This window comes from Onychostruthus taczanowskii, unplaced genomic scaffold (genome assembly GCF_017590055.1).
Source record: "Onychostruthus taczanowskii isolate IOZ18803 unplaced genomic scaffold, ASM1759005v1 scaffold138, whole genome shotgun sequence".
Lineage (NCBI taxonomy): Eukaryota > Metazoa > Chordata > Aves > Passeriformes > Passeridae > Onychostruthus > Onychostruthus taczanowskii.
The window spans coordinates 738244-791724 of NW_024498551.1; the positions used below are offsets into that span (position 1 = coordinate 738244).

A 53481-nucleotide genomic window follows, 5' to 3' on the forward strand; every position below is an offset into this window, starting at 1 on the left:
CTGCACAGAACGTTCCTGGCTCCCAGGGGCACAGCCTTCACCCACCCCCGGCTCTGCCCAGGGGATGCCCGCAGGCTCCTGCTCTGACAGCTCTGCAGCTCCCGGGGCTGCAGACAGAGAGGGGCCCTGGGAGCATCCCCACCCTCCCCGAGCTGCCCTGTCCCCTCCTCTGCCCCGGTGTCCCCAGTGCCACACTGCCCCTGGCTCGGGGAGCAGCCCCTTCCACACAGAGCTCCAGGAGACAGAGCGTGACCCTCCCCACATTAAGCCAGCACCAGAGCAGTGGCTCCTGTCCTGGGCAGATGCAGCTGCCCCCCGGCTCCTGACCCTCTCCTGGGTAGCAGCTGCCCCTCCACACCAGCCCTGGTTCACTCTCCTGCCTCCAGACGAGAGGAGAGAGGATGAGCCCAGGTGCTCACCCCAGGGCTGGCTGCTGTCCCCACGGACCCTTCAGCCAGACTTCCTTGCTCACCTCCAAGCCAGCTCCCGCTCGGAGGGCCCTGGGATGAGAACCAGCACCCACCCCAGGCTCACCTGGGGGGGCAGCAGCTGAGTGTGCCACAAACGTGACCCCAGCAATGCCCTGCCCAGCCTCCCATCCCTGCCGGGGGCTGCCAGGGGCCAGCAGTTCATCCCCCAGCTCCTCCCCACGCCGTGCTGGTACCCGCCATGCTACAGCCTGGCATCTCTTCCCAGGGTTGCCAAAGCAACCACAGAAACACAACAAACAGCAACAACACACAGCAGACAGTCGGCAAACATTCCCCTCTTATTTTCTCCCCGGTTCGGTTTGTGCTTTTTCCCCTCTCCCACAAGGAAGCTGCTGCCATCAGAAGGGAGCAGCAATATTATTCCTCAGAGAGCCTGTGCCATCCCAGCAGGAGCTGTGGGGCAGAGCCCCTGGCACTGCCAGGGAGGCTACTGCTCCTGGGGAGGAGCCTGGCACGGCTGAGCTGAGCCCTGACTCTGCCACGGGCTCTTTGAGCTGCTCACCTGCCCCCTCGGTGCTGCTGGGTGACCAGGGCTGTGCTGGAGCTGCCCAAGCAGGTGAACCCCCTCCTGGGCAGGGCAGGCTTCCACAGAGCCTTGGGGTGTAGCTGGAGGCACAGCCCAGCCTCTATCCAGTGTCTCTGGGGTGTCCAGGACTCAGGACCCTTCTGCACAGGACCTGAGCATCCTCAGGACTGCAGCAGGAGCAGGAGTGCGGGCACATGCAGGTGTGCCTGTGGAGAGGAGCTGGGTGCAGGGACACCCTGGGGTTTGCAGGGACACCCCAAGGTTTGCAGGGACACCCTGGGCTTGCAGGGACACCCCAAGGTTTGTAGGGATACCCTGGGTTTGCAGGGACACCCTGGGGTTTGCAGGGACACCCCAAGGTTTGTAGGGATACCCTGGGTTTGCAGGGACACCCCAAGGTTTGCAGGGACACCCCAAGGTTTGTAGGGACACCCTGGGTTTGCAGGGACACCCTGGGGTTTGCCAAGGCAGCCCCACAGCCCGAGCCCTGCAGCCCTGGCACCGAGGGGGATTAGTGGGCACAGCTCGGGGCACGGGCTCTCCAGATGGGATTAGCAACTGGCATGTGACAGTGGGACAGTGGCTCTGCAGGAGCCTTGGAGCTGGCCCGTCCAGAACCCAGCACCAGCATCAGCACTCAACATCCAGCACCAGATCCCAGCTCACAGCACCAGCTCCCAGCTCACAGCACCCAGCTCCCAGCACCCAAACCAGCACTCAACATCCAGCACCAGCTCCCAGCTCCCAGCACCCAGCTCCCAGCACCCAGCACCACCTCCCAGCACCCAGAACCAGCTCCCAGCACCAAACATCCAGCACAGCACCCGGTACCAGCACCCAGTACCAGCTCCCAGCACCCATCACCAGCTCCCAGCAGCTTCTCCACCAGGCCCAGCAGCCCTGAGCTGCTGGGATCAGGACTTGCAGCAGTGCCTTTCTGAGCCCAGTTTAACCATTTTTCATCCCTTTTGGGTGTTTGGACTCCTGTGAGCAGGCTGGAACAGGGACAGCCAGCTCCCAGCTGTGAACCTCCCAACACTCCTTCGTTCCACCTCACCTCTCCCTCACAAAGCCAGGGATGTCCCAGCAGCCCCTTTCCAACCCTGGAACAGGGCAGCAGCCCCAGTGTGGGCACCTTTCTCCACAGATTACACTTTCCTACACATGCTGAGTGCCACAGGCTGCAGGACTTGAACTAAACCAGCCTGGTGAGAGTGAAGAGCTGAATGCCTTTGCTGTACCCTGGTGCAAATTTCCTCTCCATCTCACACATCTCTACACATGCACATATTTATACACATAATTTTCTTAACCCTCCCTCATTCCTTTTTTTTTTTTTCCCCTTTATTTTTTTTTTCCCAAAGTCCACCCATCTGGCAGCTCGTTTGTGCTCCTGGAGGCAATTTGGCAGTGAGTGAGGAGGGAGCAGGAGCAAGGCTTGTGCTGCTGAGGGACCCTGTGGCACCTGGGGAGGTGGCACCTCCAGCACAGCCCCTGGCACAGCCAGCAGCCCTGGGAATGCTGTGTCACAGCTGGGTGTGGAGGGGGAAGTCAGTGAGGGGCATTAATGCAAGCACAAGGATTCCTTTTGCCATGCAGGGAATGCTGGGGGTGCCTGGGTGCTGGACAGGACGTGCTGGAGCTGGTCAAGGTGAAATAATATCTCCTTGTGCCTACAGAGGGACAGGACAAGGGGGAATGTCTTCCCACTGCCAGCAGGCAGGGTTACATGGGATATTGGCAGGAAATTCTTCCCTGTGAGGATGGGGAGGCCCTGGCACAGGTGCCCAGAGAAGCTGTGGCATCCTTGGAAGTGTTCCAGGCCAGGCTGGATGGGGCTTGGAGCAGCCTGGGATGGTGGAAGGTGTCCCTGCCCACGGCAGGGGGAGGGACTGGATGATCTTCAAGGTCCCTTTGAACCAAACCACTGTGGGACTCTCTGGTATGAAACACGAGCCCCAGAGGGAGCCCAGTTTTCTCCTTCTCTCCCCTTCCCAAATAACAGCTCTCAGATGGGGTTAGGCTGGGGCAGGACCCGCGGACCCCTCTCTGTGTCCCAGCCTGGGCGAGCGGCACCAGCCCAGGGAAAAGCCCCGGGAAAAGCCCCGGGAAAAGCCCCAGGGCTCAGGAGAGGCTGTGCTGGAGCTCCTGCGCTCTGCAAGGCTCAGCCTGGCTTTGTCCAGCCCGGATTGCTGCGGGCGATCCGTCCTTGGAGCTGGGGCACGGAGCAGCCCCGGCGGGGCTGAGCTCGCTTATCCCCGGCGTGCGATGACATCTAGTGGAGCTGCCTCGGGAGGAGCTCAGCCTGCCACGGCCCCTCCAGCGCTCCCAGGGCTGCGTTTTCCCCTCCGACCTCCTCTCCGAAGCGTGTGGGCAGGAGGCGAGAGGTGGCACCCTGTTTCTGAGTCACGGCTGGCCGCAGCACGGCTTCCCGGGAGCCAAAAAAAAATATCACCTTTTCCACAGCAGCGCCGAGTCCCCTCCAGCCCATGCTGCAGCTGTGCTTGGTCAATAGTTGGGACTATTTTATTAGGTGGAGTTCTTTACCTCAGGCTTCCCCTCCATCCCCAAAGCCCCCCCAAAAAAAGGGTTTCAGCGTGCCAAATGCTGCTGGTGCAAAGCCAGTGGCTGGCAGCAACAAACCACACTGAGCCACAGCCAGAGACATGCTGGATCCTCCTCTGAAGGCAAGGAAGGAAAAAAATAAACAAATATGGCAACTAGAAGATAAAAACCCATGTGGTGATGGGTAATGTGCAGCAGCAACTTCCCCAGGATCCTGTCCCTGCAGATGGTGCAGCATCCAACACGTTAATGGCAGCCTGGTCCTATTTTAAACACAGAAAAGTGCTGCAGCTTGATCCCACTTCATTCCTGTAGAGATATAATCATAGTCTTTAGGAGACGTAATCATAGTATTTATTTAAGAATTAAGTGTGTCTGAAAGTGGCCTAAATTCCCTGTGCAAGAGCTGAGTTGGTGCCTCAGCACCTGACTGCACTGCTGTGAGGAGCTGCTCCCTGTGTCCCTGGCCAGGAGCTGAGGGGGCTCCTTGCCTTGGGAATGAGGGGCTGTAGGAATGTCACCAGCCTCAAACACCTTGGTAAGCAAGGGGAGAGGCAGCTGAGGAGCACAGGGAAATGATCATCCAGAGAAATTCTGCGTTTTCTGATACATCTTTATTTAGAGTAAACAAGCAGAGGCAGCACAGCAGGAATCCAGCACGGATGAGGATAAAAAAAGCATAGTTTGAGGCATTTCTGTGAGAGGAGGGAAAGAAAAAAACACATAAAAACCTCACAAACAAACATCACTTTCCAAAGACAAGACAGAGCCTGAGGTGCCAATAGATCAGGTACCCCTGAGCTGCCTCAAGGTCCCATGGCAGTTACTGAGCAGCGAGGGAGATTCCTACTCCAATCCCCAAAAAAACTTCCTCTGCAGAGCAGCTTTGGGACCTGCTGCTGCCGTGCCTGAAGGAGAGGGGTGGGAGGAGGTTGGGACTGCCAGCAGCTCCCTTCCCATCCCATGGAAGGGGCTGGAGGAGCTCACGTGGAGGCAAAGTGTTTTAAATGCAGCCATGGCCAAACAGAGTCATTGTCCCACACTTGAAAACTGATTAAACACCAGAGCAAATCAAGAGGGGACAGAGACATCACCATCCCTGCTGAGGTGCTGCTGTGGGGTTGTTCCACAGCAGGTGCCAGGCACCAGTGTGGTCCAGAGATGTGGTCCCTGCTCCAGTCCCTCAAAACATCCACAGGACAGCAGTGACACTGAGCCTCTCTCTTGTTTCACTGGCTGAAGAGCAGTGAAATTCATCTTTAAAATCAAAATTCTTCTGTTGCACCTCAATGTACTAGAGAAGAGCTCACAGGTGTCTTCACAAGCAGTTAGTGCCTCTCTGTTCTGGCCTCTCCCTTCCCCTCCATAAAAAGACTGATTCTGACATTTCTCAAGCCTTAGTATGAGGAAGAAATATATAAATACATATAGATATAGATAGATAGATATAGATAAATTAGATACCTTTATTATATCAGTAAAAGCTGTGTAGTGTCCAGAAATACAGAGTGGGCAGCTGGCTGTTGGCAACACAGGAATTAAACAGCCAAAATACCCAGATAAAATAGATTTTAAAAGCAACACATGCTGTGAAAGCTTTGGCAGCTGCATCCTCCTGCAGGGAGGTTGGGCACTGGTTCAGTACCAAGCTCGGGGTGCCCAGGGCTGGGGCTGGGCCCTGTGTTCCCCAGTCAGGCACTGCTGGCTGCAGATGCTCAAGCACACTGCATCCATGCAGGAAAGCTCCATGGCCAGCAGCAGCTCCCCTGCCCTGGGACCACCAGCCCTGAGGTCTCTTTGGCAGGTTTCCATCGCTCCCCTTCCCTCTAGCCCCACCCCTGATCCTGTTACTTCTTGAAGAACTTCTTGTTGAGGAGGAAGATGAGCAGGTTGACATTGACCTTGGCCTTATCGAACATCTTCATGACTGCTACACCCTCATACTGCAGCTGCAGCAGGTCCTGTGGGAGAGGGGACTGCCACTGTGCCCAGCCAGGGAAGCCCTCCTGGGTGCCCAGCCAGGCACAGGGAGCTGGGACACAGCACAGTGGGAGCTGCACAGCTCAAGGCAGGGCTCCACACGGGCTCCAAGTCCCCACGAGAGCTGCAGGTGTGGGGACACCACCCGGCCCCCACATACCCAGCTGCCCCATCTCTCTGAGCCCCAGCAGCTGCAGGACAGGCTCCCCACCTGGTAGTGCAGCTGGAAGTGCTCCATGTCGATGCCCATGAACTTGGCTTTCACCTGGAACCTGCCTGATTCCTCGCAGGGGATGATGTCGAAAACCACATTCCTGAGTCTGAGAAGAGAGAGCCACTCACTACCAAAAGGGGCTTCACAGCTTTAACACAGCCAAGGACCAGGTCACCCACCCAGTGCACCACAGCAGCCAGACCCACAGCCCAAACCCCACTGCAAATCCCAACTTTCCTGCATTCTCCTACACAAAACAACTTGCCCCACATGGCAGGAGAACAGTGGCCCACATGCATCCTCCTCTTCAGTTGTTTTCCTCTACCTGCCCAAGTTCTCATAGAATCATGGAATATCCTGAGTCAGAAGGGACCCAGAAGGATCATCAAGTCCAACTCCTGGCCCTGCACTGAATAACCCCAAGCAGGAGCTCCTCCCTGGAGCAGAGTTACGCACTGGCTGGGTGGCAGGTCCTGGATCTCCAGCAGCACTCCCTTCTCCCACAGCTGGGCTGCTGTGTAGTGCAGAGATGGCAGCTTCTTGCTCTTCCCACTGCCCCTGCAAGAGAAGGGACCACATTCTGAGAGCTCATCTCCAGTCATCTGTGACCCCTTGGATTCCCAACATCTCCAGGACTCACAACAACCAGAGAGCAATGAAAGCAAATAACGTGTTTTTTTTAAAAAATTACTGATTTTTGGTAAGGAACCGCACTTGTTGCTGGCTGCCAAGTTGTCAAGGCAGGTCTTGATGTACTGGTTGTAATAATCAATTTGCTCCTCATAAAACAGAGTCTTGGCATCGAGGCCCTCCAGGGTGTGCCTCAGCTTCAGGAGCTCCCTGCGGCGCTGCTGCCGGTGGCGCCGCTGGTTCCGGATGTCCTGGAGGAAACAGCAGTGCCAGAAAACCAACACGTGTCACGAGGAGCTTCACCAGAGCAGGACCTCTGGGGGTTTGGGGTGATCCCCAGCTCACATCCCCCAGCACACCTTGGCCAGCTCATCAATGAGCTGCTGGTACTGGTTGGCAGAGTCCAGCAGCCCCAGGCTCTCCAAGCGCCGCAGGTTGCGGATGACCTTGCGCTTCTTCTCCTCCATGGAGAGCTGGCTGTTGGCAGCCAGGGAGGGGTGGCGCCTCAGCTGGGCAGAGGGCTGGGCATCCCGCAGAGCTCGCTGGCACACCAGGTGCTCATGGGCAGCTTCCTGGGGACGAGAAGGGAACACAGCTGGAATGGGATACAGAGATGGAGCAACCGAACTCTGTAGGATTCACGTTCTCTGAACCTGACAGAAGCGGAGAAAAGAATGATAAAAACAATTCTTATCTCATTTGCTGCACCTGTGTTGTGCCAAAGTGGAATGCAATATGGAGATTGTTTACCCAGAGTGATAGTGCTTTGTTTTCTTGACCAAACTCTGAAAACTGTGTCCTGATGGTCGGTCAGCAGACAGTCACAAGATTTTGTGCAGTTGAGTGTTGGTGCAGTTTCAGTTTAGATGTAGTGTAATATAGTCTAATATAGTATAATAAAGTAATTAATTAGCCTTCTGATACAATGGAGTCAGATGCGTCATTTCTCCCTGCCACGGGGGTCGCCTTGAATTTACTACAGAACTCCTTCACCACACTTTGATGTGGGTCCCTCCTGGCCCAGAACAGGTGACTTTTCTGAAACCAGAGTCCAGGCACTGCTGGACCACAAGAGCAGTGGCCAAACCTCTGAGACGAGCAGGGCAGCTTTTTGCTGAGAACTTTTTTGCCGTTTGCCCACAAGGATTTTCAGTTCATCCCTAGCAGCCTCACACACCTCACCTCATGCTCTGAGGCTGGTGTCCACAGGATTTCTGGGAGGGAATCTCCTGGTTGGCACTGGATCAAATCCACCAGCATCTGCTTGGTGCTAGAGACCAGAGGGAGATGTCAGGCATCTGCTCCAGACCATCACCCTCCACACAATATTCAGGTTTCTTGCCCACCCTGAGCATCCCAGCCCCCAGTACCCTTCCAACACCCCCAGAACCCTCCTGCTGCCCACAGAGCCCATCCTCACCTCAGCAGCAGGCTCCTCGTGTCACTCTCCTCGCTGCTGGCCACTGGCACCAGCTTGTTGGTGAGGGTGAGGGAGATCTCTGTTCTGCTGAGCTGGGAGAGCACCTGCTCAGCATCACTGTCTCCCAGGCTGGCAACACTCTCCCCTGTGAGGGCACAGAGAGCCCTGCTAGCTGTGTTGGGCTCTAGAGAGCTGGCTTCCCGTGCCCAAAGCAATCCAGCTCAAGCTTTGTGCAAGGAAAGTGTGGCCACGTCCACCCTGCTCCCATCGGCTCCCAGAATCCAACCTACCAACCAGGGACTGGACTGTAGGAAGCTCATCAAGATCCTCCAGGAGCTCGTGCAGGGGGTCACTGTGGTGTGCTGTGATGGAGTCCTGGTGCTCGAGCAGGAGCTGGACAGTGCAAGGGATGAATCAGTGGCAAAGGGGGATGCAAATGGAGAGTGAGGGAGAGCCACCCTTCACACCCAAGAGGGGATGGAGAAGATATGAGGTTTGCAAAAGGACAAACCTGCAGAATCTAGGTTATTTCCTTGCTTAGAAGAGAAAAAAAGGGTCAGGAAGAGGGAAGTTGTGCCGGGGTGGAATACAGAAGAATGGGAGGAAACTCAGCAGAAAGCCCAGGGGTTGGGAGCAGAGGAAACAGAGCTTGCCATGAGCTTTGTGCCCTGACCTTGTGCGTGTTGATGAGCTCCCCCACGGTGATGTAGATGACTGGTTTGGCCACTGCCACCATCTCTGAGTACTCATCCATGTCAAACCTCTCCTCAGGCTCAGGGACGCAGCAGGCAGCAGAGATGAACCTCCTGCAGGGAGGGACCCCTTTGGTCACCCCAAACCCCTGCCACGGGCTCCTAAGCCACCCTCCCACGCCATCACCATGCTGGGGCCCACCTGAACTTGCTGTGGGTGTGCTCCAGGTACTGGTTGAGCCCGCAGAGGTGGGCACTGTCCCCCTGGAAGGCCTTGCGGGCGGCGGCGTGCTGCAGCACCTTGGCGATGGAGCCCAGGCTGCGGCGCTGCTCGGGGCGCAGGGCCACCCCGGCAGACATGTCCACGATGTCAAAGCCATCAGGGGCCACCACTGCCGGGTTCATGAAGCGGTAGTAGAGCAGGTTCCCCACGATCTAGGACATGAGACAGGCTGGGGAGCAGTTGGGTTAGGGCCCAAGGAGGTGACACCTCAGCAGGGGAGGATGTTTCATCCTTGCTCTGCATGGGAGGACCCTCCTGGAAGAGATGGCAGTGCAGGGGAAGATCCCACTCTTGGCATTTCCTTAGTGGCTCAAGGAAAATGTTGACTTGGAGGTGTTTTTAAGTCGAGAGGACCTGACCTTTTGTGGCCCTTCATGTACAGACACAGCTGAACCTCACCAAACCGTGCAGGTGCCCCAGCCCCACGGTACCTTATCAACCTCCTCTGCTGGGGCCTTGGGGAATTTCTCAACCAAGGACATCCTCAGGATTTTGGCCATGTAGCGCATCCCATAGCTGAGGAGAGGTAGGGAGAGGACCATCAGCATGTGGGTCCACCCTGATGACCCAGTGCTATACCCATCATCCAAGAAGCAGCAAGCCCCCAGCCCTGGGGTGCTGGAGAAGCTCACAGGTAGGACTGGCAGCTACAGCACCCCACTGCTCCCTCTCCCACCCTGCTGCCAGCCCAGGCATCTCTGGAGGAGGCCTTCATCCTCTGAGATGACCACAAAGCTGGCATCCATCTCAATGTCAGCAGTAAACTGCCAAGGAATGAAGCAGAAAAACAAGCCAGCCCATGAGGCACTGCTGATATTTGGGGTTCCCCTTGCTGACAGTGCAGTAACTCAGTCCTGCAGCAGCAAAGGGGCCAGGAAGCTCCCCATAACCCAACCTCCTTTCTAAGGCCTTGCTGGAGACACCTTAGAGCCAAGAGCACTCCTGGAGTATGCACAGAAACCATGGGGATACTCACGGGATCTTGTCCACAGAGGAGGTGATGGCAGAGACAAACTTGTCTGTTACTGCCAGGAGATTGCGGATAGAAATGTCCAGCCTCCTCTGGACCTCGGGGTGGCTGAGAGCCTGCTCAGGGCTGACCTCATAGGGCAGCTTGCTGTGAAGGGAGCACAGGACCCCATCACCATCCCAATGCCCATCACCCTGTGGCCGAGCCAAGCCTTCTTACCCAGGGTCTGACCTTCTGTGCCCACTCTGTGACTCAGTCTGGTTGATCCACGCCTTGTAGATGTCCACGGGGTCCGTGTGGATGCTGAGGGTCTTGTCCTGCAGCACCTCCTGCACGGGGCCAGCCAGGATGTGCCGCAGGGCGTTCTGCCCACGCACGTTGCGGTAGAAGCTGACCACCAGGCGGATCACCGTGGCATTGCCCGTCAGGATGTCATGAACATGGTCCACCTTGGACCTGGGGACAGAGATGGGGCAGGTGGGACGAGGGGTTGGACCAGTGTTTGTGTGTTCTCCAAGCAGGAGGCAGCAGAGATAACAGCATCCAAGCTGATGCGGTTCAGCCTTTCCCTGGGCCCGTTCCCACCCCAGGACACCCACCTGATCTCCTCCTGCAGTGCCACTCTGAAGAGCTGCAGCAGCAGATAAGCCTCCCGCGGGTTGGAAGCGTAGTTGTAAAGCGTAAAGATCACCGACTCCATGAATTTGGTGGACTTGTTCTGGGGCATCTGGAAGATCAGCCTGGCCAAGTACACTGGCTGTGTCTGCAGGGAGGAGGGACACCAAGCTAGCCAGGGGTCAGGTCCTTGCACTGCCCCCCAAGCTGTGGGGACACAGCAGAGCCCCCCAGCCCCACCTGCAGCAGGTAGAAGAGGTGCTGATAGGCCTCCAGCTTCTGCCTCTTCTCCTTGCTGAGCGTCTTGAGCCCCTTCTGCTTGTCCACGGACATCATCTCTGAGAGCTGCTCCTTGTTCTTCTTGGTCAGCTTCTTGCAGTGGGACACCACCTCCTGTGGTGGGAGAGAAGCACAGGGGTCTGCCTAAGGCTCTGGCATTCTGACCAGTTTCTGGGAGAGCCAGAGGCACCCCAGTGCTCCCTGAGCCCTCCAAATGCTTAAGAAGTGAAGCACAGACAAATTCAAGCTGCAATGCCATGGAAGGCAGGACGGCATGAGGTAGCCAAGTCCTCCCCCTCTCTCTACCTGCAGTGTGATCCTGTTCTTGACCAGCAGCCCAATCTTGATGTCCATGAGGTCCAGGTCGCTCTCCAGCTGCCGGCTGGCACGGATCCTCTTCACCACCTCCTCCTGCAGTCGCAGCACCTCTGACTCCTCCCAGAAGTCGTGCTGGCTCTGCTCCAGCAGGTGGATGAAGCGCCGCACGATGCCCAGGGGTGGACTCTTGGTGTGGACTGCAGCAATGCACAGTAAAGCCATGAATAATTGCCCCCACTGCAGTGGCCACCCCCACTGCAGACCCTCAGACCCCCAGCATTCACTCAGACATCCCATCCTCCTCCCCAAAAAGCATCTTCTTGCAACGCACCAGACACGGGACAGCACACAGCCACACTGCAACAGCCTCCAGGAAGCTTTTGGGGGCAGAGGGGCAGCCCCAGGGCTGATGAGCAAGGACCACCAAGGCTCTGTCACTCCTGTCCTTGCCAAGGGGCCACCAGCAGCCTGCTCATAACTGCTTCCCCACTGTGCTGGGCCAGCAAGGGAAGAGGCAGAGTCCCCTTCCCAATTAGCCATCACACTTCAGAGCAGCAATGAGCAGGCACGCACTTACCCAGCATCCTGTAATCCCCACGGGCCTTGTTGGCTCGCACAAAAGCCTGGATTTTAATTACAGCTTTAATCTGCCAAGACAAACAAGGGAGTGGGAGATGTTTTTCCATAGTGTCCCTAACACTATGGGAGTGAAGGAGGGCTGGACAAGCACCTCGCTGCCTGGTCCCACTGCCAGGAATGTATTAAGGCCTGGGATGAGGGTCTCTACAATGCAGGAGAGATTTTGGGATTCTACCCTTCTCAGTGGTCACTACCCTCCACTCACCGTATATCAGAAGCTGCAGCAACTCCAGGGTGCAACTTCACTTCCCACAGCTGACACCCCCCTCCCCCTTTTCCCCCAAAATATTTCCATCCCCTCTTAATGGGCATCTTGAAGTCGTTGGTTTTTGATGGAACTGGAGTGGTTTTGCTCTCCTCACACTTTACAAAACCAGAGGGTTTGGCTTCCGGGCCCACCAGGTACCTTTCCTTCCTATCTGTCCCCCAGCCAGGATAAATCAGCTCTTCCAGCTGCACTGAGAGCACTCGGGGACAGGGATCCAACTGCTCCAGATCATCCCCCTACACCCCCACCAACACGGTCTCAGGAGCTGTTTGACTCCCATCCCATCACTTACATTCTGCCTGAAGTAGCGCAGCCTCTCCTGGTACTTCCTCCGTGCCTGCCACATCCTCACAGCTGCCTGGATCTGGGAGAGATGTTCAAATATTTGGATTCTGGAAGGACTTGCTTGGCCAAAGGGAATGGGTGGAGGTGAAAAAATCAAGAGGACTTCTAGGGGAGGTTTAGGTTGATATTAAGGAAAATGTCTTCATAGAAGGGGTGGTCAGGCATTGGCACAGGCTGCCCAGCAAAGTGGTGGGTTCACCATCCCAGGAGAGATTTAACACCCATAGGGATGTGGCACTTGAGGACATGGTTTGTGGTGGACTTGGCAGTGTTGAGGGAACAGATGGACTCAGTGATCTTCGAGGGCTTTTCCAGCCTCAGTGAGCCCATGGTAACACTACTATTCTATGCTTTTTCTCCCCTGTCCACTCACACACTGCCCTGGCCCAGCTGCCACAATCCCCCAGCTCCTCTGCACCAGGCAGGGGTACATGCCACCCTCGCAAGCTGAACAAGCAAGTGACAATGCCCAACATGGGAACAAAGACTGAAGAAAGAATCTTCCAAACCTTGATTGCAGCCTCTGTGTTGGATTTCAGGTAGTGCAGCCTGTCCAGGTAAGCTTTGCGCTGCCTGTACCCCCTCCAACAAGCCTGGGCACAAGAAGACACCTGAGTGAGGTCACTGTGGCTCCGTTGGTTTTTCAGGGAGCACACGAGGAAAGAGAATAACACAGCATGGGGAAAGAGGAAAGCAGCCACTGTGAGGGAAACAAGCCCCTCACTGCTCTCTGCAGCACCTCAGGGGTCCTGGCAGTAAAACCACAGAGCAGCAAGCGCTGGCCCTCCCTGGACCTGCCAGCAGGTGCTGCGAGCGGCTGCCCTCGGTCTGTGTCGCTGTGCCGAGAGGAGGGACGGGTGCTGGCTGTGTCACCTGGATCCTGACGGCAGCTGGCCTCTGCTCCCGCAGGACGTGCCGCCGTGCCGCGAGCTGCCGGCGGACGAGGAAGCCGCGGAGCCGCGCCTGCAGCCTCACCACCAAGGCCACCCTGGATGCCCACAGGCGCTCCCGCTCGCGGGCCAGCGTCGCTCGGGTGATGACCGACTGCAAGGACACGAGGCAGCACCAGCTCAGCCCCAGCCACGCCAGCGGTGCCCAGCCAGCCCACGCTGCCCGTACCTGGATCTCCTCCCGGCTCAGGTGCGTGGTGTTGAAGCTGCCGTGGCGTGGGCACTGCCAGCTGCCCTCCAAGGTCTGCAGGTTCAGGTAGTACTCGGCACCATCCAGCAGCCTGTGCCGGATCCAGGACGGCTTTGTGCTGCCTGCGTGCCGGGATGGATGGGAGCTTGCCACCATGATATTTTTATGAAAATCCTTTGCTAGGATTTTTCTCCTATTCTAGCTGAGAAGTCTCAGAAAAGAAATGTAAACAATAACTCTCTGATGGCTGAGGAATGTGGTCTGGAGGTTGTTTACCAACAGGTGCATCTTGGATTGGTCCAGGTGGATTGCTTCTATTTAATGACCAACCATGGTCCAGCTGTGTCAACTCTCTGAGCAGTCACAGGTTTTTATTATTCATTCCGTTCCTTTCTTTTCTAGCTTTTTGATGGATCCTTTCTCTCTATTCTTTTTAGTATAGTTTTAGTATAGCATTTTAATATAACATAATATCATAATATAATAAATCAGCCTTCTGAAACATGGAGTCAAGATTCTCATCACATCCCTCGTCCTGGGGACCCTCGAACACAACCACAGGAGCTGCTGGAGAGTGCTGCTCCCCCTGAACACCCTGGCCAGAGGTGCACCCCAGGCTCCCAGGGTGGGGGAGGTTTTGCCCCCCCAGGGTTTTACCTGCTGGTCTCTTGGTGGCCATCAGAGCTGCCAGCTGCTCCTGGTAGGCGTCAGCACAGGCATTCACCACCCCACACAGGGCCACGTCAGGGTTGCACAGCACCCTCAGTGTCTGTGATGCCTTCCCTTCCTTGATGGCCTGGTTGATGGCAGCTATGCCCAGAGCCACTGCGGGAGCAGAGGGGCTCACATCAGCCCCTTCTTGTTCCCTGACCTCCAGCAACACCCACGTGGGGAGAGCACTCACTCCTCCTGGCTGCCACGGTGTCCTGGTTGGCCTGGCAGACCCCTTCCTGGATTTCTTCCCAGCAAAGAGCAGCTCCGCTGTCCTCCGTGGCCTGTGAGATGGGGGAGATGGGCTCTAGTGAGCTGGGCAGCCCCCTTTGAGCACCTGCTGCATTGCTAGGGTGGGGAGGGGGAATACTTCACATTCTTGTGACCAAGGCAGGGTACCCTGCATCCAGGGGGGATACCATGCTGCAAAGGAGGCTCTCAACAGCTGACGACCCCCACCCCACCTGGACTTTGTGCCTCCGTGCCCGGGACAGGACACGGTGGTAGTGCGGGGCGCAGGGAGGGGCGATGTCGGGCAGGGCATCTCCAGGCAGCAGCAGCAGCGCCGCCAGCGTCTCCTCAGGGTCCTCCTGCAGCAGCGCCTCGTGGAGCAGCCGGAGCGCACGGACTCCTGCGGGGAGGGAAGGGAGGACATACCTTTCAACCCCCCCAGTCTCCAGGGGAGTCACAGCCTAGGGTGGTGTGAGATTCTCCGGTGTCTTATTGGGGCTGGAATCCCAGTGCAACCTCCCTCCCAGGATATCTGCGACCCCCTGCATGCCCAAAGCTCGTGCGGGCACTCACGGTCGTTTTCATTCTGCACTGATGAATTGGTGTTGTTGATGCTGTCCTGAATGTCATTCCAGCTCAGGAACTCGGCTCCTGCTTTCCTCAACTGGCCTTTCAGCTGCAACAAGTCATCAAAGTACCTGCAGGAGAAACACAAGGCTGAAGCATTCCAAGCAGGGCTCAGTGCATTCCAAGGAGGGTTTGGTGCATTCTGAGCAGGAGGGCACCTGCCAGAGCCAGCTGCCCAGCTCTTCAGAGGGGAGAGGCAAGGCACAGGACAGGGAGGCTGCTGGAACAAGCCCACAAAAAGCCCAGGCCCCCTACCAGAGGGGTAGAGATTTTCCATGAGATTTCTTCATACCAACCCCTAACACAGAATCCAACTCACCGCTGTGCATTTGCATCCTCAGCTCCTGAGAGGCCCAGGGCAGGGCTGACCAGGCTGCTCCAGAACCTGCTGGGGTTCCTGGCATCCAGGGCTTGGTTAACCACTGCCACAGCTGAGAGCATCTCCACAGCCACAAACAACTCCTCCTGTGCCAACTCGCCCTGCGCAGGGCAGGCAGAGACAATGAACCCCCATAACCTCCTCCTCCAGGCCCAGCTTCCCCGGGGGAGCAGCAGCAAAGGAAGCACCCCAGTCCCAGCAGAGGGACCACCCCACCCACTGTCAAGGGCACCCATGGCCCATCCCTGGGGTCTCTCACCCGTGGGTGCTGGCTCTGCAGCAGGGCCAGCTGGTGCTGGTACAGGGGGGCAGCAGGGGCATGCACATCAGGCAGCTGGGCTGCAGGGTCCATCAGAGCTTCCAAGGTTTTGGCTGGCACCCCTTGGCGGACAGCAGCGTTGATCCGGCTGACAGCCTGCAGCACTGAGGGACAGACAGGGGGCTGGCACAGGGGGCCTACAAGAGGTGGCTGTGCCCTGTCTCAGGACTAGGCTGCCAGCAGGCCCACCAGCTCCTGGGATGCACTGGGCAGCAGAACCTGCAATAAAAGTTCACCCAGGCACTCACTGGCTCGCTCCTTCTCGTCCCTCCGGTTCGCTGTGAGGATCCCTGCCTGCAGCTCCTCCTGCTCCAGCAGCTCCAGGTAGCCCAGTTCCTGCAACAGGCAGAGAGGGGTGTCAGCTCTCACAGCTCACCCCGCTTGTGCTGACAGAGCAGCCATGCTCAGACCCCTGGCAGAAAGCTGGGGACTCCCAGCCCACAGGACCTCCCTCTTCCTGGGGACCATGGGCTGCTCCCCAGCACCAGCACCAGCACCCCAGGCTCCTGCCAGCCCCTACCAGTGCCTTCTCCTCCCGGTCCGTGCTGAGCTGCTCCAAGTAGAGCTCGAGGTTGTCACGCTGGATGCAGCGCAGGGCCAGGCTGGGGTTCTGCAGTGCACAGTGCAGTGCCAGCACATCCTGTCTCTCCAGGGCATTGTCCACCTCTTCCAGAGCCCCACGCACTACAAGAGGCCAGTTCACCCCAGAGGTGAGCAGGTAAATCATCCCACAGCTCCAGGGAGGAAAGGCAGCTATGGCTAAAGCCTGCATACCCATCACTTTAATTTCTCCTTGGAAATGCACACCCAGCCCTTCTTCCCATTAGGTCTGAGGCTGGCCAGAGCAGCTTCTTTCTGCTCTGCCCACCACTCTCCCCATGCCCAGGGCTACCATGGTGCCACCATGAGCCCTGGAGAACCCCCAGAGGGAAGGCCCAGCTTTGCTCACCATTCACTTTGTTGATGTTCCCTTGGATTTCAGCCTGGGTCAGACACCAGTCGTAGACGTCCTCTCCTTCGGGGATCACCTGTGGGTACTGGACAGGGACTCCCCAGCTTGAGCTTTCTGCCCAAGCCCACCCCACCATGCACAGTGGGGTCCCCTGCAGATGCCTGGGCTCATTTCTGGGTGAACTAGCCCCCAGAGAGGAATCATCTCCCCATCTTCTGCTCAGCACAAGGGCTCCCAGGCCATATTTCAGCCAGCAAGCCCTGTAGGTCTCTGGCCAAGGGACCCCCTCCACCTGCCCATCAGCAAAGGGGCTGCTCCTCTCCCAGCCACCCCAGAGCACCCTGTGGTGCATTGCTCACCCTGTTTCTAGCATTGCTGCCCTTCTCCAGCTTGGCCTGGTGCAGCACCTCCTGGTAGGCACCTGCCAGCTCCTGGCGCAGTCCCACCAGCACGGCGTGGGGGTTCTGCAGGGTCTCCATCGTCTGCGCCACCACGCCCCGCTCCACCGCCTTGTTGATGGCCAGCACCGCAGCGTGGACTGGGGGTGAGGCAGGGAGGGGGTGAGATGGGACATGGAGGGGCAGGATAGACCATCTACTGTATCTCTGCATGCAGTGGGACAAGACATTCCACAGGCAGGAACCCGCCCTGTTCAGAAGGCCAGCTGCAGTTCCCAGCACCTGGGAGGTCTCACAGCAAGCCCAGGGAATGCAGAACCCAGGCTGCTGCTGCCTAGCAATGGCTGCGCCAGCACCTGCAGCCTTGTGCTGGGCTGAAAAAGAACAACCAGGTGCCTCCCACTGCATCCCAGGCCACCATCACCTCCCAGGAGCACCCTCTCCCAGCTTGCTGGCTCCAAATTTGGCATTCAGCAGCTGAGCCAAGATCCTGCTAAGGGCTGACACCCAGCCCTGCTCCCCACCAGGCACCCATCACCTGCTGCTTCATCCACTGAGAGCTCGTTGGCCAAAATGCCTCCAATCTTGCTGAAGGCAGGCAGCTGCAGCCCATACTTCTCCAGCTCCCGCTTCATGTTGTTGATCTCCTCCTCTGGAGCAGAGCAGAGGCAGCACTGCTCAGCACCAGCCCCATAGCCCAGTATTGGAGCAGGGGCAGCCAGCAGAGCTCCCACTCCCCTGCCACACCAAGAGGGGTGCAAAAAACCCCCACACTGGGGTGAGCATCCCTGAGGCAGCTTTGGCAAAATGCATCCAAGACTTTCACTCTGCACACTCCTCATGCCACGGGACCCCAGAGCATCGGTGGCAAACCCCCCTTGGCAAGTCCAGCCCAGGTCTCGCTGCACATACCTGTGAAGTTCACTTTCCCATACAAGTCCTGGATCGGAGGAGCCAGCCCCAGCTTGAAGAGGTAGAAGCTGAAATACAAACCCACATGGTGACATCACCTGCTTCTCCCTCCTGACGCTTCTGTGTCACCCGAGGCTGATGGGTGACACCACCAAAGGGCTCATGAGCATGAACACATTCCATGAGAGCTGGGACAGGGCACCCACCTGAGTGCATGGATGCAGTAGACCACCCGGGGCATGTTCTTCTTGTCGTAGATGTCAGTGGTCTCTGGGTGGAAGATCTGCCACCAAGACAGAGACACATCAGGGGCAATGGCATTGAGACGGTCCCTAGGGTCGCTGGTGTCAAAGAGGGGGGGGCAAAGACAAAGCCCCCCTGCCATACCAGCACCCCAGTACTGCCACAAGGCAAAGGCCAGTGTGTCCCTTGGCTGGGGAAAGCAGAGAGGAGGTGTTACCGAGGGAAGCCCCACGTGGCTCATGGCATCACGCCAGTAGTTGATGTTGTCCGTGTGCCGAAAGTGAAGCCCAGCTGTCTGGAAGAGAGGAGCTGAGGTCAGGCTGAACCCCACTTTCTCCCATCCCTGGGGTCCCCCTTGCCCCCAGAGCAACCCAGCCAAGGCAGGAGGTCAAAGACAGAGGCAATGCCTGTGATCCCCAGCTCAGGGACCCCACTGCAGCCACCTGCTACAGAACAGTCCCTCAGTGACTGCTGTCACCAAGTCCCTCCTCACTCTGCACTCACCAGCAAGGGAAGGTTTGGGGGCTACACCCTAAAGGGTATTACAGCTTCCCTCTGGTGCCACAGCCTTACCTTGTACCGTGTCTGTTCAGGGTCGTAGATCTTCTTCAGGGGGACAATGGCAGGGGCAAAGCAGTGGCCCAGCTTGGCCAGGAGAACCCCATTGCGCAGGGTCTCCTCCAGCTCCGTGGGCGGCGGCAGCCCCTCACCCAGACAGGCCTCCATCCAGCTGGCAGGGCAGGGACAGAGCATGTCACAGACCCCCAGAGAAAAGCATCCAAAGGACATCTCCCCCCCCACCCCCAGCCCCATTCCAATAAATCCTCCCTGGCAGGGGAGCTCAGCCCTCAGGCATTGCTGCTGGGTGGTTTTCAGTTTGGGTGCAGGGCTGAGTGTCCCCCCACAAAAAACACAACCCCCCAGCCAGCTTTGAGGAGCCATAAAGCCACAGCAGCATTCTGCAGCACTATAGCCACTCCCCACCCACTTCCCCTGTCCCTCCCCTTAACACCCCTTTTCCCCTCAAATCTGAGCTCGAGGATCTCCCCAAGTGCAGCCCCACCGCTTGGCTTCCTCCAGGTGACACAGGTACTGGTAGGCAACGTTCTGCCTCCTCTGTTCGTCCATCTCGTCGGCAGTCGGGCGCTCACCTGGGCAGAAAGGGGGCCTCCCGTCAGAGCCCCCTGCTCAGGGAGGTTTTTTGAAGCCCCCCATGGCCACTGAAACTAAGATTTGGGAAAGGGAGCCAGGCTTTGGGTGCAGTAGCCTCCCACAGCCCTCGTGGGAGTGGCACCAACGTCATGCCACCAGCCCAGCCCTTCTGGCAGCAAGAGGAAAGTTTCCAATTTCCCTTTTTTCCAAATAACGGCCATCAGAGCTGGCACTGGAGTGGGGAAGGGCACAGATCAAGCATCCGGGGAGGAGGTGGGGAACACAGCCACAGGTTTGGGGTCCTTTTACACTGCTGCTCGTGCTGGAGGCACACAGCACACCTCCCAGCAAACCATTCCTCAAAATATGTCTTCCCCAGTTTGTCCCCATGGGATTGGCACCTTGCCACCACCATCCCTCTACCCACATGCAGACTGCCTGCTCCCCCTCCACCCCCTGCATCCCTAAATCTGACCGCTCCCCCATCCCTCTGCACACCCAGAGTCCCTGTCCTGCTGTGCACCCCACACCTGTCCCCACAGGCCCTTGCCTTACCTGTCCCCTCACACCCCCTGTCCCCCCAGCCTTACCTGTCCCCTCACACCCCCTGTCCCCCCAGCGTTACCTGTCCTCCCCCAGCTCGCTGCACCCCAGACTTGTCCCCCTCCCGGCCCGCTGCACCCCGGAGATTCCTGCTCCCTTCACCCTTCTGCCCCCCAGCCGTGCCCACAGCCCCCGGTGCCGGTGCCGGTCACTCACAGCGCCCCGGCCCCGCTCCCTCCATGGCCGCGGTGGCTCCGGTGGCTCCGCCCGCGGTTTGAATCTCCCGCCGCCCACGTGGCTCCGCGCGGGGGCTGCCGGGCGGGACACGGCACCGCGGGACCGAGAGGGGGGACACAGGGACCCCCGGGCACCGTGGAGTGGCGGCACTGGGACCCCGGCACCCCGGCACAGAGGGGCGGGACACAGGGACCCCCGGGCACCGGGGAGTGGCGGCACTGGGACCCCGGGACAGAGGGGCGGGACACAGGGACCCCAGGGCACCGGGGAGTGGCGGCACTGGGACCCCGGGACCGCGGGGCGTCGGGGCACAGGGGCACCGGGACAGCGGGACCCCGGAGCATCGGTGCACCGCGGAGCGGCAGCACTGGGACCGCGGGACACCGGGACACTGAGGGGGGAGAGCGTGGGACACACACTGGGAAGCTCAGGGATCACCGGCGGTGTGGGAAGTGACACACACCGAGAGAGCGAGGGGAGCCTCGGTTGCAGGGGGGTCTTGGAGTGCAGTGGCAGGCGAGGACCAGAGGACTCCACCGGTCGTGTCAAGGGCTCAGCGCTGTGCCAGACCAAGGACGTGCCACCCGGCCCTGTACCCTCGCTGCTCTGAGCCCATCCATCAGCCTGCTCCAAAGCATGAACCTGCCCCCCATGGAACAAGCCCCCAGCACCTGCCACGAACTGTTGAGATAATTGTGCCATCCATTACACGGCTGTCCTGTCCAGCACACAGTTTTCCCATCCATCCATCGCTCACGGGGCTCACACTGGCACTGCTGCAGTGAGTTGCCATGGCACTACACACCACCCTGGTGACAAGGATGAAACCGGAGCCAGCGGGGCCATTGTGGGACGTGCTTTCCCAGGAGCAGGCCTGGCTTTGTCCCAGCCTGTGCCACCGCCTGCCACGCTCCCGTCTCTCAGAACCCGGCCGTCCATCACCAGGGGCTGTGACCTGCTCCAGGCACCTTTCCAGGCAGCCCAAGCTCGGCGGCGCCTCAGACATCCTCCATCCCCGCAGCAGAGAGCCGTGCCTGCAGCGGCAGGGATGCCTTGTCTCTCTGCTCCCTGCTCTCAGCACCCTTTGCACCTGAAGAGCAAACAGTAAGTGCGTGCAACTCCTTATTCTGCCTCCCAAAAAGGCACCCCAGCAACATCCCACTCCATGCTGTGGTGTCCCTCCTCCTCCCCCAGTGACCTCTTTCCTCTCTCGTGGCCACCAAGGCTTGTGGGGTCCTCCACGGAAAGGCCTTTTTCCTTCCTGAAACTTAATAGCAAGCAGGCTACAAGACATCCCTAATTTCCTTAAGTAATATAAAATAATGCTGCTTGTTTGAAGTGTTCACTGCCTGGACCATGCTGGCTTGGCTGGCTGAGCACCTCTGTCTCTTGCAGGCAGGCTGCTGCCCCTGCCCATGGATTTGGAAGAGGCTGCTGACCTGGGAGTGCAGCCCACTGCCCCTACACACCCTACAGCCCCCTCTGCCCCTACACCCCCCACTGCCCCCACTGCCCCCACACATCCCACTGCCACCTCTTCTCCCACTGCCCCCACACACCCCACAGCCCCCTCTGCCCCCACCATCACCATCACCCCCGCAGCCCCCACGAGCTGCAAGAAGAGGCAGAAGAAGAAGAAGGCTGAGGCCAGGGCAGCTGCTCAGGAGGGAGGGGATGAGGCGGCAGGGCGGGTGGGTGCGATCGAGGGCCTCACACGAGCCGGACACCGGGCACTGGCCCTGGGCGCCGGGCAGGAGGCAGTGGGGTGCTTCAGGAAGGCCCTGCTCCTCTGCAGGGACACAGTGAGCCCCCAGCTCCACAGGGCTTGTGCCTTCAACCTGGGGGCTGCCTACGTGGAGACTGGGAAGCCCAAGAAGGGCTTTGAGTTCCTCCTCCAGTCCCAGCCCTCAGAGGCGGAGAGCGGGGACCACTCGGGCAGCCTTTACTTCAGCGTCGGGGCGGCTCACGAAGGGCTCCAGGATTTTCCAAAGGCTCTGGAGTGTTTTGAGAAAGCCTCCGGCCACGGCAGCGCTGCTGAGGCTGGCAGCCGAGCGGGGACCTGTGTGCAGATGGGCTGCTGCTACCTGGGCATGCGGGAGCCGGCGCGGGCCGCGCGGTGCTTCCTGGATGCAGCACAGGCCTACGCGGCGGCGGAGAGCCCCGGGGCCGCGGCCGTGGCTCTGAGCAGGGCGAGCGGCTCCATGCTGCAGAGCCGGCGGTTCCGGGCGGCAGAGATCGCCGGGGTGCTCGCCCGGTGCCGCTCACTCTGCGAGGCCATCCCCGACCTGGCCCTGCGAGGTAACGCTGCGCAGCGCCCTCCACTCTCAGGGCCCCGCGGAGCAGCTCCCACGCCTGCTTTTCCTCTCTGTCCCCAGGGAAACTCTACAACGACATCGGCCTCAGCTACTCGCAGCTCCACATCTTCTCCCTGGCTGCCGAGAGCTTCGAGCAGGCCCTGGGGCTGTGCGCTGGGGAGCTGGACCGGCAGCAGGAGGCTGCGCTGCTGCAGAACCTGGGCGCTGCCCTCAACGCCCTGCGCAGCTTCGGCCCCGCGCTGGGCTGGCACCGGCGTGCGGCCGCGCTGCACGGTACTCGCACCGCTGTCTCTGCCTCTTGGCTTGGCCAGGTGTGCCAGCTCGGCATGGAGCCCTGTGTTCCCACTTCCAGGCGCTCTGGGGAACCGCAGGGCTCAGGGGCAGAGCTTTGGGAACCTGGCGTACGCCTGCAGCCAGCTCGGGAAGCACGGGGCTGCCGCGGAGAGCTACCTGCACGCCCTGCAAGCCTTCCGGGACTCGGGTGAGGGGAGGCACGGACACCCCGGCAGCACCCTGCAGCCAGGCGGACTCAGCTGGGTCATGCTGCCTGCCGGGGATCTCGGCTGAGCAGTGCAGGGACCAACGCAGCCCTTTGCCTCCCAGGGGACTTGCAGGGGCAGTGGCAAGCGTGTGAGGGGCTGGGTGCAGCGTGCTTCCACCTGGGAGACCCCCAGAAAGCCATCGGGCACTATCAGGAGGCCCTGATTTTGCTTTCCCGCTGTCAGGTAAGGCATGATGGGGCATCCCCAGGGCCGGACCCTCCTGTGCATCGTGAGGCACTGTCCTCAGCCCTGGGGCACACCCACTTTAACCCATCACACATATAGGGTTCTCTCCACCCCAGGACAGCCCCAGAGCTGCCCACAAACGGGTCGTGCACAAGCTCACAGATGCCATCCAGCACCGACTCCACCTCGGCCACCTGTCCTACCAGGAGGGCTGGGCACCCAGCCCAGCCCTGGTGAGCATCTCCCAGGGCATGGCACACTCTGGAGGGCTGGGAACTGGGACTCCAGTAGGGGTTGTGGCAAGAGGTGCCTGAGTTTGCTGGGCAGATTAACACGTTAATCCCATCAGGAGCCCAGCCAGCTGCGGTTTTGCTCCACAGTGCCCCGTGCCAGTAGGACACGGCTCCAGGGGAGCAAGGTGTGAGTAAGAAAGCTGCCATCCTCTCTCTCCTTCCTCTGGAATGTGTTACCAGATGAAACAGGAAACAAGCCTTCCTTCTCTCCATGTCCTCCAGGGAGAAAGCCCAGGCTGAGGACGAGCTGTACTGGCGTACCCCAGGAGCACATCCCAGGTATTCAGGTGAGAGGCTGCAAACTAAATGTGGGGTTGAGCCATCCACTCAACTCCTGATGGAGCTGAGTCTTTGGCACAGCCTGTGTTCTTGCCTGTTTGTCCTTCCTTCCTGGAGGTACAAGAGTGGCCCTGACTGGTGGTCTCACGCGGGAGCCTTGCAACCCAAGTGGCCTCCTGGGCACCTCTGGGGAGGATGACCATGGTCCCAGCTCAGCTCCAGGGTATCACAGTGAGCCCCAGGCTAACAGGTGGGTGGGAAAGGGGGAGACATCTCAGTACAGCCTCTGGCACCCAAATACCTCCGCAGCACAAGGGACCTCTCCTGTTTAATGGTGAAAATCCAGAGATTTTTAAAGATACATAATTCTGGGAGTGCGTTTGGGGTCATTCCAGCTGGATCCTAGGGAGGGTTCAATCACAATGTGACAGGGGAGCTGTCCAGAACCCCCACACAAGGTTCACTTGTCTCTCAGCATGAGGACCACCAGCCCCCTGCCCCCAGCCAAGCTGCCCCATGCTGGCCTCCAGCTCCGTAAGTACCACAGACAACCAGAACATCGCTTCTCCAGTGAGCCCAGGCCTGAGGGGCTCACACTGCATCCCACAGGGCACCAAAACCACCAAACCCTCCATCCAAGGGCTCCAGAGAGGTAGGTGATGGCTTGGGGGAGTGGGCAAGGGAGGTTTGGGCTCTGCAGTGTCCTCTCAGGGGAGGGTTCACGAGTGGAGACCCCAGCAGGGCTGTTTCTTGGAATGGACACAACCCCAAGCCAAAAGTCACAGGGACTGGGGATTTAGGTGCCTCATAGCCAACACCAAAACCGTGCCCCATGGATGGGGCAGCAGATCTAAGGGTGGTTTCCAGGACCCTCGTATGAACCTCCTGCCCACTCCTGCCTTCCAATGCTTAAAGGGGCTCCAACAGAGCTGGAGAGGGACTTTGGACAAGGGCCTGAAGGGACAAGAAAAGGGGGAACAGCTTCCCACTGCCAGAGGGCAGGGTTAGATAGGATATTGGGAAGGAATTCTTGGCGGTGAGGGTAGGGAGGCCCTGGCATGAGTTGCCCAGAGCAGCTGTGGCTGCCCCATCCCTAGAAATGTCCAAGGCCAGGTTGGACAGAGCTTGGAGCACCCTGGGGCAGTGGAAGGTGTCCCTGCCCATGGCAGGGTGTGGGATGACATGGCCTTTAAGATCCCTTCCCACCCAAACCAGTCTGTGACTCCGTGATTTGATTATTCCATTTTGCATCCTGCCGGACACCCTCACTCCCCGTGATGCCTCCGCGACCTTGCAGCCTTGACGATGACCCCACTGCCGCTGCTGCGGGCTGCTGGTCCCGCCGGGGACCCCGCACGGGCACCAGGACTCTGTCCCTCGTCTGCAGCCTCGTGTGAGCAGGAGGACACCGGGGAAACGCCGCTTCTGGGGGGAGGAAGGGGACGGGGGCAGGCCGTGGAGCCAACACGGTTTTGACCCAGCTCCGTTTCTGCCATCCTTTGTATGTCTGGGTCCCGGGGAGGAAATGGAAGGGGCTGGAGGGACCGCGGAGTGCCGGCAGAGCCTGCAGGAACCGCGGAGTGCCGGCGGGGGCTGAGGGAGCGCCGGCGGGGGCTAAGGGAGCGCCGGAGTGCCGGCACAGCACCGCGGCCTCTGCGCGGCTCCTCCCCGGCCTGGCCGGGCCGTGAAGGGCGCTCCGCCCCGGGGCGGCCCCGCGCCTGCTCCGTGGAGCTCCGGGGCCGTACCGGGCTGTGGCGGCTGGGGCTGGGGCCGGGAGCGGTGCCGGTGCCTTCCCCGCCGCGCCATGCACGTCCCCAGCGCGGGGGCCGGCCCGACCGGGCTCCGCTTCCTCGGGTAGGGACGGAGGGAGGCGGGAGAGCAGGCGGGCGGTCCGCAGGGGCGGAGGGGGCACCGGGACGGGGTACGGGCGGGCTGAGGGGTGCGGAGGGGTCGGGCAGGACACCGGGATGGGTGCTGATGTACACGGGGGCTCAGCTCTGTGTGTCCCCCCCACCCGGCTCATGCAAAGTCGAGGGGATCACAGCCCCCAGGCTGGGCCTGGCCGCGTTTTGGGGTAGCCAGGGGTGCCGTCTCCCACTCTAGGCAGGAGGAGGCCCAGGCTATCGACCAGGAGCTCTTCACTGAGTACAAGTTCAGCGTGGATCAGCTGATGGAGCTGGCGGGGCTGAGCTGTGCCACTGCCATTGCCAAGGTGGGGGTCCTGGGGGGCAGAAGGGGTCCTGGCATTGTGGGCTGAGCTGTGCACTGCCAGGGTGGGTGCCCAGGAGGTGGGTGGAGGTCATGGGGGAGAGTTCCAGCACTACAGGCTGAGTTCTGTCCCCCATCGACAAGCTGGGGGTCCTAGCATTGTGTACCAAGCTGTGCTACCACCAAGGTGGGCACCAGGAAGGCAGATGGTGATCCTGGGGATCATCCCGGTCCCATGGGCATGCCAGTCCCAAGTTGGGGGTCTTGTGAATCCTGGCCCCATGGTGTGGGCCCACTCCCCCATCATAACGCTGTGCCTCTTGCCCCCCATAGGCCTACCCACCCAGCTCCTTCACCACGAGCCAGCCCGCTGTGCTGGTGGTCTGCGGGCCAGGGAACAACGGCGGTGATGGGCTGGTCTGCGCCCGGCACCTGAAGATGTTTGTGAGTCTTGCACAGGCAGCCACAGGGTCCCTGTGAGGGTGCTGGTCCCTGTGCACCCCTGTACCTGTGGGCTCCAGGGTCCCACTCCTCTGGCTGCTGCTGGTGCCAGAGTGGGATTAGTTCAGGCTCCTTCTGCTCTTGCAGGGCTACCAGCCAACCGTGTATTACCCCAAGCGCCCCAGCAAGCCCCTCTTTGAAGGTTTGACCACCCAGTGCAATAAGATGGATATTCCCTTCCTCCCCGAGTTCCCAGCTGAGGTGAGGAGCAGCCCCCAGCTTGGCATCACCTTCCCCTGGAGCTTGGCCGGGACTGCCCTTCACCTGCCACCATCCCCGCCGCAGGCTGCGTTCATTGACGAGCTCTATGGCCTGGTGGTGGATGCCATTTTCGGCTTCAGCTTCACGGGAGCAGTGCGGGAGCCCTTTGGCAGCATCCTCAGCACTCTGGAGCGCGTCACGGTGCCCATCGCCAGCATCGACATCCCCTCAGGTGAGTTGTGGCTGCACCTGCCGGAGGAAGGTGCCCGGCCAGGGTGGTCCCAGCTCCAGCCTGGCCATGGCTCGTTGCAGGCTGGGATGTGGAGAAGGGGAAGGCAGACGGCCTCCAGCCCGACATGCTCATCTCCCTGACGGCGCCCAAGAAGGCAGCGATGCATTTCACCGGCCGCTACCACTTTCTTGGGGGCAGGTTTGTGCCCCCTGCGCTCCAGGAGAAATACGCTCTGAACCTGCCAGCTTACCCCGGCACAGACTGCGTCCTGCAGCTCACCTAGAGCTGGGGCCAGAGGGGCTGGGGGGCCAGGCCTGGCTTCAGCACTGCACACCAGGGCCAAATTCTGCCCAAGCCTCTGCTAGGAGGGTGCTCAGCACCTCACTGGGCTTCGGTGTGTGCCTGCAGGGTAGAAAGGCCCAGCAGGTGGGAGTGGTGAGGGGCTGCAGGGGAGCTCTCTTTGGGGCTGCTGCCTAATCCAAGTGCTCAGGTGTAAAGGTGAGCTGGGGTTCTGCCACTCACGGCACCACTCACACTTTGGGATAATCTGATCACAATAAAGATTTATTCATGCCCTTGAAAAAATAGTTCAGTACTCTGCAGGGTGTGTCCTTGTGTTCTTCTGTGACACGCCCATGGCAAACGGGTCTCTGCCCCAGGGCCTGGTGGGGGAACCAGGGTCACTCCTGAAGGTTCAGGTGGTGAAGTAAAGCTTGATCCAGCTCCAGACCAACTTGTCCTAGCCCAGCATCCCCAGGCAGCTGGGCCACAGTGCTGGGCTCCATCTGGAACAATCTCAGAGCACCCCACAGCACCAGGACCCTTACAGCCAGGTGGGACTGGCAGGTGCACAGTATGGCAGCCATGTCACTTGCTCATTCTGGCTCCTTCTTCCTCTTCTTCTTCTTCTTCCTCTTCTTTGTAGGGCTGTGTCCCAAGTTTGGCTCATCTGTCTCTTGCAGAGGTATGTCTGTTTCAGCTGGCTCTTCTTTGTCCTCCTCTTCCTGCTTCTTCTTCTTTTTCTTCTTTCTCCTCTTTGCAGCCTTCCCATCCTCTTCCACCACCTCCTCTTCTGTGCTTTGCTCTGGTTTCTTCCTCCTCTTCATGACCTTCCCCTCCTCTCCTGATACCTCTTCTCCACATAGCTCTGTGATCACCTTCTTCTTTTTCTTCTTCCTCACGACCTCTTCCTCTCCTGTCAGCTCCTCTTCTCTGCTTGGCCCCTGCTTCTTTTTCTTCTTCTTCACAACCTTTTCTTCTTCCAACACCTCCTCCTGTTCTGTGTTGGGTTCCTTGCTCTGTGGCACCTCAGCTCCATCCCTGGACTGTTTCCTTTTCTTCTTTTTGCCCTGGCTGCTCTCCGGGGGCTCCTGCTGCTGCTCCCGTTGCCGGTATGCGGCCAGGAAGGCTCGTTCCTGCTCCTCCAGGCGTGCCAGCTTGGCACTCATGGTCAGGCCGTGACGGGCACCCCTGCAATGACCACAGGCAGCGAGGACTGGCACCTCCCCAGCAGGGAAGGTGGTCCCCAGCCCAGCCTGGAAGGAGGGGGCAGCCCGGCCAGCTGACCCCCAGGCACTCACTTGTGTGCTGTGCGGCCCCCGCACGCCTGCACCAGCTCCTCGTCCGTCAGCCTGGGGACACAGACAAGAGGTGTCACCCCAGCATCTGTGGGGGGAACACGGTCTGGAGCAGGGCTCCACCGTTCAGCCCTCATCCCTCCCCATCAAGGGATAGGCCCAGCCTCACCTCCTGACCGAAGAGAGGTCCAGCTTCTCCTCCTCCTCCTCCTGACTGCTCTCGGAGCTGGCGGGCAGTGCCACAGCCTCCTCCCCACAGGCTGTGAGCGTGGCTGACTGCAGCACAGAGACACAGGGACTGTGAGGAAGGGGAGCAAGGAAAACGGGGCTCTGGGGGCTACAGCAGAAATGAGCTGGGGGCCAGGCAGCCCCCAGGCTCCTGGGGCCAGTTACCTTCACAAAGCGGCCGTACAGCAGGCTCCCGCTGCTGCCAGCCTTGCGTGGCTTCTTGTTGCTGATGCTGCCTGCCTGCTCAGAAAGTGCCTTCACAGAGATGCCATCCTGGGTGAGAAAAGGCAAAGGCTTGGAAATGATCAGTCCGAGGGGTTTCACCCCTCCAGCAGCACCTTTCCACCACCACAGCCCCTGCCCGAGGTGCTGCTTCCTCCCAGGGCCTGGGGGGGGATATGGTGGCAGTGCAGGGGTCACCGAAGGAACCCAAACACCCTCCCCTGCCTTCAACCCCATCCCTGTCCCCCAGGCCTCCCACCTGCCCGGCCTCCACAGCGATGTTGGCGGCCGCCTTGTTGAAGACGTGGTCCCACCAGTGGAAGGTGAAGGGCTCCGCCGCGTCGTGTCCCACCTGCGGGGGGCAGAGGAGCTGCCGCAATGGCTGCGGTGGGCAGCGGGCACCGGGCCGGGCGGGGATCGGCACTCACCCCCGCCGTGTCGCACTTCACCTTCACCCGGATGGCCTCGGCGATGCCGTCCTCCCGCCTGCCCAGCCCCTGCCCTGCACACGAGGCACCCGTCACCCCTGCACGGCCGGGGGCACCGGGGCTGCGGGACCCCGGGGGTGGGGAGAGACCCCAGACCGGGTCCTGCAGCAAGGAGGGGGCGGTGCTCAGGGGGGCCAGGGTGGGGCGGGACAGGCCGGGGCCGCGGAGCGGGGACCCCCGCCCGGTCCCACCTCGGCGCCAGCCGTGCCGCCTCAGCTGGCTCTCGGCGAACAGCATCCCGCGGCCCCGCGGCTCCGGGGCGCTCATGGCCCGGCGGCTCCGGCGGAGCCCGGAGGGTCCGGGGGCAGTCCTGCTGTGTCCCGGGGGCAGTCCCGGTGCGTCCCGGCACGTCCTGGTGTGTCCCGGGGGCAGTCCCGGTATGTCCCGGTGTGTCCCGGGGGCAGTTCCGGTATGTCCCGGTGTGTCCCGACACCGGCGCACGAGGCCGGGGCGGGGTCACGGCCGCACCGCCCGGAAAGGGCTGTGCGCATGCGCGAGGGGCGGGGCCGAGGGTGGGGCGGGGCAGTGGGCAGGGCTGGGATTTGGGGACAGGGATGGGGACATGGGGACACACGGAACCGGGGACAGGGGTAGGGACATGGGGATGGGGGGACACAGGGACACAGCGACAGGGATAGGGTTATGGGGACAGGGGGGTGCACGGACACGGGGACAGAGATAAGGACATGCGGATAGGGGGACACACGGACACGGGGACATCGGGGCCATGGCGACATGAGACATGAACATGGAGGCGTGGGATGCACGGGGACGGGAATACGCAGGCATGGGGACACACGGACACGGGGACACACACAAACAAAACCATGCACACACATGTGCACACATACCCATACCCACATCTGCAGCCGTGCTCACACACGTGCACATACATGTACGTGCTCACACACATGGACGTGTCACACACACGCACACAGCCCCGTGCACACGCACACACACATGGGGACAGGGGGGTACAGGGACACGGGGGCATGGATAGGGACAAGGGGACAGGGTGTTGCACAGACATGGGGACATAGGGGCAATGGCGACATGAAACATGAACATGGAGGCACGGGGACGGGGATACGCAGGCACGGGGACACACGGACACGGGGACACACGGACACGGGGACACACACAAACAAAACCATGCACACACATGTGCACACATACCCATACCCACATCTGCAGCCGTGCTCACACACATGGACGTGTCACACACACGCACACAGCCCCGTGCACACGCACACACGGCTGCACACTCAGACACACTCGTGTGTGTGGACGTGACACACCCTACACCCAGCCCTCCTCAGCTGAGCCATGCACACACCCCTGCTGGGTGTGCCACAGGAACACACATACACACAGGGGTGACCTATACACAGACAGACAGACAGACAGACAGACAGACAGACAGGGGTGACCTGTACACACACACACAGACAGACACACACACAGGGGTGACCTGTACACACACAGACAGATGCACAGAGAGCTGACCTGTACACAGACAGACAGACAGACACACGGGTGACCTGTATACACACACACACAGACAGACAGACAAACACACACATGGGTGACCTGTACATACACAGACACACACACACACACACAGAGGTGACTCTGCCCTGTACACACACTGACAGGGGACAGACAGACAGACAGACACACGGGTGACCTGTATACACACACACACAGACAGACAGACAGACACACGGGTGACCTGTATACACACACACACAGACAGACAGACAGACACACGGGTGACCTGTATACACACACACACAGACAGACAGACAGACACACAGGGGTGATCTGTACACAGACAGACAGACAAACACACAGACAGGGGTGACCTGTACACACACACACACACACAGAGCTGACTCTGCCCTGTACACACACAGACAGGGGACAGACAGACAGACAGACACACACACACACAGACACACACACATACACACACATTTTCCAAGCTGTTGTACTCCTCGAGCTCCTAACCCCAGGATATTTCCCTCCTGACCTTCTCTTGAGTCACTTTGAACTTGCCCCTCCATAGTCAGGGCTGTGGCCACAGGAAACTGCCCATACCATGGAATTTGGTAACAAAAAATATAGTTTATTGAAAGGAATGTAGATGTTGGTTTCCTGCCATCTTTCTCTCCTCCACATTTTTGATTTCAAAGTTGGAAGTGTTACATTGGGACATTGGGAGAAAAGGCTGCAGATCCCCTCCAAGGAAAGGGGGGGTGAATGAAGTATAAATATAACCTTGACAGCAGAAATCTCTCCCAATCAATCAGTGGATTTGCCACTACCTGCTGCTGAAATCACTTCATTCATTATGTTTTAAAATAATTAATTCTATGTATCAGAGGAAAATGAGAGGAAACAGCCAGTGAGAACACCTTTGGGCAACTCCTTGGGGAAGGAGGGATACGGGAGTGAGAAAGTGCAGTGGTTCCTTTGGAAGTGGGCCTTTGAACAGCACATTACCAGGGATTAGGGAAAGCTCTGGAGGGATTAAGATTTCACTCAAAGGCTCCTTCTCACCGGCCTTCAAAGCTCCTTTTCCTCCGGAGCCTGGGAAGGCTGGGTCTGCACCCCGTGGGTACCAAAGACCAGACCCAGCTGCATCCACCGGCCAGCCCCCTCCCAGTGACACCAGCCCCCTCCCGGCGACACCAGCCCCCTCCCGGTGACACCAGCCCCCTCCCGGTGACACCAGTCCCCTCCCAGTGACCCCAGCCTGGCTGTCCCACCCCCCAGGGCTGCAGCCCCGACCCTCCACCTCTCCTCCCTGTCCACCAGCAGGGCAGCAAAGCCCTGGGAGCAGCACTGGGCAGCTCTGCCAGGCTGCTGGGGGAGGTGGCACTGGATGGGCACCAAAGGCTGCGGGCTGCCCTGTGTCTCTGTTTCAGCATCTTGGCTGGTGGGCTGGCAGCAGGGGAGGAATGAGCCCAAAGTGGCACAAGAGCAGGTGCTGCAATGTGGAGAGACAGGAGAAATTTGTTTTCCCACTTAAACAGGCAAGAGACACCAAGGACTGGACAGCCTGTGAGGGCTCACCGTGGCCTTTCAGGAGTTAAAGAGAACTTGTTAAAATGATGGACAAAGTCTTTTTATATGGACAGATAATGATGACACAAAGGGAAATGGTTTTAAACCAAAAGAGGGAAGACTTAAGCCGGATATTGGGAAGAAATTGCTCCCTGTGAGGGTGGTGAGCCCCAGAGCAGCTGTGGCTGCCCCATCCCTGAACATGTCCAAGGCCACGTTGGATGGGACTTGCAGCAACCTGGGACAGTGGAAGGTGTCTCTGCCCATGGCAGGGGGTGGGATGAGATGAGCTATGAGGGTTCTTCCCACCCAAACCTTTCGGGAATTCTCAAACTCCTGAGGACTCTCCTCAGTGCTTCACAGCCATGTGCACCCACTGCAGCAGGATTCCTCCACCACGCAGGGACTCATTTCCAGCCAGCTTTGGAGTCACCAACCTGCTCCATCCCTCCAAGTCCCTGTTCCAGCACACACAGAGCCCTTGCACTGTGGTGCCTGACACCACATCACACCTTGCTGGCACGCTGAGGGGGTGGAAGGATGATTTCTGCCTGGCCAGAAACACTGCTGGGACTAATTTTGCTCCTTGGGGATTCAAACTCACCATGGGGCTGTATCCCCACTCCCTGTGCACCCTCCCTTCCCTGCATGCACCATCCATCCATCCATCCATCCATCCATCCATCCATCCATCCATCCATCCATCCATCCATCCATCCTCTCACAAGCACATTCCTTACAAGAGCTGGCTTGTGCAGACTTTAGTGCCATCAAGGGACACTGAAGAGATCCCAAGGCTCACAGGCACTTTCAGGAGCCTGTCTTGAGCTGCAAGCAGTAACATTTGGGAAGAGCTCTGACCCTGCCAGTGTCAGTTGGGACCTCCAGCCCCATCCCTACACAGCTTTGTGCCAACTTCCCATGTCTGAGGTGCACAAAGCACTGCACACGTTTGTGCACAGCCTCCAGAAGAGGTTAAAGCTGCTTTCTAAATCCTCCTCCAAGGGATTGCAGGCTCATTAGGGTGCACACACAGAGGCAGGAGTGTTTCCAGCCCCGTGTTCTCTCCACCACCACCACCTACACTCAGCAACACCAACACCCATCCATCCCAATTCCAGCTGGGTGCAGCAGGTTTTACAGGTATGCAGCAAACCTCCCTCTCTGCCCAATCCTCCCACACTGGAAGAAACTCAAAACTCTCAAATAACACTGACTCCCAAGCTCTCAACGGTTCCAACAGCTGCTAATTGCCAATTCTAATTCAAAGGAGCTTCCAAACCCAGCACTTTAGGGCCGGTGTTTGAGAAGCTCCAGCAGCATTCCTCAAGTGTCAGAGGTTTCCTGGCCAGGAGGGAAGGACAGGACAGCACAGATTAATCCCAAGTAACTGGGAACTGGCCCGTCTGAGCCAAGGCAGGCAAGGATGAGACAGGGATGCAGGGAGACAGATGGTTGTGCGCATTTATTTTCCTTTGATAAAAATGGTGTATGCAAATTACACAGCCATGGAGGCTCCTGGGAAATACCACCCTGCTGGTCCTGGGGAGTCTCTTGGACAGTCTGAACATTCAAACACACCAGAATGGAAGGGGGGGTGGAGGATGGATCTAAACTGGGAAGAACATGAACTTCAACATTTTTCAGTGAGGCGAAAAGACCGTTAGCTTATTTTTCCATTTCCTTTTTAGTTTTCACACTTGTACAAATGAGCCCACTGAGCACGGGACTCAATGCCCCTGGACACCTCTGACCAGGAACCACATGACTTGGGCAGAAACACACCTTCCAAACCTTCCTCTGCACAGCACCTTCAACTCAAGCTCAAGAACAGCACACCTGGTCACTGCACACCCCTGGGTTCCACTACACCACCCCCAAAGTGTAAAGAGGCCACACTTCAAATGCAGGTTTTGCACCCACTCTACCAGGAGATTGGAGGCACCTGTGAGTGAGGGACACGGGCTCGGTTCATCCCAGGAAACATTAAGACAAATGACATCAGAAATTCTCAGGTAATTTCAATTTTTCTTTTGATCCATTCCCAATAAGACACTGAGAGAAATAACCAATCCCCAAACTCGGCTCAATTTTTTAAATATTTGCCTGAAAGGAGGGCTAAGGGAAGGAATCATGTACAGTTAAAATCAAGCTACTCAAAACACAATCATTCAGGTAAGTAACTAGAAGTATCGCCTCTACCATCTAGAGAGAGAGAGAAGAGTGTCTGAGACAGGGCATATTTAGGAAAAAATACACATCTGAAGTCTCTGTGGCCACGATGAGAACTGGAATCCACATACAAGCCAGTTAAAGAGCATTTCAACATGAAATCTTAACTTAGTAGGAAGGTCAGGGGTTAAGCTGTATCTTTTTGTTTTAAATACATGGACAGCTGTCAGATATGAAAATGACGGCGGGCTTTCCGGAAAGATCCCCTGTGCATGTGTATGGATGCGTGTGCTGACGTCTGTGGGGCAGCAGGGCAGAGTTTAGGAAGGCTGGGAGCCCAGCAGTCTCTCGATAGCTGCGTTGATGTCCCCACCGGTGGCGATGAGCGCCTGCAGGTTGGCCTCACGGTTGATGAAGCCCATGGCATTCAGCTGCTCCAGCTGCTGTTGGAATCGCACTTCGGGACTCTGCGCCTGCGAGGGAAAGGACACGGACCCTGCAGTCAGAGAGCACACACAGCATCCCAGCACGGGCACTGCCAGCAGCCACGGCTCTGCAGGAACCCCAGCTCAGCTTCAGGGTCATGTGGGGACAGTCTGCATGTCCCCTTGGGATGTGGCACACCAGAGTCAGTCCTGCCTCTGTACTGACAGTGGCAGCAGTGCAGGCAGAAGGATCCCCAGCACGCTGAGCTTAAAGTTCTTAAAGGTTCAACACCCCAAAGGGTCAGCCAGACCCCAACACCAAACCTGGCCTAAAGCACCACAGCCACAAGAGACTGTTGGGGACCACATCCCCTGAGTGAGGTGAGGTGGGGACCCCCCCTGGAGACCTCCCTGCCCATGCCAGCACCCACTGGGCGTTACGTACTTGAGAGCTTCCTCCGGCCAGCAGCTGGATCATCTGCTGCATGAGCTGCTGTTGAGGGTTACCACCCCCAGCTGGAGAGGCACTGGCCGGCGTCGAAGCAGAGGGAACGGGGTTCTCCGGGATTGTGCTTCCTCCTGTGGAGGACGGGGGCATCCGGGGCATGCCGAAGGAGCCAAGGCTGCAGAGGAAGGCAGGGCACGCTCAGGGTGACACTGGCACTGGGCAACCCCCCGGAGTGGGGCAGCAGGGCAGCCAGCAGGTGTGACCAGGCTGGCCCTCACTGAAGGCCCTGCTACAGGGCACCTCTGAAAACTGAACCAGCTGCATCCATGTTCTGGTCACACCTGGCACTGAGAGTGAGCAGAACTAACAGAAGCCTGCAGAGAACTGCTGTGACGGAGCATGACCCGTGGGGACAGTAGGCAGAGAGCTGCCAGTAGATCAGCCTGTCCCAGCACACCCACCCAGCCTTGTGTCTGTCCATCTCATACTGTTCTCCAGAGATAAAGTTCTTGAGTTCAGTCCACACCAAACACAGCAAACAAAGGATGGGGGAAGGACCGAGTGCATTCCAAACCTTTTCTCCAAAAAGAAAGGGTCAAGGACTTCCCAGTGAAGCACAAGCAAGCAGCAAGTGCTAATTAGCTTGCTCAGAGGGGCCTGCAGGCACACACCAGCACAAGTCCCCATGACAGAGCACCCTAAGCAGATCTCCTGGATGAATCCAGAGCCAGTTCTGCCTGCACGGCCCTCTCTGGAGCGTTCCGTACCTTGGCACTAATCCGGGGGCCTCCGTCTGCAGCGTCTGGAGTCCCTGCTGGATCTGGAGCAGGGCCTGCATGGCGCGAGGGTTGGTGAGGATGGACAGGGAGTCCGGGTTCTGCATCTGGGGACCAAGGCAGAGAGACACCACGGTACCAACCAGTGAGAGCTCAGGCAGCCAGAGCTCCACCACTGTCACACCTGGGCCAGCGCCAAGCTGCGCCTCTTGCCTGCGGCCAGCGCTGGCCTTCGTGTCTGGATCCTCCTCTGAGGCTCCAGACTGCAGGGCTCACCTGCAGGGACACTCACAGAGCTCACAGCAGCTTGAAATGAACTGGGTGAATCAGATTAGAACTGGGGACATGTCTTTGGATTCTGATTTACCTGAGAACCAGCTGCTCTAGCACAATTAACTGTGTAATTTTTGTAAACTCTGCACAGTGAGAGACTGTCTACACAGGGGTTCCAGGTAGCTTAACAAACCTAATCTGGAGTCCACCATTCAGTAATTCAGAGGAGTTAATTCAGACTACCTTGTCTAACCAAGTTCTTCCTCTTTGTCTCCCCTGTGCAACCCCCTTCCTTCCTCAGCCCGGCCCCCCAAGCCCACATGCTTCCTGGTGCACTCAACCAAGCAGCTGAGATCCTGCCTGTCCCACAGTGGGGGAGAAGCTCTGGAGCCAGGGGCTGAGGGCAGCACAGGGCCAGCCAGAGGCCTTTACCTGCTGCAAGAAGACAGGGAGCTGAAGGCGGAGCTGTTCTTGAAGCTGTGGATTCCCAGCAAAGAGGGGGACATTTACCATGATCTAGCAAGAGACAGCACATGTAGGTAGGGTCAGAGGGTTGCTGCCACTTGCTGTTAAACCCTATGCAACTAAGCCAAGAAGAACAGGTCACTCATGGGGCCCCTGACTCCCTCCCTGGGCTTTCAACATTGCTCCCCTGCTACAGGGGATGAAAATGGGACAGCTCAGTTCCTGACAGCAGTGTTGAACAGAGGCCACTTGGCCACGGGCAAAGAGAAGGGCCATTCCCATGTCCCTCTGAGAGCCACATCTTGTGTTATGGGCTCTGCAAAACACACTGGGCTCAGAGCTGGGGCTGCCTTCAGGCTATTGAGAAATACAACCAAACTGTGTATTCACTCTGCTCCAGTGTCTGCAGGAGGAACCAGTCTGACCCCAGCAGCAGACTGACACCTCACACTGAGCTCATGGCCTGCTGGCAACAGCAGACACCTGCAACACTTTTACCTGTGCTGCAAAGTCCGGGTTCTGGGCAAGAGTTTGCATCATGCTCCGCATGTAGGGGGCAGAGATCATATTCTGCATCAACTGAGGGTTTTCAGAAATCTGCTGCAGGAGTCCTTGCATCTCTGGGCTGTTGAACATGCCTGCAATAGGAAAGGAAGACAAAGAAAAACCCCTGATGAGCCTGAACACCACTGCATTGTCTGAAACACAATGTGACAGGTGACAGCACTGCCTGTACTCCATCCCCTGGCCTACAGCAAACATGGCTGTGGACAGCCACAGCAGTGCTGTGCTGGCCCCTCCTGCTCCTAAGAGCTTCAGGGACAGCAGAGTTCCCAAAGGAACCATCTGACAACCACATCAGAATAATTCAATGGTGTCTGCAAGTAGGCTAGACCCATTCCTATGGATAACAGCCACAGACAGGGCTCAAATGCCAGAAGAACCAACCCTCCAAGGAAGCCTGGGTGACCTGCTCAGCCAGCAGCACCCTCCAGCTCCTCCTGTACGTACCAGCACCGATGCTGGCAGCATTCAGCCCAAAGGGGTTGGACACAGTTGGGGTGCCCTGGGTGGTGGCCGAGCCCGTGCTCCCTTCACTGCTGGGTGCCTGACTCTGGGAAGCAGGGGGTGTGGGGCTCCAGGGGTTTGGCAATGGCTCTCTGTTCTCTGTCCGCAAAGGCTGAGAGCTCGAGCTGTCAGAATTCCCCGTCAAGGAAGAGAAAGGATTGCTGCCAAACTAGGGAGAAAGAGAAAAAAAAAAAAAAAAAAGAAACAGATGGAATCAGTTAGTCCCAGCAGACCAACCCCAGCACTGAGTGAGCCAGGGAACAGCAGATCATATTCAGCCAAGTCCAGAATTTGCTAAACATGTGCCATGATCCGCCTCCTGAGAAATCTGCAATCCACAACACACCTCACTCAGAAAAAGACCAGGCTCAGGAGTGGCCACAGCCTCAGATTCAGTTCCCAAATGCAGGGCTTCAAAATGCCCTTGTAAAACCAGCACCCGGACATAGCAGTAGGTAATGCTGGACTGGAGTATGTCTGCACAGCCCTCTGCAGCCAGGCCTGTGCTCCCTCCTCCTGCACTGCCAGCCAGCTGGATCTGAGCCAGCTCCGTACTGAAGGCGTCAGGCTCCAGCTAATCCAGGGAGCAGAGGGCTGGGCTAACAGTGACAGGGCCTGCTTATCAGTCAGGGCTGGCATCCAGCTGGGGGACTGGAAGGAGCCAGAGCAGGTCTCTCCTCTGACACCTCAACCCATGTCATGAGAGGCACTGCACCATGTTCTCTGGCCAGTGCCTGCACTGGAGTGGAGCCACACTGTAGGAAAACTGCCCCAGCAGCACAGGGGACAGGGAAAGACCCCCTTCCCACACTTCACCCCACTCACAGAACACAGCCATACCTGCTCCCTGGCTGCACTAAACATGGGCTCCTGGATGTCTGTGTACATCCGTCGCAGGGCATTGTATCCTCCTGGAATGCTCTCGAGGTTACTCAAAGCACGGTCCTGGTTCCGCATCATCTCCTGCATCATGGCAGGGTTACGAGCCAATTCCATCGTCTGGGAGAAGGAGGAAAAGGTGGAAAGCTCAAGCTCCTCTCCCAGGAGAGACAGAGGATAATTAAACCAAATTCACAGGCAGAGAGATCATTTATCCAAGCAAAGAGAGCCCAGGGATCCAGGCTCCTCCCAGGCCTTGCTCAGCTCTCTTCCTGCTCAGCCTCAGTTCAGCTTGATGAGATTGTTTTGTTCCCAAGCAGCATCAGGACATCCAAACACTCAACACCCATATGTTCCCACTCAGACTGGATGGACTACATACAACTGGGAAGGTGGATCCTTCCACCCTCTCCAGACTTTTGATGGGTCTCCCCTGCACAAAAAATATCCAGCTCTCATTTGAGGAACTGCTCATGTACAGATTATTCACAATTTAGTTCTGCAGCTCTGGAATTTCATGTGTGGCCGACACAGCTGAAAGCAGAATAACTGAGAAGCAGATGGTAATGAGGCCCATCAGCACAACTCTCTTTACAAGCCTCCCCAGGAAACAGCAGAGTCCAGTTAATGGCCATTAGCACCCAGATTCTCACTGACCCCTTAGGATTCCCTTCTGATGAACCTTTGGTCTTCCAGACAGCCATTCCTTTTGGACACGGGTCCTCTCTGCTCTGGGAAAAATGAGAGCCCTCTGGGATCCCAGCCTACACTAATGCTCCCCACTGATACAGGTGGTGAAACATTCACTGTACAGCTCTGGAGTGTCTATGTAATTTGACAAGAGAACTAGAGAGTAACAAAACTTTTGCAGTAGCTTCACTTCTCCAGCACTGTTTTTACTCCCATTCCTGAATCACAACACAGTGGCCTTGCTAGAAAAATCCCAGCATCCCTTTTTTTCCCAATACACAATGGATTCAATAGCTCTGAAAGGGAGATAAGAGTTGCAAGGATGTGGGTTGAGTATTTAGTATTCACATAACTCAAGACCACCATCTGTTTGTGGGGAGCTCACAGCAGGAAGGAAGAGATCTCCAAAACCACTGCTCTGGCATTCCCACTCCTCCTCTGCAGTGCAGACACTGATGTTGGTCCACAAAGTCTCTCCTCAACACTCTTTACTGAGCCCTGGTGTGACTCACCTGCCTCATGAGCTCTGGGTTATTAAGCATGTGGCTTATCTCTGGATTTCGCTCCATGAGCTGCTGCATCTGGGGATTGGCCATGATCATCTGCCTCATGAGGTCAGGGTTAGACATCATGTTCTGCACCAAGGGATTCTCCATGATCTGGGAAAGCATCTCCGGGTTGGACATCAGCTGCCGCTGCATCTGCTGCTGGAGCTCCATGAAGTTGGCAGAGCCCATGCCAAGGTTGCCCAGCCCAGTGATGCCACCGAAGCCAGCTGGAGAGGGAGCAACACACAGGAAGAGAGGCGTGAGTCAGTAACTGTGAGCAACTGCAAAAGAGGACAGGCACAGCAGCTGAACTGCATCCCCACAAATCCAGGAGTATCCTGTACTCCTACAGCAGCCAGCCATGAGTAAGGACAGCCCTACACACACACACTTCACCACCAGGCATTAGCTTGGGCAGAGACACAGAGGTGTGCCATGGGAGTGACTCATGCAAAGCCCATGGCAAGCAGAGACAATAACCCCTTGACAAGGGGTCAAGAACCCAATCTCCTTGGTCTAATCCCAGAAAATTCTTCCTTCTCCCAGTGCCCACTTACACAGGATGGATGCAGCACTGTTGGGGCCTCCATCTCCAGGACCTCCCACGCTCCCTGACCCGCTGCTCCGTCTGCTGCCGCTCCCTGCGTCCGGACCAGCACTGCTGGATGTGGAGGGCTGAGATGGAGCAGCAGGAGAAGAAGGGGTTGCAGTGGGGGCAGAAGCAGCATTGGGGGCAGAAGCAGCAGATGTTGAATCCTGGACCCTGCAAAGGATAAAAAGTATTAAATTCCTGGTACTGGGGAAGGGCAAGGGGAGTCCTCTGCGGGGACACAGGATGTGCACCCCACGATGACCGGGCTCCCAGCCCAGCAGCCAGTCTCTGTCTCTGCCTGCACTGGTCCACAGCTGTGCTCCCAGATGCCTTCCATCTGCTGCAATCTGCCTCCCATCCTGAGCTCTGCAGCCCCTGACATGTCCTGGCCCAGGAAGAGCAGCTGGCCAGTCTTACCCTGACTTGCATCCAGCTCTTCCTTGAATCCCACTGAACTATTTATTGCAGGATATCCTTGAGCAATGAGTGTGCTTCAAACAGCAAAATCCTTCTGCTGCTCCCACAGAAAGCACAGGAGGTTACAGCAGGGCTAGTGCATGGGGTAAACAACAATGTTCACTTCTGAATATTCCTATCAGTGCTTCTGGGGCAAAAAGAAGCATCAACATTACTGTACAAAGAGAGAAACTGAGGCACGAGGCAGCCAGCATCTGTCTCACAAAGCCATGGAACATTTCTGGGTTCCAAATTCCCAGCTCTACCACTGGCTGTACCTTGATGCAAGGCTCCTGCTCCAACACACACAACTGGAGCTTCTTTTAACCCACTTACACAGACATTGTGCTGTAAGCCACCATGCAGCAGGTGCTGGACATCAGCTTTGCTGAATACACCAACCCAGGCTGGTACCTTCTTACCACAGTTACTCCTCAAGAGTGTTACAGGAATTTGAAAGAGAACATTTAAAGATTTTCTGAAGCCTCTCCAGTCATGACAGTGAGCCCTGGACTAGTATTGAAGAGCTTTCATTAAATTAGACCACAAAATTCACTTTACTCACCTCAGTATTAAACCTCTGACAACAAGAACAATGATTTCATGATTTTTTTTTCCCAAACCAAGAATTATTCATTTTCTCTATCTCCCTTTTCTTTTTCACTCTTCTAGGACTTGAAAAATCAACCCTGAAGGCCCCTGCCACTGTCCAGACTGACCTGAGTGCTGCTGAAAACCAGTGGCCACTGAGAGAGACACAGAGTGGGAAAACAAAGCAAATGGGAAGCTGAACAAGAAAGGAAGAAGGAAGCCAGAGAAAGGACACTTGGTTTCTCTCAGCCTCTTCCCACAGGAAGAGGCTGCAATGTCTTCAGTAAGCACTTTCCTAGGACTATCAGCAGGAGAAAAATGAGCAGCCCAGGACAGTTCTGATTCCCCCTTTGAAATGATTCACCAATACCACATTTGTAGTGGAGACAGCAGAAACAGCATCAGGCTCTCAGGCTATCTGGAGAGGCAGAATCCAAGGAGAGGCTGCAGAACCTGACAGCACACTTCCTTGTGTTTGTAAAAGAACAGGTGGAATAAAAAAACAGGAAAAAACCCATCTTGATTAATAGAGCTGCCCCAGGAGACAGCAGAACTGCACAGAGACACAGCCCTGGAGCTCCCTGGGAGCTGGGGCACAGTGTGGGCAGAGCCCAAGGCATGGCTGTGAAGAGCCTTCCAAGATCAATGAAATGTGGCTGCAACTAAAGCACAGCAGCTGTTCCCAAAACCCTTCCATGCCCACCACCCCACTGGAAAGTGCTGGGAAGAGCTAAACCTGCAGGACTCAGAGGTCAGCCCTGTGTCCTGCTCTCAGCCTGAGGTCTGTGGTGCACCTGAGCCACACCCCCACAGGGAACTGCCAGGGTGCACCCACGAGTGAACCCCACACTGCCCCGTGTCCCTGGCTGCACAGCATCCACTGCCTGCAGCAGTTTGTGCAGCTGTGCCTGCAGGGGCCACACAGGGCCTGTGTGCCTCCTGTGGCACCTCAGAGAGCCTGAGAAGGTGACAGAAAACCCAGGTATTAACACAAATTCACTAGAAAAGTAATTTCTTTTATCAGCAACTTTTCCTAGGACTTTTGCTGGCTTGCTAGAACCAGTATCCATTTCTGATGAGTTCTTCCAAGACACACACATGAGTAATGTTACAGGTACCTGCCACACACCATCACAGCCATGTCATCCCTGGACAGGTTAGTGACAAACTCCACTGCTGTGTGCCACAGCTGGGGCAGGTAAAAATCCTCACCATCAGTTATTTCCACCCCCATTTGAGCCCAGCCCACCCAAGACCAAGCTCTTACTTCTGCGGAGTCTTAATGACCAGGTGAACAGTGAGCCCATCTTTGATCCCATGTTGATTCAACGTGTCTCCATCCTTCAGGATCTTCCCAGCAAAGATCAGAACCAGCTGATCCTGTTTGGCTTTAAACCGTCTAGAAATCTCTTCTTTGAACTGAAAAACAAACAGCATTTTTCAGGCAAAGGATTGGTACCAGTACCATAAAGCTCCAGGGCTCACATCCACTCTGGGAGCAGCCCAAGGAACTGACCAGCCCTCAGAGCCCATGAAGGTACCACACAGTCACCAGGTGCTGGTGATGTCTGAGGTGTTCATGAAAACCAAAACAAAGCAAAGACAAGCTCTGAAATCACAAACTATGGGGTAAATCTCATAAAAAACAGAGCCATTCCCTCAGAAGGGCTGAAGACTTCCAAAGCCAGACCAGTGGTGCTTCAGGCCTAACCCAAACACACCATTTATGCTGAATGACTGAACTGGTTTCATCTGCTCATTTGAGGTTTTTTTTCCTAAGGAAAGCCAATCTCTGATTTAATACAGGACAGAGCTCTATGGAAAAGGCAATAATCCTTTATCAGCCAATGGAAATAAACTAGGTCTTCTCCAATTCCTATTTCTGCAACTGAATTCCCTGTGAGCATGCCACAGAGCATGGACACCTCTTCCTTACTGAGTGCTGTGCTGGGATTTACACCTACAAGCAAGACTCACTGCTGGCCCCGCTGGGCCATCCCCAGATTGATTTGGAGGAAATAAAGCCTTGCACTTGGAAAACACAAACTAAAGAGAATTCAGAGGGGAAGGCCAGGATGGAGAGTGAACACACACAGGTTCCAGAGCTCTCAGCCTTCACAGCAAAACTCTAAAATCAAGGCTGGGCACAGCACAGCCCGACCCCAGATCACCCTGTCTGCCTTTCCCCGCACAGCTCCGTGTCCCCCCTGCACAAAGCCCTCACAAAACACCCCCTTACCAAGGGGCTCCCCACGAGGGAAAGGATCAGGAGGACCGCACGTGCACAGCCCCTGCCCACGCCATGAACTGCTGCCCAGAGATCCCTGCCAGGCCCTTCACACGCCGAGCTCGTGCCCTACGGCCGACCAAAGCGCGCAGCCAGCCCAACGCAGAGCCCATGACACCTTGTCCCAGTGGGCATCGCCACTTCCTCAACGCCAGGACCAGCCCTAGAGCCCGCCCCTGCCGATCCCAGCCTTTGCCAAGCCCAGTTCTCGGCAATCCCAGCCCTCTCCCGCTCCCTAGCAGGTGCAGAGCCCCCCCAGCCCACCCATGGAAGGGCCGAGGTTTCCATTCCTCCACCTCATCCAACACTGGCCCCAAACATCTGCCCGGCTCCTCGCCCCCCGCCCGGGGAATTTGCCTCCAGACAAGTCCAGACGTAGGCCAGGACCCCCAGATGTGCCCCCGGCAGCCCCCACGCGCCTCTGCCCACCACCCCAACACCTTTCCCACCCCTCCGCTCAGGGAACACTCTCCCCCGCAGCCCGGCCCACGGGCCGAGCCCCCAGACCCCACCCCGGTCCTTCACACTCCTCCCACTGCCACCACCCCCAAAGGCGCTCTCCGAGTCCCTCAACTATTGCGGTTTCGACACCTACGACCCCTCCCACAGGTGAGCCCCCCAGACCACCTTCCCGCCCTCGGCACTTTCCCCTCCAAAGGCCTCGAGCACCTGCCCTCCTTCAGATCTCCCCGTTCCCTCCCACCCTGGCTCCAGCAAGGCCCAAAGGCCCGGGCTGCCCCGAAAGGCCCCCGAACCCAGCCCTAGCCCTGATCCGGGTCTCCTTGAGGCCCCCGGACCCTCTGACCGCCCCCCAGCCCAGAGCACCCTTCCCCCGCTCCTCACGCGCGCCCGAAATTCCTCCCCGGCCCCAAACTCAGGTCCCTTCCCAAAAACCCTTCAGCCCACTCCTCGATCCCTCAGTCCCCGCAGACCAGCCGCCGCCGCCCCTCAGCACCCGCGACAGCCCCCCCCAGGCCTCTCCGCCTCCCCGGCCTGCCCCCGCCCCCACCTCGCGCACGGAGGCGCCATCCGCGATGACGATCTCCTCCTTGTCCTTGGGGGTCTTCACGGTTACGCGGATGAGCGCCCCGCCGGGTGCTGCCTGGCCGTCCCCGCCAGACCCGGGGCCGGGGCCGCCGCCACCGCCGCCGCCACTCGGCTCCGCCATCTTCGCCGCCCGCCGCCAGCCCGGGCCACCGCCACCACAGAGAGCCGGGAGCGGCGCCACAGCACCTCCTCGGCCCGAGACAGCGCCTCCCGGCGGCCCGGAGGAACAGTGGCGGCGTGGGGGCGGGGGACAGAGCGGGGCTCGGGCTCACGGGGGCGGGGAGGCGGAACCGGAGCGGAAAGAGGCGGCCAGAGCCTGGGGAGGGTGTGCTGCCCGCAGCGCCCCGCCGGTGCCCCCACCGACCTCCTTTCCCCGGCCCTACCCCCGATCCCCGCGGTCACCGAGGGCCCACGCCTGCCCCGCGCTCCCTTCTGCTGCCGAGGCCCCTCTGGAGTCCCGGCGCCCACGGGGACAGCGGCAGGGCCGGGCGGGACTACAGCCCCCAGAATGCCCCGGGCCCGGCGCGGTCCCGTGACGGCCCCGCCCGGCGCGGCGCCACCCCCGCCCCGCGGTGCCGGCGGCGGCCATGCTGCGGCCCAAGGCCCTGACGCAGGTGCTCAGCCAGGCCAACACCGGCGGCGTCCAGAGCACGCTGTGAGTGCGGGGGGCCGGGCGGGGGGCGGCTTTCCCCGAGCGGGCCCGGCGGGCACCGGGCGCTCCGTGATGCGGGGTGACGCCGCTGCGGGGAGATGCTTTCCCTGCCCGGGAATGTTTCCCTCGTAGCTACCCCGGCGGATACTGCCGCTGTTCCTGCCCCAGGGGATGCTGCCCCTGCCCGGAGATGCTGCCTACCATTCCCCCGTGCCTGCCCCTGCTCTCGCTCCTGCTCCAGACCCTGTCCCTGCTCCTGCCCATGTCCCTGAACCTGCCTCGGCCGTGCTGCGCCTGTCCCTAGCTCAGGGGTGCTGCCTGCCCCAGTCCCTGCAGCGGGGGATGCTCCCTACTTCTGCCCTGGGAATGCTGCCCCTGCCCAAGGATGCTGCCTGCCTTTCCGCAGCCCCTGCTCCTGCTCTTGCCCCTGCCCCTGCCTGGGGATGCTCCTTGCCCTTACCCCTGCTTGGGGATGCTCCTTGCCCTTGTTCCTGTCCCTGCCCCTGGATGCTCCTTGCCCTTGCTCCTGTCCCTGCCCAGGGAAGGCAAGAGGCCGGGCCCTTCCAGGGGCAGGTGTAGGACTGAGACCACGCACCCTGCGTGGTGCTGGGCTCCAGATGGTGCTGGCAGTGTGCACAGTGTGTGGGGCTCCTGATGTCTGGTGCTGGGATGCCTCGTGTGCAGTGCGAGGGCCATGCACAGAGCTGGGGCTGTGCACAGTGTTTGTCCCCAGGCTTGTGCCCAGCCTGTGGCAGGTCCTACTGCTTCAACAGACTGATCCACCACAGCCCTGCACTGCCCTGCTCGGGCCTGGGGCCACTGCAGAGCTTTCTGGCTTTGAAGCCCCCCACCCCCTGCCAAACCCCTGCAGAGTGGCAGTGTCTTGGGAGCAGTGCTTGGGACTGTGGTCGGGGGCTTTGTTCTACCCCTGGTCTTGAAAGGGTGTCTGGTGTTAGAGCCATCAGTTTGCCCCACCATGTCCTTCCAGGCTGCTGAACAACGAGGGCTCCTTGCTTGCCTACTCGGGCTATGGGGACACTGATGCCAGGGTCACCGCGGCCATCGCCAGCAACATCTGGGTGGCCTACGACAAGAACGGGCACCAGGCGTTCAATGAGGACAACCTCAAATTCATCCTCATGGACTGCATGGTATGTGGGGCTGGATCCTGCCCTGCCCTCCCTGGGGACGTGCCTGTGGTGCCAGCACCGTGCTGGGGTCCAGGCCAAGCTGGGGCACAACGGGTGCTGTTTCTCCCTGGGCAGGAGGGGCGAGTGGCCATCACACGGGTGGCAAACCTGCTGCTCTGCATGTACGCCAAGGAGACGGTCGGATTTGGGATGCTGAAAGCCAAGGTAACGGCTGGGGAGTCGGCAGGGCTGCATCCCTGCTTTGGTGTGGAGCAGGGCTGTTTTTATGAGCATTGGGATGGGAGGGCTGGAGGAAGCTGCCATGCCTGGGACGCTCTTTGCACCTTGCAGAGAGTCCTCTGTCCCCTGTGCCTGCCCAAGCACCACGTGACACCTTTTTAAGGTTCTAAACTGAAATATAAATGACAATAAGCAAGCGGGCAGTGGGCACACGTGTTGTAAAACCCACTTGAGCGTGGCTCATGGCATTCTCTGTTTGCAGGCACAGGCACTGGTCCAGTACCTGGAGGAGCCGCTCACGCAGGTGGCCGCATCGTGAGCAGGCAGTGGAGGGTCCCGACAGCATCACCATCACTGCCGTGGGTGGGGCGTGAGTGGCCCCACGGGCATCCCAGAGCTCCAGTGTGGTCTTAAAAATAAGGTGGCAGGAATCCAGAAGCGGGGGGAATAAAAGTACGTTTGATGCTTGTGTCTGTTGTGTCTGTTGTTGGGGGAGCTGAGGGTAACACAGCCGGACTGGGCTTGGAGGTGCCCATTGCCCTGGGGAAGTCAAGAAGTTGCAAGGGGCTGTTGTCAAAGGAGAGGGTTTACAACAGAGCCGAGCCCTGGCACAGCCCTGCTGGTCACACTGGGATAGCTGGGGGTGGTGGGGGCTCCTTCCCATTCTTATTTCCCTGGCTTTCACACGATGGCAGCAGAGGCGAGGGAACATTCTCCTGCCCACGCTGCCCTCGCTCGCTCCCTGCCCACGTTGCCCGTACTGTCGGTGCTGCTCCCGCTGCCCCAGCCTGCTCGTGGTGCCCTCGCTGCCTCCCTGCCCACGTTGCCCGTACTGTCGGTGCTGCTCCCGCTGCCCCAGCCTGCCCGTGTTGCCCTCCGTGTCCTGCCCGTGTTGCCCTCCGTGCCCTGCCCGCGCTGCCCTCGCTCGCTCCCTGCCCACGTTGCCCGTACTGTCGGTGCTGCTCCCGCTGCCCGAGGCCGTCCCGCACTCAGGATCGGGCCCTGGCTCCTCCTCCAGCCGCCCCGTGACGGTCCCAGGGGTGACACTACCTGCCCAACCTGCGCTGCGACACCCAGTCCCACCCCTTGAGTCAAGCGGCCGCGCTGTCGCCAGCTCGGCCTCTCTCGCCGCCGCTGTCCCGGACCCTCCGCTGCCCCGGACCCCCCTCGCTCCCCGGCAGAGAGGAACCTTCGGTCGCTCCGTGCCCTCCCTCGGCGCCTCCGGGAGCCCGGCCCGCCGTCTGCTCGAGGCTTGGCAGCGGGAAGGAGGAAACCCGGGCGGCCCTGCAGGGCAGGCGGCCGGGGCAACATGGGCAGCGCCGAGGAGGACTATAACTTTGTCTTCAAGGGTGAGTCCTGCGCTCTATGTGACACCCCCTTCCCCAAAAGGAGGGGAGCAGAAATCCAGGGGCTGCGGGGAGGGAAGAGGGTGCCCTTTCCCCAGGGCGGCTGTGTCCTGAGCTGGGGCGTTGTTGACAATCCCTGCAGCTGTGATGGGCACCGGGAGCTACGGAGGGTCAGGGGACTGGGGGAGCAGCACAGTCTGCTGATGGCAGTGAGGCCAGCCAGGGCTGGTGAGCAGCAGCGAGGTCCACAGAGACCCGGGGAGATCCACGCTCACCCCAAGGCTGAAGGTGTGCAGTGCCAGGCAAATTGCTGTTATGGGATAAGGGGGCTGTGAAAGCTGGGGCTGAGTGTGAGACAAATGCCACAAGAGCATGTAACCCCCGAGAGCAGTGGGCATTGAAAAGTCACTTTCTGCAGTGACCTGGGCAGTGGCACATGCAGAGGACATGGGGGTCAAAGCTGAGCTGGAGAAATGGAGGCACAGCCTCACACCTCCCATGCTGAGCTCCTTGGGCCCACCTGGTCTCTGCCAGGTACTATTGGCTGGACTCTGCTGGGGCTCAGTGCTCCCTTTGGGCAAGTGGAGACAGACAGGCTGTGCTGTGCCACCTGTCCTGGGTGCCCACTGCAGCAGGGTGACCCAGGGCTCACCAACATCCTTGTCCTGCTGCTGCCCAGAGGCCGGTAGCCATGACCCCCTGACCAGCTCCGGGGTTGCACCAGCCCTAGGGAGCACAGCTGGGCTCCCACGGGGACCATGTTTGCTGAAGGAGTGACCCCACCAGGGGTTAAACCCACACAGCTGCCCAGCCTCTGCCACCAGTCTGGGGTCACCGGACAGCGAGCGATGCCCGTGCAACCAGTGGGATTTCTCCTTCCTTCCACAGTTGTGCTGATCGGGGAGTCTGGGGTGGGAAAAACAAACCTGCTCTCTCGTTTTACCCGCAACGAGTTCAACCACGACAGCCGCACCACCATCGGCGTGGAGTTCTCCACGCGCACCATCCTGGTGGGAGACGCCGCGGTGAAGGCTCAGATCTGGGACACGGCTGGGCTGGAGCGCTACCGCGCCATCACCTCCGCGTAAGGACCTCAAATCCTGCCTCTCCTGGGGCTGGGGTTCAGCCCCATGGGTGAGGATGCTGTAGGGGAGGGGGGATCTGGGGCACGGAATGATGGTGGGGTTCTGGCACAGGTATTACCGGGGGGCTGTGGGTGCCCTGGTCGTGTTTGATATCACCAAGCACCAGACGTACGATGTGGTGGACCGCTGGCTGAAGGAGCTCTACGACCATGCCGAGGCCAGCATCGTTGTCATGCTGGTGGGGAACAAGACTGACCTTGCACAGGCTCGAGAGGTGCCCATGGAGGAGGCAAAAATGTTTGCAGGTACAGGGCTGGGGGCTTGAGAACCTCCCCAGCAGTGTGGACCTGCACCAGTGCAGGCACCTGAACACCTCTAAAGGTGCTCCAGATTGGAGCCATGTCCTCACTGGGGTCTGCATCATCTCAGGGGTCTCCTCTCGTTGCAGACAACAACGGGCTGCTGTTTGTTGAGACCTCTGCGCTGGACTCCACCAATGTTGAGGAAGCATTCGAGACCATCCTGAAGGGTACAGGCACTGGTGCCGTGGTGCAGCAGGTCCCAGGGCATTGCGGGGTCCCTTTCCAAGGATGCAGGGCTGGGCAGATGATGATGTGCAGCACTTCTCTCCCTGTTCCACTTGAGCTATTTAGGGCTAGTTTCATGAGGTCTTTTGGTGTTTCTTTCTGTCTGCTTTGGTTTTCAGCCTTTGTTGCTGGGCGTTTCACTCCCCACACCCGAAGCTTTGTTCTCACGGCCCCTGGGCATCCCTGAAGCCCCAGGGGCTGCTTCTCCCCCGTAATCTCCAGTCTCCTTCCTGTTGTCCTGGGCTCATGACTTGGTGTCTCCAGCATCCTGCCAAACCGGCTGTGGGGACCTGGGGGGCCAGGGATGGTGTCCAAGGGCAGCTCTCCAGGAATGGCAGCCAGCAGCATCCGGGCAGTGAGGTGTGCCATGCCATGCTGAGCCGTGCCATGCCATGCAGTGCTATTCCATGCCATGCTGTGCTGTGCTGTGCTGAGCCAGCCTGGCCCAGTGAGCTGCCAGCCCCAGCACAGGGTGAAGCACTAATCCCAGGTTGGGCAAGAGGAAATGGGCCAAGCACAGGGTGTTCCCCAAGCGCTGCAGGGATGCACGCCTTGTCCCTTGTCACCCCTCAAGTGGGGGGGTAACTCCCTCTGCTGTGTAGAGGTGAAGGAAAGCCACCAGCATGCTGAGGAGTGGGGGCTGCAGGCTCAAAACTGTCCCTGCATCCCCAGGGGGCCTTGGCTGACACACAGACCCCCCCAGCACTTCTTCTTTTGCAGAAATCTTCTACAAAGTGCAGAAGCAGAAGCAGAGGAGCAGCCAAAGCAACACGGTGTCACTTGCAAGTGAGAACCCTGCAAGCACAGCCCCAGCACAGGCAGAGAGGCGCCCGTGCTGCGTGGCCCTCTGAGCACCCCAGGAAGTCCCCAGGGAACCCCACAACCCCGGGACACACCAGTGGCCACCAGCACAAGCTGGTGTCACCCTGCCTGCAGTGCCACCCCTGTCCTGGTGCAATGGGGACCAGCAGCCTGGACAGGGGTCAAATTCTGCCATAAACAGTGAGAAGCACCAGTTCCAGGAGCTCTTCTCTCTCTTGCATTTTTGCTGGGCCCTGATTAGCATCACCACTGTCACGCACCGTTTCAACCCTTCTGGACCTGCAGGGCAAAGTGACCAGGACACCCCCAAAGTACCTCTGGGGAAGAAGCCAGTAGGTTCTGGGCAGGATCATGCCAGCAACACGAGCCTCTCTGATTACCTCTGGCCCTGGGGTTGCTCCTGTAGGGCCACCCTGTGCGGTGCACTGAGGATGAGGCTGACCTACAGGTATCTGTCCCACCCAGGGACTGCTCTAGGGTGTGAAGTGGCAGCACTCAGCCCTCGGCTGTCCCAGCAGGGCCCGGTGCCATGGGGCAGGGAGCAGCTCTGTGTCCAGCACGGGCGTGATGCAATCATTAAAGGACTTGTGAAATGCAGATTTACTGAGCTGGAATTCCTGCGTGTTTGTGGTCAACGCCCTGGGTCCCCACCTTCATAATGTGCTGAAGATCGTGGCTTCCAAAGCAGCCCAGCTGGATGCCACGGCACCCCTGTGCCCCCTCCTACCTCGATGCCATGGCCCCCCATGTACTACCTGCCACCTAAAGCCATGCTCCCCTTGTACTACCTCCCACCTAAAGCCACGCTCCCCTTTACCTCGATGCCATGGCCCCCCTGCGCTACCTCCCACCTAAAGCCATGCTCCCCTTGTGCCCCCTCCCACCTAAAGCCACGCTCCCCTTGTGCACCCTCACACCCTAAAGCCATGCTCCCCCTGTGCCCCCTCCCACCCTAAAGCCACGCTCCCCTTGTGCCCCCTCCCACCCTAAAGCCATGCTCCCCTTGTGCCCCCTCCCCTTGCAGCCTTTCCCAGTTTAGGTCCCCTGTTTGAACTTTATCAGTTCAAAGGATGACGCAGCCTCTGCCGGTTATCTGAAACCTCTCGGAAACGGGATAATTCCTGCTGGATTCTCCGTGTCTCCACTCGCTTTCCCTTGGCACCACGCCCGGCGTGCCAGCCCAGCTCCTTGTCCCACCCACGGCTCCTTTTGGGCGCACTGTCCCCATCGGGAGCACGCACGGGTGGTGGCTGTCCCTGCCCCCCTTACCTGCCTAGGTGAGCACACCTGAGTGTGACGGGCAGCCCCGGCCGCCAATGGGTGCGGAGCAGGAAAGGCTGTGGCCACCAATGGGTGGCGGGGGACAGCCCCGGCCAGGGCTGGGAAAGGCCCGGAAATCCCAGCTGGCCCGGTGGCAGTGGGGCTGCGGGGCTGGGCGACATGCGGGGCAAGGACGATGAGTACGATTATCTCTTCAAAGGTGGGTCTGCTGCCCGGCCAGCGCTGGCCGTGCCCCCGTGAGCGTGCCTGTGCCCGGTGAGCCCGCTGCTGGCACCCCCGGCCTGGGACGGGGGCTGGGGCTGGGGGAGAACACTCAGCTCCCGGGTCATGGGACAGGAGCTGGGGCTTGTACTGGGATAGAACACTCGGCTCCCAGTTCATGGGACAGGAGCTGGGGCTGGGACTGGGATAGCACACTCAGCTCCCAGTTCATGGGACGGGGAACTGGGGCTTGTACTGGGATAGAACACTCAGCTCCCAGTTCATGGGACAGGAGTTGGGGCTTGTACTGGGATAGAACACTCGGCTCCCAGTTCATGGGACGGAGAACTGGGGCTGGGAGGGAACACTCAGCTCCCAGTTCATGGGACAGGAGCTGGGGCTGGGACACAACACTTGGCTCCCAGTTCATGGGACAGGAGCTGGGGCTGGGGCTGGGAGAGAACACTCAGCTCCCGGTTCACGGGACAGGAGGGGGGGCTTGGATTGGGAGAGAACACTCAATTCCCAGTTCACAGCACGGAGAGCTGGGGCTGGGAGAGAACACTCAGCTCCCAGTTCACAGGACAGGAGCTGGGGCTGGGACTGGGATACAACACTCAGCTCCCAGTTCATGGGAAGGGGAGCTGGGTCTTGTACTGGGATAGAACACAGCTCCCAGCTCACGGAGGGGGCTTGTAGTGGGATAGAACACTCCATTCCCAGTTCTTGGGATGGGAGGTGGGGCTTGGACTGGGATAGAACACTCAGCTCCCAGTTCACGGTGCAGGGGGGGCTTGTTGTGGTATTGGGCTGGGAGAGAACACTCGGCTCCCAGTTCATGGGACGGGAGGGGCGGCTTGGATTGGGAGAGAACACTCAATTCCCAGTTCACAGCACGGAGAGCTGGGGCTGGGAGAGAACACTCAGCTCCCGGTTCACGGGACAGGAGGGGGGGCTTGGATTGGGAGAGAACACTCAATTCCCAGTTCACAGCACGGAG

The 53481-nt window shown here is 58.8% G+C and overlaps 7 protein-coding genes across 12 annotated transcripts; 4 read left to right on the forward strand and 3 right to left on the reverse strand.

Annotated features, from left to right (window-relative positions):
- Positions 1 to 5429: 5429 nt before the first annotated feature.
- IQGAP3 (IQ motif containing GTPase activating protein 3) lies at positions 5430 to 19315 on the reverse strand. Its single transcript, XM_041397293.1, has 37 exons — positions 19211 to 19315; positions 18721 to 18877; positions 18365 to 18442; positions 18111 to 18187; positions 17905 to 17972; positions 17531 to 17644; positions 16954 to 17132; positions 16592 to 16679; positions 16163 to 16326; positions 15891 to 15978; positions 15583 to 15746; positions 15264 to 15424; positions 14891 to 15015; positions 14551 to 14717; positions 14280 to 14370; positions 14033 to 14200; positions 13355 to 13497; positions 13109 to 13279; positions 12745 to 12828; positions 12183 to 12254; positions 11561 to 11630; positions 10972 to 11180; positions 10627 to 10779; positions 10371 to 10534; positions 10003 to 10227; positions 9778 to 9918; positions 9233 to 9317; positions 8721 to 8953; positions 8500 to 8632; positions 8117 to 8219; positions 7827 to 7971; positions 7589 to 7676; positions 6766 to 6978; positions 6491 to 6657; positions 6233 to 6334; positions 5774 to 5882; positions 5430 to 5543 (listed from the first exon to the last, which is right to left on the reverse strand). The coding sequence occupies exons 1-37, from the start codon at positions 19273 to 19275 to the stop codon at positions 5430 to 5432; spliced, it is 4878 nt and encodes a 1625-aa protein (XP_041253227.1). The 5' UTR covers positions 19276 to 19315.
- Positions 19316 to 21650: 2335 nt separating this feature from the next.
- TTC24 (tetratricopeptide repeat domain 24) lies at positions 21651 to 25112 on the forward strand (the record flags this gene model as incomplete). The annotated part of the gene is made up of 10 exons (XM_041397289.1): positions 21651 to 22377; positions 22455 to 22667; positions 22747 to 22875; positions 22998 to 23119; positions 23239 to 23355; positions 23472 to 23542; positions 23638 to 23702; positions 23812 to 23944; positions 24170 to 24346; positions 24992 to 25112. Coding segments are annotated over 10 exons (1854 nt in total), but the record flags the coding sequence as incomplete, so codon positions are not given.
- A 544-nt stretch (positions 25113 to 25656) lies between these two features.
- NAXE (NAD(P)HX epimerase) lies at positions 25657 to 27423 on the forward strand. The gene is given in 6 exon segments (XM_041397361.1): positions 25657 to 25734; positions 25736 to 25906; positions 26236 to 26346; positions 26491 to 26604; positions 26689 to 26836; positions 26917 to 27423. Coding segments are annotated over 6 exon segments (810 nt in total). The 5' UTR covers positions 25657 to 25671; the 3' UTR covers positions 27120 to 27423.
- Positions 27424 to 27560: 137 nt separating this feature from the next.
- GPATCH4 (G-patch domain containing 4) lies at positions 27561 to 29800 on the reverse strand. Its single transcript, XM_041397360.1, has 7 exons — positions 29543 to 29800; positions 29292 to 29365; positions 29123 to 29215; positions 28807 to 28914; positions 28583 to 28689; positions 28417 to 28467; positions 27561 to 28306 (listed from the first exon to the last, which is right to left on the reverse strand). The coding sequence occupies exons 1-7, from the start codon at positions 29616 to 29618 to the stop codon at positions 27712 to 27714; spliced, it is 1104 nt and encodes a 367-aa protein (XP_041253294.1). The 5' UTR covers positions 29619 to 29800; the 3' UTR covers positions 27561 to 27711.
- A 4068-nt stretch (positions 29801 to 33868) lies between these two features.
- UBQLN4 (ubiquilin 4) lies at positions 33869 to 45496 on the reverse strand. Of its 2 annotated transcripts, XM_041397271.1 has the most exons (11): positions 45100 to 45496; positions 43071 to 43222; positions 40722 to 40927; positions 40129 to 40391; positions 38888 to 39046; positions 37991 to 38216; positions 37478 to 37617; positions 36947 to 37030; positions 36233 to 36348; positions 35463 to 35640; positions 33869 to 35065 (listed from the first exon to the last, which is right to left on the reverse strand). In XM_041397271.1, the coding sequence occupies exons 1-11, from the start codon at positions 45256 to 45258 to the stop codon at positions 34913 to 34915; spliced, it is 1836 nt and encodes a 611-aa protein (XP_041253205.1). In that variant the 5' UTR covers positions 45259 to 45496; the 3' UTR covers positions 33869 to 34912. The 2 variants fall into 2 exon arrangements, with proteins under 2 accessions (XP_041253205.1, XP_041253206.1); XM_041397272.1 differs by lacking the exon at positions 36947 to 37030.
- A 143-nt stretch (positions 45497 to 45639) lies between these two features.
- LAMTOR2 (late endosomal/lysosomal adaptor, MAPK and MTOR activator 2) lies at positions 45640 to 47628 on the forward strand. Its single transcript, XM_041397273.1, has 4 exons — positions 45640 to 45792; positions 46778 to 46940; positions 47055 to 47144; positions 47422 to 47628. Exons 1-4 carry the CDS (start codon positions 45725 to 45727, stop codon positions 47476 to 47478), a joined length of 378 nt encoding a protein of 125 aa, XP_041253207.1. The 5' UTR covers positions 45640 to 45724; the 3' UTR covers positions 47479 to 47628.
- Positions 47629 to 48024: 396 nt separating this feature from the next.
- On the forward strand, positions 48025 to 51798 carry RAB25 (RAB25, member RAS oncogene family). Of its 5 annotated transcripts, none has more exons than XM_041397364.1 (5): positions 48025 to 48508; positions 49394 to 49589; positions 49702 to 49895; positions 50039 to 50148; positions 50898 to 51798. In XM_041397364.1, the coding sequence occupies exons 1-5, from the start codon at positions 48469 to 48471 to the stop codon at positions 51174 to 51176; spliced, it is 819 nt and encodes a 272-aa protein (XP_041253298.1). In that variant the 5' UTR covers positions 48025 to 48468; the 3' UTR covers positions 51177 to 51798. The 5 variants fall into 5 exon arrangements, 4 of the variants coding, with proteins under 4 accessions (XP_041253298.1, XP_041253301.1, XP_041253297.1 ...); XM_041397367.1 differs by having other exon boundaries at positions 50039 to 50119; positions 50898 to 51164; XR_005952118.1 differs by having other exon boundaries at positions 48025 to 49589; positions 50039 to 50537; positions 50898 to 51036.
- The last annotated feature ends 1683 nt before the right edge of the window (positions 51799 to 53481 follow it).

Coding starts and splice junctions, on each gene's coding strand:
- IQGAP3 (XM_041397293.1), bottom strand. CDS start 19,275: ATGGACGAACAGAGGAGGCAGAACGTTGCCTACCAGTACCTGTGTCAC. Junction 18,188..18,364: donor GCCACGTGGGGCTTCCCTCG/GTAACACCTCCT, acceptor TCTTGGTGGCAG/ATCTTCCACCCAGAGACCAC. Junction 5,883..6,232: donor CAGGACCTGCCACCCAGCCA/GTGCGTAACTCT, acceptor CTCTCTTCTCAG/ACTCAGGAATGTGGTTTTCG.
- GPATCH4 (XM_041397360.1), bottom strand. CDS start 29,618: ATGAGCGCCCCGGAGCCGCGGGGCCGCGGGATGCTGTTCGCCGAGAGC. Junction 29,216..29,291: donor TGAAGTGCGACACGGCGGGG/GTGAGTGCCGAT, acceptor TGCCCCCCGCAG/GTGGGACACGACGCGGCGGA. Junction 28,915..29,122: donor TCGCTGTGGAGGCCGGGCAG/GTGGGAGGCCTG, acceptor TTTCTCACCCAG/GATGGCATCTCTGTGAAGGC.
- UBQLN4 (XM_041397271.1), bottom strand. CDS start 45,258: ATGGCGGAGCCGAGTGGCGGCGGCGGTGGCGGCGGCCCCGGCCCCGGG. Junction 36,349..36,946: donor TCCCTGTCTTCTTGCAGCAG/GTAAAGGCCTCT, acceptor CTTGGTCCCCAG/ATGCAGAACCCGGACTCCCT. Junction 35,641..36,232: donor GCCCCCGGATTAGTGCCAAG/GTACGGAACGCT, acceptor CTTCCTCTGCAG/CCTTGGCTCCTTCGGCATGC.
- LAMTOR2 (XM_041397273.1), top strand. CDS start 45,725: ATGCTGCGGCCCAAGGCCCTGACGCAGGTGCTCAGCCAGGCCAACACC. Junction 45,793..46,777: donor GGCGGCGTCCAGAGCACGCT/GTGAGTGCGGGG, acceptor ATGTCCTTCCAG/GCTGCTGAACAACGAGGGCT. Junction 47,145..47,421: donor TTGGGATGCTGAAAGCCAAG/GTAACGGCTGGG, acceptor CTCTGTTTGCAG/GCACAGGCACTGGTCCAGTA.
- RAB25 (XM_041397363.1), top strand. CDS start 49,264: ATGTTTGCTGAAGGAGTGACCCCACCAGGGGTTAAACCCACACAGCTG. Junction 49,590..49,701: donor TACCGCGCCATCACCTCCGC/GTAAGGACCTCA, acceptor GTTCTGGCACAG/GTATTACCGGGGGGCTGTGG. Junction 50,149..50,897: donor CTGGTGCCGTGGTGCAGCAG/GTCCCAGGGCAT, acceptor CTTCTTTTGCAG/AAATCTTCTACAAAGTGCAG.